This window comes from Haliotis rubra, unplaced genomic scaffold (assembly GCF_003918875.1).
Source record: "Haliotis rubra isolate DU_JTF1 unplaced genomic scaffold, ASM391887v1 Scf69, whole genome shotgun sequence".
In the NCBI taxonomy this organism is placed as follows: Eukaryota; Metazoa; Mollusca; class Gastropoda; order Lepetellida; family Haliotidae; genus Haliotis; species Haliotis rubra.
In genome coordinates, this window is record NW_025767401.1 from 2,537,748 (window position 1) to 2,598,852 (window position 61,105).

Here is a 61,105-nt window from a genome sequence, read left to right on the forward strand (position 1 = left end):
AAGTATCCGTACATTAAATGTCACAAATGTAGAAACAAGTTCTCAGAGCATAATTATCATTCATATCACAACATTTGGGGATTTTTTTTAATATAAGAACTAACTAATATATACACAAAGAACTTAGTTCTTAGCACCCACTGACATATCTCAGGATTGAATGAGCCCCAATCATAACCCTTTGGAGTATATCTGGGACATGATTGGTCGTCGTGTGAAACAAAAGAATCCTCCTGTACAGAACCTGGCCCAATTGGAAGCTACTTTACACGAGGAATGGCGTGTACTGCCCCTTCAGAGGATCAGGGGGCTGACAGGGGGTATGAGGAGGAGAGTGCTAGCTGTCATACATTCACATGGAGGTTACACCAATAAATTCAACATTAAACATTCCAGGGTCATACTTGTAAAGACATGGTTTTGTATGAAATCAGTGGGGTTTTTTTAAATGAGCAATTATCATCTTAAAAACAGTATGGATTCCAATCATTTTGTCGTTTTATGAGTCAAAGGATCATATGGGTAATTCTATCGTGGTCACCACGAGAAGTTGTATGTGCGTGTTGAAAACCTATTATTGAAACATACAGGGGTGCTTAATTAAGTACTTTGTGTATATTTAATATCAGACTTAATGACTTTGTTGGCATATGCCATTCTAACTGCATAGATCGATGCTCAAAGTGGTAATGAATGAGCGAGTTTAGTTTTACTCCGCACTCAGCAATATTCCAGTTATATGGCGGCAGTCTGTAAATAATCGAGTCTGGACCAGACAATCCAGGGATCAACAGCATGAGCATCGATCTACGCAAATGGGATACGATGACATGTGTCAACCAAGTCAGCGAGCCTGACCACCCGATCCCGTTAGTTGCCTCTCACGACAAGCATGGGTTACTGAAGATCAACTCTAACCCTGATCTTCACGTGTTAACTTGTTTACTGTGTATTATGTAACTAACCTGCAAGTACTGCCAGGTTTCCTTATAATTGTAGTAATGTAATTTGTCCAAACGAAAGCAAATTTCATCATTGTCTCTGTTTAAAATGCGCCCCTATTCCAGTTAAATATATAACTTAAGTGAGTGAGTACGATTTTATGACGCTTTTAGCAATATTCCAGCAATATCACGGCAGGGGACACCAGAAATTGGCTCACAAATTGTACCAATGTGAGGAATCGAACCCAGGTCTTTGTCGTGACGAGCGAACGCTTTTACCGCTAGGCATCCCCACATGGGTACAATGAGTGAAGCCCATTTCTGGTGTCCCCGCCGTGATATTGCTGGAATATGGCTAAAAGCGGCGTAAAACCAAACTCAGTCAGTCAGTCAGTCCTTGTACTGATGCCGATGTATACTACTATTAAGTAAATACAACATCAAACGAACATACTTACACTTGACGATCTCAGCAAGAGGGAGGTATGAAGTGGCAATTTAAAAATGTCCTTATATTTATACATATCGAAAAAAAAGTCCTATTCTGATGATTGATGACCGCTTCCTTTATTATTCCATTCCCCGATGGGGGGAGATGTCCCTTAATGAATAGATCAATCACGTATTACTCTCTACTGCCACACCCCAAGCATCCCTTCGTCATCGAGTGGGCTGTGTAGACATTGTGGGTCCTAAGGCATCTCGACGGCCATTTTCGAGTACTTTCCAAATGAATAGGTTTAACGACTTTATGCAATGTACTTTCTAAAATGTGTTTTCCAACAGGATGCTATAATAAAAAGTCAAAATGATATGGTACAGAGGCCTTTTGGGTCGTTTGTTTTATATTTATAATGAAACTACAACGAAGTCATTTCAACATACTAAGTTGAAATTGTAAGATACAATGCGTGAAATTTGAAATTTCAAGCTAATGTAATTAAATATAATGTAACAAGTCATGTAAACTATAATATGATAATTATTTTATTCCGAGATAGCTTATTATCTTTAGATTTCAAGTTAGTATCTTCAAAGCTGAAATTTCAAGTTGGCATCATGCAATTTTATGATTGCGATTACGGCTCATTACGCGATGCTAACTTGAAGTTTCAATAATATTATTTTGAAATTTATAGAAAAAAATCTCTTCATGTCTTCATTCTGTTACGTAAAGGCAACAAAACTCTGTTAACTTAATAACTTAAATGCAAATTTCGTCAAGCTTATACTCACCCTCTCATAGTGATAACATCAGATGGTACAACACGCACGAATCACTGTTCTCACTAATTAAATATATCCTATATCCCATTTCTTTTTCAAATTTACCTCCGGAAATAATCTAAATATGATATATATTTGGAATAGTCATTAACAAAGAACTAGTTGTTGTTAGCATATGCGATTATAATATATTAATTATGTATTGTGTTTGTATAATTTATGTACGGCTTTGTTGAGGATGGATTCCTCAAAGCAGGATTAGGAAGAATTTTACATAAAAGACTGTCTGTGTATTGCTGTAAATGCAAACAGCACAAACATGAGTTTTTGTCTTCGGCAGCCAAGGATTGTTTTCCTGGTACATTTTGTTTTCAATTCCAGTGGAAAATAGAGTCTTTAGTTTAATGGAAGCCCAAAACTGTTTCTATAATTATAAGAAATCTCTTCTAATAGTATGTACTATTTTTAAAAGCACCTGTAAGACATAAGAATTATACAATTCTGTATAAAAAACAAAGCCCTTTCCACATCAAGAAAATTAACGTGATAATAATAGGTGTATGCGAAGAGGTGAGCTTATCCCGTCCCGCCGGTGGCACTTGCCATAAACACATGAAAGGCTGGTCAACTGTTCACCTTAAACACTCAAAATATAACGCGCGAGAGTATGGTAAGTGAAAATAGGAAATTATCTTAAAGTGTTTTTCAAATGTTTCTGATACATCAATGGGTTTTGATTAAACAAGATTAAGACGTTTTTAAACGGAACAGCTTTCCACTTAAATCTTGGAGTGGCAGTTTCAGTGGACATGAGAAAAGCCAAACGCTAATTTGAAAGCTTCCTTGAGTGGCATTTATAAGTTGGTGTGATGAGCAGCGAGGAGAGTTCTATGGATGTTAAACTTCATTATTATTGATATGAGCGACGTTTCGGTGAAGCAATCGAGTTAGTCACCTCTTGCGACAAGCATGGGTTGCTTAAGACCAATTCTAACCCGGATCTTCACGGGTCTTTAAATAATTGAGTCTGGAACTGACAATCATGTTCTCTTTCTTATTTACAACGGTCCACGCCGTAGGGGTACTTTGACACGCCATCAACCAAGTCAAACAGTTGACTCCCCGATCTTTGACACACCACCAACCAACGCAAACAGTTGACTCCCCGATCTTTGACACGCCATCAACCAAGGCAAAGTTGACTCCCCGATCTTTGACATGCCATCAACCAAGGCAAACAGTGGACTCCCCGATCTTTGACACGCCATCAACCAAGGCAAACAGTTGACTCTCCGATATTTGACATGTCATCAGTCAAGGCAAACAGTTGATTCCCCGATATTTGACACGCCACCAACCAAGGCAAACAGTTGACTCCCCGATCTTTGACATGCCATCAGCCAAGGCAAACAGTGTACTCCCCGATCTTTGACACGCCCTCAGCCAAGGCAAACAGTGGACTCCCCGATCTTTGACATGCAATCAGCCAAGGCAAACAGTGGACTCCCCGATCTTTGACATGCCATCAGCCAAGGCAAACAGTGGACTCCCCGATCTTTGACATGCCATCAGCCAAGGCAAACAGTTGACTCCCCGATCTTTGACATGCCATCAACCAAGGCAAACAGTGGACTCTCCGATCTTTGACATGCCATCAGTCAAGGCAAACAGTTGACTCCCCGATCTTTGACATGCCACCAACCAAGGCAAACAGTTGACTCCCCGATCTTTGACATGCCATCAGCCAAGGCAAACAGTGTACTCCCCGATCTTTGACATGCCATCAGCCAAGGCAAACAGTTGACTCAATCACATGCCAAGGCAAACAGTTGACTCCCCGATCTTTGACATGCCATCAACCAAGGCAAACAGTGGACTCCCCGATCTTTGACATGCCATCAGTCAAGGCAAACAGTTGACTCCCCGATCTTTGACACGCCATCAGCCAAGGTAAACAGTGGACCCCCGATCTTTGACACGTCATCACCCAAGGCAAACAGTTGACTCTCAAATCTTTGACATGCCATCAGCCAAGGCAAAAAGTTGACTCCACGATCTTTGACATGCCACCAGCCAAGGCAAACAGTGTACTCCCCGATCTTTGACACGCCATCAACCAAGGCCAACAGTTGACTCCCCGATCTTTGACACGCCCTCAGCCAAGGCAAACAGTGGACCCCCGATCTTTGACATGCCATCAGCCAAGGCAAACAGTGGACTCCCCGATCTTTGACATGCCACAGCCAAGGCAAACAGTTGACTCCCCGATCTTTGACACGCCACCAGCCAAGGCAAACAGTTGACTCTCCGATATTTGACATGCCATCAGTCAAGGCAAACAGTGGACTCCCCGATCTTTGACATGCCATCAAACAAGGCAAACAGTTGACTCTCCGATCTTTGACATGCCAACCCAGCCAAGGCAAACAGTTGACTCCCCGATCTTTGACATGCCATCAGCCAAGGCAAACAGTTGACTCCCCGATCTTTGACATGCTCCCCGATCAACCAAGGCAAACAGTGTACTCCCCGATCTTTGACATGCAATCAGCCAAGGCAAACAGTGGACTCTCCCGATCTTTGACACGCCATGCCACCAGCCATCTTTGACAGCCATCAAACAGTTGACTCCCCTTTGATCTTTGACATGCCATCAACCAAGGCAAACAGTGACTCCCCGATCTTTGACAGTGTGACTCCCCGATCTTTGACATGCAATCAGCCAAGGCAAACAGTTGACTCCCCGATCTTTGACATGCCATCAGCCAAGGCAAACAGTGGACTCCCCGATCTTTGACACGCCACCAGCCAAGGCAAACAGTTGACTCTCCGATATTTGACATGCCATCAGCCAAGGCAAACAGTGGACTCCCCGATCTTTGACACGCCATCAACCAAGGCAAACAGTTGACTCCCCGATCTTTGACACGCCATCAACCAAGGCAAACAGTGTGACTCCCCGATCTTTGACATGCCATCAGCCAAGGCAAACAGTTGACTCCCCGATCTTTGACATGCCATCAGCCAAGGCAAACAGTTGACTCCCCGATCTTTGACATGCCATCAACCAAGGCAAACAGTTGACTCCCCGATCTTTGACATGCAATCAGCCAAGGCAAACAGTGGACTCCCCGATCTTTGACAAAATCAGTGCAAACAGTTGACTCCCCGATCTTTGACATGCAATCAGCCAAGGCAAACAGCCGATCTTTGAACCATCAGCCAAGGCAAACAGTGGACTCCCCGATCTTTGACACGCCATCAACCAAGGCAAACAGTTGACTCCCCGATCTTTGACATGCCATCAACCAAGGCAAACAGTTGACTCCCCGATCTTTGACACGCCATCAACCACGGCAAACAGTTGACTCCCCGATCTTTGACATGCCATCAACCAAGGCAAACAGTGGACTCCTTTGACATGCCATCAACCAAGGCAAACAGTGTACTCCCCCGATCTTGATCTTTGACACGCCACCAACCAAGGCAAACAGTTGACTCCCCGTTGACTCCCCGATCTTTGACATGCCATCAACCAAGGCAAACAGTGGACTCCCGATCTTTGACACGCCATCAGCCAAGGCAAACAGTTGACTCCCCGATCTTTGACATGCCATCAGCCAAGGCAAACAGTGGACTCCCCGATCTTTGACAATCCAAGGGCAAACAGTTGACTCCCCGATCTTTGACACGCCATCAACCAAGGCAAACAGTGTACTCCCCGATCTTTGACATGCCATCAGCCAAGGGCAAACAGTTGACTCCCCGATCTTTGATCTTGGACTCCCCGATCTTTGACACGCCATCAACCAAGGCAAACAGTTGACTCCCCGATCTTTGACATGCCATCAGCCAAGGCAAACAGTTGACTCCCCGATCTTTGACATGCCATCAGCCAAGGCAAACAGTTGACTCCCCGATCTTTGACATGCCATCAGTCAAGGCAAACAGTTGACTCCCAGCCAAGGCAAAGCAGATCTTTGACATGCCATCAACCAAGGCAAACAGTTGACTCCCCGATCTTTGACATGCCATCAGTCAAGGCAAACAGTTGACTCCCCGATCTTTGACACGCCACCAACCAAGGCAAACAGTGGACTCCCCGATCTTTGACATGCCACCAGCCAAGGCAAACAGTTGACTCCCCGATCTTTGACACGCCACCAACCAACGCAAACAGTTGACTCCCCGATCCTTGAAATTGTTTGTTCCAAAGAATATAAGTGATGAGGGGTGAATTCTGATCAAGGATTATCCATTCCTCTAAGTTATGTATATTATCAACTGGCGTTTCTCCTTTGGGTGCATGTCTTTGAGTTATGCATAGATATTTTTCGTTTGGTGAGTGAGTGAGTGGAGTGAGTGAGTGAGTGAGTATAAGAGCACACACGCTATTTTGTATTAAATCAGATATTCAACCTGCATTTCGCTTTCAAGATGATAACGATCAACACATACGAACTAAAGTGGGTGCTCACTTTGAGTTCGTTATAAGGGTGGTTTATTGTCTTTGTATATTTGAATGAATTAAAGTTGGGTCTAAATCATATTATAATAAATTAGTCGATGCTCCTGCTTCAATCAATCTTTATTCAGTCTTAAAAAGGCCATAGGCATGTAGTACATTTAAAGTTTACATGAGCAGTTAGTTCATTTACACATTCTTACACATTCTTTTCTATAACAAACTTTTTTCTTAAACTCATAGCGGTATAGATACACGTTGCCAGATTCTGTAATAATAATTTGTTAGTATCTTTTAACAATGAGATTAATTTTCTTACACTTGGATGCTTATAATAGTATGGCTTAGACTAGAAGTAAATGTAATTCATCTTCTACAGTGTTGATGTTACATAATTGACATATTCTGTTTTCTCTTGGCATGCCTGCATACCTGTCAGTTTCAATAAATAATTCATGGGAAGAGCAACGAAAGCGAGAGAGAGATATATACGAAACCTGTTTACGTCGATTTCTGCTAAATAGTCTTCAAAACGGATATTAGATTTGCATCGATTATATTATTAACATTTTGTTGATAGAAGTAATGTTTTTGACCAAGATTGGAAATGTATATCTTTCATTCTTTGTGTAAATGTTATGATACAATTTGCATGGGACTGAACATTGTAATCACACCATACATAACCATAACCTATTTTGTACAACAACTCTCTATTATCAGTCACCTAATTTCTTTTCCCATTTTCGTCATACAATTTCATCATATCATAACATTTTTTTCGGAAACCTATGGCATGGCATATGCAGTAATCTTACCCAATACGTTATGGCTTTAATGGAGGAATATTTAAACAATGGGAATTTACCTAATTCTCCGTAAACCATAATATTACATGTGTTCGGTTTTGCACAAAGACACTTTGCTTGCATGAAATAACTCTTTCAATGCTATCATACCTTATTTCAGTGCCATATAGAAGTATTGGGCTTATCTTCATATCGAATATTTTAAAGAATGTGTTAAAGGACATTTCATGTTTTTAAACAAATAAATTAGGCTTGTACTGACGCTTGTGTTGTGTGTTTGTACCAGGAAAGGATATTAGAGAAATATACACCAAGGTACTTATACACACTGGTAGTTTCCCTTTACAATACCTTTTTTCTAATTTAGAAAGTTTTCCACCTTTCTTAAAGACGATACTTTTGGTTTTGTCTCTGTTTACACAATTTATATTGGTCAGAAAATGTGTCTAATTCATCTATTTGTTTCTATAAACAGCTAACAGTACTAGATAATAATGCAATATCATATGCAAAGAGTAGCAGAAATAGTTGCACTGTATCTGGGCGTAGTTGGATCCCATTCGTACATGTGTTACATATTTACATTGCCAATTCATTAATGAAAAACGTAAAAAGGAAAGGGCGTAAAATACAGCCTTGAACACCTAGTTCACTAATAAAAGCTTCAGATAATTCATGCTTATTCCTTACACACATTTTAACATTTTCGTATATACTATTCAACATTTTATTCATTTTACTCCTGCGATTGTGCGATTGCAGAAGTCCCCATAGTTTATTCTGCTGCACAGAATCAAAAGCCTTTGCAAAATCCACAAATAATGCGTAGAACTTTCCACCCTTTGAGTTGAGATAATGGTTGTCACCCCCTTCCAATTTTTTATTTGGAGAGGGGGTGTGGGTGGGTGTGTGGGGTGGTTGTGGGGTTGGGTGGGAGGGGGTGACAACCATTATTGGCATGAGTATATATTATCCCTTCCTAAAGCCCGTTTGATCCTCGTATAACGTATCTATGACATCAGCCCATTTATCTAATCTGTGGTTGATAATATAAGTAAACAACTTGCCAAATATACTCAGTACAGTTATTCCACAATAGTTATTGGTAAGTATTCATTTTCCATAAATCAGTTCATTCAATTATGTATAAATCAATATATGAACTGGTCACAAAAAGAAAGAAATAATGTGATCAGTTCATACATTGACTTCTAAGAGCATGAAACACTTGTTTCTTATTTCATGTACATGTACAGCTCACGTCTAAAGCGATGATGCTGCGAATGATGAAGACACTTAATCACCTTTAGGCCTGTTTCTATCCTGTGAATTGGAAGACAACGAAGAGGTGATTATCATTCAAAATTAATTTTTCACATATAAATGTAGGTTAATCTTCGATGCCCTAAGTGAACTTATACATTTAGAACGCTTTAAGCACATTGTATCTCGATATGTAGCTGACATGTTATTGACATGTGACGAACGAGTGATTGATGTCAGCCTATAGCGTATCAATGCATGACCTAATGCATTTTTATCGGAAGATTGATTATAATCAGTTTCTATCCAAATGATCTTTACATGTCAAAAATATATATTCAGTTTTAACATATTATGAATAGACTGGTCAAAACCAGTAGGTATTCTTGACTAAGAAATGGTATTTTGTTCATAATATCAATCACTCAATGCAGACTGTGGTGTGGCTTTAAACAGAAAAGAAAACACGAGTCCACCATGATCTATCCATGCTTTCTCTAACTAAAGGATGTCTTACACAGCCGAGCTAATTAGTGGATATCATACATTGCACGCGCAGTTGTGACTTAAGTTTCTCCAGCGAATGGCTGTGAACTCGACCAAACATAAAGTCTATCGACAGTCAACAAATGTGCCACTTTTAACTAGACATCAAGCTATGCGTTACATAATGCATTAGTAATAATGAACTATGTACATTTAGATATTACTTGTACGTCAGTGTATATATCCAAATCTTGTTTAGTAGTCATTGCAGGAATTTTCATGAACTTTGTTATTCTGTGCATTGCAATACAAGCCATGTTAACATGCACTAATTTTCATGGTGGTACATTTTTGTTGCACATATAGAAAATACTAAACGATGTTCCGTGCAACACCATTCAGGAGTTTCATAAATATGGTATTACATGGGACATCGTTTAGTATTTTATTACTTACCCCAAAATTAGCAATATAATATCTCAGAATTCAACTTACAAAACGAGTACATTACGCCGTTATAAACAGAGGTAACGCGTATGAATACATGTATGATTGTCATCATTAGCGTATTTGATTTGATTTTTTTAAATAAACAAGGGTAGTGAAAAAGGGACCAAATGACTTCAACCAACCAATTATTTTTTTTATGCTATTACTCGCAACCGAGCTTAGAACACTTGAAACTTCCGTCCAAAGTATCCAACGAGTGCATTACGCCCGCACAACTTGTTCACGCGCATACTCGGTCATGTGACAGAGTGCAAATAGTTCCGGCAGCACGCGATATTATTACACAATGTGTAATAACCTTGTAGATTTAAACAGTGATATCTTCAACAGGTGAGTAATAAATGTGCATGTTCAATTAACCTGTCTTTTGTGATTACATCAATGTTATTATATTCAAATATTTGCAATCCAAACTAGTGTATGCCTGACTCAAGTGTACAAGATTCGTGTATGTAAGCTTTTAAGAAATTGTCATTTCTGTAATGCTTACGGGATAGCCTGGAGGTTAATGTGTTAATGTGTTAATGTGTTGTTTGTCACGATTTTTTCATGTGGGAAACACAGTCGTGTGAGGCGTCGTATAATGCTGTACTAAGTTGCTGAAATAACCCAGAGCCGAACCAACTTCGTATTTGTAATATCTATAGGGGACTTTAACTAACACATACCTATCCTATTTTAACAACTGTACATATTGACATTTGTGGCTATCTGCACAAGCGACTGCTTGGTGTGGAGTAGGTATACACATGGAACAAAGTATCGCTACACCTGTGATTTCTAATCCCCATATAGCCATATATATTCATATCATAATTCTGTAGGTTTGTATGATTATTTTTACCCTTTGGGTGCTCCGTACTTTTAGATATACACGTGCTGCGATCAAAGGCGAACATCACGTGCAACCTGTTGATACGATGAAAAATATGCGATGTTACGATACATTTTTGTGTGTATATTTGTTGTCATTGTTAACGGCAGCAAATAGATTTTAGTTACCGTTCCTGGTCAACAAACAGGAGAGATTTGATCGTTCGGGAAGTTTCGGTATCGAAGTGGCTTACCGACATTACATATGTGCACCTTACTTGATTTCAAATTTCAAAATTTGAAGTTTGTTCGTACATGAATATTAAGATGTCCGGGCAATATTAGGAGGCATATTACTGAATATGATGTCGATAAACTTAATGGATTGTTAATTTGATTATGTGTCGTTTAGTATCTGTTTCTTTGTTGTTTAACGTCGCACTCAGCAGTATTCCAGCTATATGGCAGCTGTCTGTAAATAATCGAGTCTGGACAAGACAGTTCAGCTACCAACCACGCTTGCAAGCCTGATCACACGATCCTGTTTTTACGACAAACATGGGTTGCCGAAGACCAATTCCATCCTGGATCTTCACGGGTAGTTAACAGTTTAGTCTGTAACAGTCAAACATGCAAAGAACATGCATTTAAAAGCCATTGGAAGTACTGTAGTTAACTACGACGACACTGTACTTGACGCTATATCATGGAAGGTTAGGTTTATACGTGCTTAAAATCAGGAATGCAGGTAAGACACAAACTCCAAGATTGCTCATATAAAGGATATAAATTCGATCAGAATGCAAATGTAGACTGCGTTCCAGAGCTGAACGCTCGCAATAAAAGTCAAAGTAGCAAATACTTACAGGACAAGGCAAGAAATTCAGGGTATTGACATCCTTACACGAAGAAATGTATCAGGCAATATATAGATCCTGCCATCCTCGGTCTTCCCGCAATAGCGTATATTTTTTAATTGTGATTGGGCGTGTGTGCATACTTATTTGTCTGATCAGGATGAAAATAGGGTATTCCACACTATTCTCAAAAGAGGCAAAGATGTTGGACATTATCACTCAGGTTTACTGTTGAGTTTGCTGATGGTTCAGTTTTGCTGAAAAAATAAACAAGTGTCAACAAATCCAATCAACACAAGCTCAGTTGATGTTGTTTATGGAGCTGCTCTGCATCACGTCTATATGCCCTGTTTTGAGAAGAGCACCCCTGTGGAATCATCTTCTCGAAAAAAGTCAGCAGGCCTTAAAGGTGAAACAGAAGGGTTTCTTTTTGATGCTCAGTATCAGTCATTTCCCACTCATAACTGTCAACATGTGACTATACATAGGAAGTGTAGATAATGTCAGTGGATGCCCAGGGTCGGTACAAACACAGCATCTCGAACTTTCTATTTCTTACTTCGCAATGCTTGTGATTTTGACTCAGAAATCAGTCCATGATAGGACAGAGAATATGCAAAATAGATAACTGTAATATGCTCTTGAATAGGGCCGTATAGAGCATCAGACCGATCCAGCTGAACAAACCTCACCATGTGTTTTTTTTGGGGTGAATAAACTAAAATATTTTTATCATTGAAAACTTTCCCCTTTGACACTAATAGACAAGATAAGGGAACAACACGGTAAACATGAGGACCTTGCATCCAAAGTACGAAGTTGTCCAACTCTCCATCGTTCTTGGTGCCGTAGGTTTGATGCCACCTACTCTCTTGACTGACATTGAAGGAGCGTACCCGGGTTTGTTTGATGCCAAGAACACAGTCAATCTAAAATTCCTGTTAATGTAGAAGATGTAGTGCTGGGGAAAATTCACATTCTCTGAACCGTTCTTAGGGAGCTCTTCCTGGTTCCATTCATTGTCTGGTCTGCGTGTAGCTACAGAGGGAGCAAGGGTCTTGGGTTGGGGATGAGCCTTACCAGCCTGACATGCCAGGATCACCCGAACCCTCTTTCTTGCATTTATGTATTTCAATCAGTAAATTATAATAAATCAATACGAGATACGAGGAGAAAAGTGAAATCCCGTGAAACGGCAATTCGTTTTATGTGCAGTTGACACATCCCTATACCTTATGTCATTTAGGTAATTAAGAATTTATATTACGACTAACTATATATTTGATTGTGAAATTATTTTCTATCTGTAAAAGAACATAAAAACATAAGGTAGATGGCTATTTGGTTTTATGAACCAAAACTATAAGTGGCAAGGTTCTTACGATGTCTCATGATCTTATGTTGTAAATTTGCTTGTCATAGCAAACATGAGTTGGTTCTATTTAAGTACAATGTACTGACCTGACCTGTTAACTGCCAAGTGCACATTATTGAATAACGCGATCAGTTCACAACGATATGACTGTAAGCCTTGTTCCGTCCTGCCTGGGTCTTCCGTCCCGTATCTATTGCGTGAATGTTAAATGTCCGGGTAATATTAGGGGTAAAACATTGAATATGATGTCGATTGTGGAATGGATTGTTTATTTGATAATGTGTCGTTTGATATTTGTTTGTTTGTTGTTTAACGCTGCACCCAGGAATACTCCAGCGATATGACGGCGATCTGAAAATAATCGAATCTGGACCAGACAATCCAGTAATCAACGTCATGAGCATCGATCTACGCAACTTTGATACGATGACAAGTGTGAACCAAGTCAGCGAGCCTGACCACCCGATTCCGTTAGCCGCCTCTTACGACAAGCATGGATTAATGAAGACCAATTCTATCCGGATCCATACATATAGTGTCTTTTAATAAAAGAACTAAGCATCAAGTAATGAATGACGATTTGTTAAGTGAAGAAGAAAAGCCAGAGGACCCTGAAAAAAGACGTGTCTTATGACTATGGAGTGTTGGTCCCTAAGTGTTTTAGTGAATGGTGTTGTAGGCCGCATTCATCAATACAACAGCTTTCTCACGACGGCCTGAACATATAGAGATCTCGACAAACAACCCATAGCTCAAGATGGCATGAGTCAGTATCCAGAACCTCAGGAATAATTTATTGTACATACAATGGGCCAGGTCACACATAACCACACGACTTATAGCTATAAAAACAGGTTCATTCTTGATAGAAAGATGTTTTCTTACCGCTACTAACATATATACGGGCATGACGCTTAAAGGGAATGTGATACGAAGGTGTGCTAAAGCATAAATCAAAACTGTGTTTGGACACATTCATTTGCTAATATTATATTAGGATTAAACATGATATTTGCTGATCGAGTAGTTTCACATATGCTGATATAATGATTATAAGGCAGAGCTACGTGTAAGAGAAAGATGTTGCAGATTTTTTTACACTGATACAGTGAACTGATCCGTAAAAGCTTATGCAAATACTGGGTAGCTACAATAGTTTAACCCGTTTACCATCATTCAGTACTTGTGGCTTGTGTAAAATACCGGGTTTTAGACGGCTGTGGTCGGTCTGCCTCAGTTTTAACCCTTTAGATTATCAATTTCTTCAATGGTGAGAAATAAATCTGTGGAATTCTTATAATCATATCCATATTTCTCTTTGTGCCTCTTAATTGCTTTTTGAACAACACCAAGCGTATATCCAAAATCCAACAAAGCTTGAACAGAGGGTGAATGTTCACATCCTCTTCTTCCTTCCGTAGTCGTCAATGTTGGTTCCACTGAGTCCATACCACCAGCATCCCTGGTGGAACTGCATTAGGGGAAGCTTGGGACGAATGTTCAGAAGATCGTAATGTCCTTATCCTTGTCGTGACTGCATTCCTGGCAAGATGGTTAATGTAGTCACAATGAGCAGAGTGTTGTTTATGGGCAGAAAAAGGATCATCATCCACGTCCCAATCTCTGAGTGAAAAGGAACAGTAGAAACATCTCACTCTGTCCGCAGATCCAATGTAGAAAAACCCAGCCATCGACATGTTTTGTGAAGAATGGAGCTCCCCTTTAAGTGGCCATCCAACGAAAGAAGACACTCTCTTGGCAATGGAAACATACTCCTTGTGTCCAGCCTTTGTTGGATCGTATCCTGATGGTCCTCTTGTAAGTGTTGACGATCCCGTAACTTCCCTGGGTAACGGAAACCACTTTTTCAAGAACGTACAACCAGGAGAATATTTTCTGTGGACCTCAAGAGGTTTTTCCTTCCGTGTCCAGTTGTACAGTTTTAATCCACAGAAGGTACACACAACCTGGTCGATTTCCCCTGTGAATACGAACCCAGCTACTGCCAGCTGTATTGGGAAGGCTAGTCCAGTCCAGTGGTGATATGTGGCCAGTCGTTTCTGGATGTTCTCTCTCTCATTTGTAGCCTCGCCTGGTTGTTTAGATTCCTTGATTTCATCGAAGGTCACGCCAGCTTGAAGCGAACTTGGGCTTCCTGTAAAGCTTGTAGAAACACCTACAGCATCGGTGACGTCCATAGCAGACCTCGTCTGTTGACAGATAACCTCTGTGTATTGCAGTGATTTAGTATTTATAGAGCTGACGTGTTGATATGACCTGTGTCGCATTCAAGTGACACTGAACTATTCAGAGACAGGCTTAGTCTGAGTCACATAGACTTGTGTTTTGCTGTGCTGAAATGTGAATGACATGTAGGTATATACGTATATTTTCATATACGTAATTATTCTCAATAAAACACAAATAATTATAAATACTATTGATTTAGTAATATTACTGAATGAAACGATAGGATTAAATAACATTATTCATCACAAGCCAGTCAATAATATTTTACATGTTTATTATGAATTCTTTAAGGAATGTATATTAGGAATGCTACTGTTTCGTTGATAATGCCACTAAATGTGGCTTAATGCTATTACAAGATGTATGTATTTTATCCATGTAATATTGCTATAATATTAAGTAATATTACTACGTGATAATAGCATATCTAATAGTACAGCCCGTAAATCTTACACCATAATTATACATTGTATTGCAACCAGCAACACAGCTACTTTAAGAGAAGCGTAATATTTTTTCAGACAGTCATGACACATATCGGTTGAGTGCAGATTGAATTATTCACAGGGCGCTGTCATGTATAGTCCCGACAATGACGTGGATCTTGTTTAGCAACAACTGTTGTCCATTGTGGGAAAACCCATGTTGTGTTTGAAGGCTATGTTACCGTGATGCGTTTTCAACTACATTAAGAGCTTGTTTTAGTTTCCTATATTTAATAACACTATTTTTGGTTTTATAGATGTAATACATGTCATAGATACATATACAAAACACAAATGTACACAGAAAGATACAAATGCAGAGAATAACTGACAGACACACACACGAACACATACAAAGGGCACACTGTATGGACGTGAAACAAATTATCGTAAACAGGTTTCAAGATCAAGTTATTTGGGTTGTTAGTGTCTTCACGATTTGTTCTGAGCAATGCTGAATCACAACAGTCATTCACAACACTATAGTTCCTGTCCTAGCATTAGTTTAATTGATGCCACTCACGTTGTTTTTTAATCTTACAACTGAGACCAGAAATAACTTGCACTTGTCGGTACAACAGTACAACTAGAACAAATCATGAAGTACATGTAGATTACAATAGTGATTATTAGACACTGTTTGTATTGTTTGCATTGCCCAATTGTTTGTCAGTCATCTTACAGATTTAAACTTAACGCCGAATACTTAGTCCGATTTAGTGCAGAGAATTATATTCATAATCAAGGATGTATATTACGCAGATTAAACTTTACTTGCACACCCGTGGGTGAGATGCCCATGTGAGATATATGGTATACCATATGTGTACGATCGAAATCCAGGTCAATGAATGGTGATGATCTAAGGTCAGATGATGATGGACTACTTTCCTGATGACAATTCATTGATAAGTTACTCGTGCTTCAGTCGAACGCAGACCTGTTTTCCGTGTCAAGCAACTTTATCCCTACCTGTCTTTTTGTTTTTGTTTGCGACAGGTACATTTTAAACGGGTATTAATGCAATAAAACATACTTAGAATATATCACGACTGTACCTATTTGTCTCTACTAATTCCCTTTATCGTTTACGATGTACGTGTGAGCGGTTGAGTATGGTCTTACGTGAGTGAATGAGTATAGTTTTACGCCGCTTTTAGCAATGTTCCAGCAATATCACGGCGGGGGACACCAGAAATTGGCTTCACGCATTGTACCCATGTGGGGAATCGAACCTGGGTAGTCGGCGTGACGAGTGAATGCTTTAACCACTGGGCTACACCGCCCCTCGTTTACTATTGACAGACAGTCGTCCAGTAATCACTATGTACATGTCCACTGTTACGTTTTTCTGTTCAAACACACAGATGGAGTAGATATTGTCTTAAATTCACACACAATAGAATTAAACTGTAAACGCATTTCTTGAACAAAAGCAATGAAATTGTACAGTATTAACAAAAAAAAAGAAGGAAAGAGTTTGCAAGTAAAATAACTAAATACGTTTTTTTTAAAAATAATTTCCTATAATTCTTCTAATTCAGTCTGCCTCCGGATATTAAATTTAATCCAAGAGTGCTAGTAATACTTATTTTAAGAAGAAAGGACATCCACATCAGTTGTTAAGAGAAGCGCTTCCGTGTTTCCTTTTGTCAACTTCTTAATGTGACCCGTGAAGATCCGGGTTAGAATTGATCTTCAGTAACCTTTGTGTTTGGACACATTCATTTGCTAATATTATATTAGGATTAAACATGATATTTGCTGATCGAGTAGTTTCACATATGCTGATATAATGATTATAAGGCAGAGCTACGTGTAAGAGAAAGATGTTGCAGATTTTTTACACTGATACAGTGAACTGATCCGTAAAAGCTTATGCAAATACTGGGTAGCTACAATAGTTTAACCCGTTTACCATCATTCAGTACTTGTGGCTTGTGTAAAATACCGGGTTTTAGACGGCTGTGGTCGGTCTGCCTCAGTTTTAACCCTTTAGATTATCAATTTCTTCAATGGTGAGAAATAAATTTGTGGAATTCTTATAATCATATCCATATTTCTCTTTGTGCCTCTTAATTGCTTTTTGAACAACACCAAGCGTATATCCAAAATCCAACAAAGCTTGAACAGAGGGTGAATGTTCACATCCTCTTCTTCCTTCCGTAGTCGTCAATGTTGGTTCCACTGAGTCCATACCACCAGCATCCCCTGGTGGAACTGCATTAGGGGAAGCTTGGGACGAATGTTCAGAAGATCGTAATGTCCTTATCCTTGTCTTGACTGCATTCCTGGCAAGATGGTTAATGTAGTCACAATGAGCAGAGTGTTGTTTATGGGCAGAAAAAGGATCATCATCCACGTCCCAATCTCTGAGTGAAAAGGAACAGTAGAAACATCTCACTCTGTCCGCAGATCCAATGTAGAAAAACCCAGCCATCGACATGTTTTGTGAAGAATGGAGCTCCCTTTAAGTGGCCATCCAACGAAAGAAGACACTCTCTTGGCAATGGAAACATACTCCTTGTGTCCAGCCTTTGTTGGATCGTATCCTGATGGTCCTCTTGTAAGTGTTGACGATCCCGTAACTTCCCTGGGTAACGGAAACCACTTTTTCAAGAACGTACAACCAGGAGAATATTTTCTGTGGACCTCAAGAGGTTTTTCCTTCCGTGTCCAGTTGTACAGTTTTAATCCACAGAAGGTACACACAACCTGGTCGATTTCCCCTGTGAATACGAACCCAGCTACTGCCAGCTGTATTGGGAAGGCTAGTCCAGTCCAGTGGTGATATGTGGCCAGTCGTTTCTGGATGTTCTCTCTCATTTGTAGCCTCGCCTGGTTGTTTAGATTCCTTGATTTCATCGAAGGTCACGCCAGCTTGAAGCGAACTTGGGCTTCCTGTAAAGCTTGTAGAAACACCTACAGCATCGGTGACGTCCATAGCAGACCTCGTCTGTTGACAGATAACCTCTGTGTATTGCAGTGATTTAGTATTTATAGAGCTGACGTGTTGATATGACCTGTGTCGCATTCAAGTGACACTGAACTATTCAGAGACAGGCTTAGTCTGAGTCACATAGACTTGTGTTTTGCTGTGCTGAAATGTGAATGACATGTAGGTATATACGTATATTTTCATATACGTAATTATTCTCATTAAAACACAAATAATTATAAATACTATTGATTTAGTAATATTACTGAATGAAACGATAGGATTAAATAACATTATTCATCACAAGCCAGTCAATAATATTTTACATGTTTATTATGAATTCTTTAAGGAATGTATATTAGGAATGCTACTGTTTCGTTGATAATGCCACTAAATGTGGCTTAATGCTATTACAAGATGTATGTATTTTATCCATGTAATATTGCTATAATATTAAGTAATATTACTACGTGATAATAGCATATCTAATAGTACAGCCCGTAAATCTTACACCATAATTATACATTGTATTGCAACCAGCAACACAGCTACTTTAAGAGAAGCGTAATATTTTTTCAGACAGTCATGACACATATCGGTTGAGTGCAGATTGAATTATTCACAGGGCGCTGTCATGTATAGTCCCGACAATGACGTGGATCTTGTTTAGCAACAACTGTTGTCCATTGTGGGAAAACCCATGTTGTGTTTGAAGGCTATGTTACCGTGATGCGTTTTCAACTACATTAAGAGCTTGTTTTAGTTTCCTATATTTAATAACACTATTTTTGGTTTTATAGATGTAATACATGTCATAGATACATATACAAAACACAAATGTACACAGAAAGATACAAATGCAGAGAATAACTGACAGACACACACACGAACACATACAAAGGGCACACTGTATGGACGTGAAACAAATTATCGTAAACAGGTTTCAAGATCAAGTTATTTGGGTTGTTAGTGTCTTCACGATTTGTTCTGAGCAATGCTGAATCACAACAGTCATTCACAACACTATAGTTCCTGTCCTAGCATTAGTTTAATTGATGCCACTCACGTTGTTTTTTAATCTTACAACTGAGACCAGAAATAACTTGCACTTGTCGGTACAACAGTACAACTAGAACAAATCATGAAGTACATGTAGATTACAATAGTGATTATTAGACACTGTTTGTATTGTTTGCATTGCCCAATTGTTTGTCAGTCATCTTACAGATTTAAACTTAACGCCGAATACTTAGTCCGATTTAGTGCAGAGAATTATATTCATAATCAAGGATGTATATTACGCAGATTAAACTTTACTTGCACACCCGTGGGTGAGATGCCCATGTGAGATATATGGTATACCATATGTGTACGATCGAAATCCAGGTCAATGAATGGTGATGATCTAAGGTCAGATGATGATGGACTACTTTCCTGATGACAATTCATTGATAAGTTACTCGTGCTTCAGTCGAACGCAGACCTGTTTTCCGTGTCAAGCAACTTTATCCCTACCTGTCTTTTTGTTTTTGTTTGCGACAGGTACATTTTAAACGGGTATTAATGCAATAAAACATACTTAGAATATATCACGACTGTACCTATTTGTCTCTACTAATTCCCTTTATCGTTTACGATGTACGTGTGAGCGGTTGAGTATGGTCTTACGTGAGTGAATGAGTATAGTTTTACGCCGCTTTTAGCAATGTTCCAGCAATATCACGGCGGGGGGACACCAGAAATTGGCTTCACGCATTGTACCCATGTGGGGAATCGAACCTGGGTAGTCGGCGTGACGAGTGAATGCTTTAACCACTGGGCTACACCGCCCCTCGTTTACTATTGACAGACAGTCGTCCAGTAATCACTATGTACATGTCCACTGTTACGTTTTTCTGTTCAAACACACAGATGGAGTAGATATTGTCTTAAATTCACACACAATAGAATTAAACTGTAAACGCATTTCTTGAACAAAAGCAATGAAATTGTACAGTATTAACAAAAAAAAAGAAGGAAAGAGTTTGCAAGTAAAATAACTAAATACGTTTTTTTTAAAAATAATTTCCTATAATTCTTCTAATTCAGTCTGCCTCCGGATATTAAATTTAATCCAAGAGTGCTAGTAATACTTATTTTAAGAAGAAAGGACATCCACATCAGTTGTTAAGAGAAGCGCTTCCGTGTTTCCTTTTGTCAACTTCTTAATGTGACCCGTGAAGATCCGGGTTAGAATTGATCTTCAGTAACCTTTGTGTTTGGACACATTCATTTGCTAATATTATATTAGGATTAAACATGATATTTGCTGATCGAGTAGTTTCACATATGCTGATATAATGATTATAAGGCAGAGCTACGTGTAAGAGAAAGATGTTGCAGATTTTTTACACTGATACAGTGAACTGATCCGTAAAAGCTTATGCAAATACTGGGTAGCTACAACAGTTTAACCCGTTTACCATCATTCAGTACTTGTGGCTTGTGTAAAATACCGGGTTTTAGACGGCTGCGGTCGGTCTGCCTCAGTTTTAACCCTTTAGATTATCAATTTCTTCAATGGTGAGAAATAAATCTGTGGAATTCTTATAATCATATCCATATTTCTCTTTGTGCCTCTTAATTGCTTTTTGAACAACACCAAGCGTATATCCAAAATCCAACAAAGCTTGAACAGAGGGTGAATGTTCACATCCTCTTCTTCCTTCCGTAGTCGTCAATGTTGGTTCCACTGAGTCCATACCACCAGCATCCCCTGGTGGAACTGCATTAGGGGAAGCTTGGGACGAATGTTCAGAAGATCGTAATGTCCTTATCCTTGTCGTGACTGCATTCCTGGCAAGATGGTTAATGTAGTCACAATGAGCAGAGTGTTGTTTATGGGCAGAAAAAGGATCATCATCCACGTCCCAATCTCTGAGTGAAAAGGAACAGTAGAAACATCTCACTCTGTCCGCAGATCCAATGTAGAAAAACCCAGCCATCGACATGTTTTGTGAAGAATGGAGCTCCCCTTTAAGTGGCCATCCAACGAAAGAAGACACTCTCTTGGCAATGGAAACATACTCCTTGTGTCCAGCCTTTGTTGGATCGTATCCTGATGGTCCTCTTGTAAGTGTTGACGATCCCGTAACTTCCCTGGGTAACGGAAACCACTTTTTCAAGAACGTACAACCAGGAGAATATTTTCTGTGGACCTCAAGAGGTTTTTCCTTCCGTGTCCAGTTGTACAGTTTTAATCCACAGAAGGTACACACAACCTGGTCGATTTCCCCTGTGAATACGAACCCAGCTACTGCCAGCTGTATTGGGAAGGCTAGTCCAGTCCAGTGGTGATATGTGGCCAGTCGTTTCTGGATGTTCTCTCTCTCATTTGTAGCCTCGCCTGGTTGTTTAGATTCCTTGATTTCATCGAAGGTCACGCCAGCTTGAAGCGAACTTGGGCTTCCTGTAAAGCTTGTAGAAACACCTACAGCATCGGTGACGTCCATAGCAGACCTCGTCTGTTGACAGATAACCTCTGTGTATTGCAGTGATTTTGTATTTATAGAGCTGACGTGTTGATATGACCTGTGTCGCATTCAAGTGACACTGAACTATTCAGAGACAGGCTTAGTCTGAGTCACATAGACTTGTGTTTTGCTGTGCTGAAATGTGAATGACATGTAGGTATATACGTATATTTTCATATACGTAATTATTCTCAATAAAACACAAATAATTATAAATACTATTGATTTAGTAATATTACTGAATGAAACGATAGGATTAATTAACATTATTCATCACAAGCCAGTCAATAATATTTTACATGTTTATTATGAATTCTTTAAGGAATGTATATTAGGAATGCTACTGTTTCGTTGATAATGCCACTAAATGTGGCTTAATGCTATTACAAGATGTATGTATTTCATCCATGTAATATTGCTATAATATTAAGTAATATTACTACGTGATAATAGCATATCTAATAGTACAGCCCGTAAATCTTACACCATAATTATACATTGTATTGCAACCAGCAACACAGCTACTTTAAGAGAAGCGTAATATTTGTTCAGACAGTCATGACACATATCGGTTGAGTGCAGATTGAATTATTCACAGGGCGCCGTCATGTACAGTCCCGACAATGACGTGGATCTTGTTTAGCAACAACTGTTGTCCATTGTGGGAAAACCCATGTTGCATTTGAAGGCTATGTTACCGTGATGCGTTTTCAACTACATTAAGAGCTTGGTTTAGTTTCCTATCTTTACTAACACTATTTTTGGTTTTATAGATGTAATACATGTCATAGATACATATACAAAACACAAATGTACACAGAAAGATACAAATGCAGAGAATAACTGACAGACACACACACGAACACATACAAAGGGCACACTGTATGGACGTGAAACAAATTATCGTAAACAGGTTTCAAGATCAAGTTATTTGGGTTGTTAGTGTCTTCACGATTTGTTCTGAGCAATGCTGAATCACAACAGTCATTCAAAACACTATAGTTCCTGTCCTAGCATTAGTTTAATTGATGCCACTCACGTTGTTTTTTAAACTTACAACTGAGACCAGAAATAACTTGCACTTGTCGGTACAACAGTACAACTAGAACAAATCATGAAGTACATGTAGATTACAATAGTGATTATTAGACACTGTTTGTATTGTTTGCATTGCCCAATTGTTTGTCAGTCATCTTACAGATTTAGACTTAACGCCGAATACTTAGTCCGATTTAGTGCAGAGAATTATATTCATAATCAAGGATGTATATTACGCAGATTAAACTTTACTTGCACACCCGTGGGTGAGATGCCCATGTGAGATATATGGTATACCATATGTGTACGATCGAAATCCAGGTCAATGAATGGTGATGATCTAAGGTCAGATGATGACGGACTACTTTCCTGATGACAATTCATTGATAAGTTACTCGTGCTTCAGTCGAACGCAGACCTGTTTTCCGTGTCAAGCAACTTTATCCCTACCTGTCTTTTTGTTTTTGTTTGCGACAGGTACATTTTAAACGGGTATTTATGCAATAAAACATACTTAGAATATATCACGACTGTACCTATTTGTCTCTACTAATTCCCTTTATCGTTTACGATGTACGTGTGAGCGGTTGAGTATGGTCTTACGTGAGTGAATGAGTATAGTTTTACGCCGCTTTTAGCAATGTTCCAGCAATATCACGGCGGGGACACCAGAAATTGGCTTCACGCATTGTACCCATGTGGGAATCGAACCTGGGTAGTCGGCGTGACGAGTGAATGTTTTAACCACTGGGCTACACCGCCCCTCGTTTACTATTGACAGACAGTCGTCCAGTAATCACTATGTACATGTCCACTGTTACGTTTTTCTGTTCAAACACACAGATGGAGTAGATATTGTCTTAAATTCACACACAATAGAATTAAACTGTAAACGCATTTTTTGAACAAAAGCAATGAAATTGTACAGTATTAACAAAAAAAAAGAAGGAAAGAGTTTGCAAGTAAAATAACTAAATACGTTTTTTTAAAAATTAATTTCCTATAATTCTTCTAATTCAGTCTGCCTCCGGATATTAAATTTAATCCAAGAGTGCTAGTAATACTTATTTTAAGAAGAAAGGACATCCACATCAGTTGTTAAGAGAAGCGCTTCCGTGTTTCCTTTTGTCAACTTCTTAATGTGACCCGTGAAGATCCGGGTTAGAATTGATCTTCAGTAACCTTTGTTTGTCGAAAGAGGCGACTGACGGGATCGGGTCAAAATAAAACATGAGTCTCATTAACCTATTCAGACAATGACCTACTTTTAAGCCGATCCGATATTTCTCGTGTGAAAGTGAAAATAGACGGCACAAACAACTATGGTTACATTGAATTGCAATTCCTTGTTTCATAAGAAAATGGTATTTACAAATGAATTTTAATTTTAAACTTTAGTAACATCGTATTTCTATATTTTATGGCGAGGTTTAGGCAACATTACCTTAACTAAGACCTCACAGGCTGCCCCAGTTTGATGAGGTCGTAAAATAATTCACAATGCATCTGGCTCACTGGTTACACCTGTTATGTGTTTTTTTGCGCTTGTTCGGTGTAGTTCCGTAACGCACAATGTGATTGATATATTATCAGGTTCGTACCAGACCGCCAAACCTTTCTAGCGGCAGAGTCTCCTTTTGAGATTCCACGATTTCCAGGCTTCTGTTTGTCAGTGCTCGCTGTACGACAGAGCACGCTGCACGACATGTCTGCACGGATTATAAGGAGCGTAGTGTTGCAATATACACGTGCTTGGATGTATCAAATAATACTGATTAATATTTATATATCCAGTTAAATGAATTGGTCTCAAAATTCTGGACTGGTTATTGTACTAAGTTGCGCAATAGGACGGAACCCAGTCAAAAGCAAACGAGACTGTTGTGTAATCAATGTTTTGACTTGGTCATGTTCGCTAACTTGGTTGACACATGTCATCATATCCCAATTGCGTAGATCGATGTTCATGCTGTTGATCACTGGATTGTCTGGTCCAGACTCGATTATTTACAAACCGTCGCCATGTAGCTGGCATATTGGTGAGTGCGGCGTTAAACAAACAAACAAATATTGAACGGCACATGATGAAATTAACAATCCATTCGACTATCGACATCATATTCAGTGTTATTCCCCTTAATACTGCCAGGACATTTAACATTCACGTAAACGATACGGGACAGAAGACAGAGGACGGAACATATACATGCAGCATGCCCTGAAGTACTGCACAAGGCTTACAGTCCTATCGTGGCTGAATTAATCGTGTTATTCAATACTATGCACTACTCAGTTAACAGGCCAGGTCAGGTCAGCACATATATAGAACCAACACATGTTTGCTATGACGAGCTATTTTCGATTGTGAAATAATTCTATATCTAAAAAGAATACAAAAATATAACATAGACTGAAATATTTCATCCTATTTGGTTTTATGAATGAAGATTAAAATCAGAAAAAGTGTTTTAAACGACGATGGACTGCGAGGAAATAAACAAGATCCGTTCTTGCTGTAAATGAAGACAGCCATTCACCTGTCATAAGATTTCTATGTCGCTATGCCTCGATCTCAGTAATTAAAGAGAATGTGTCATGTTTACGAACATATAAGCAGCACGATATTTGTCCTTGCCCATGGCATGTATTATATGGGTCAGTCCGGTCTATCAACAGCTGCAGAACTGACAGATTAAGGCTGACCAATACGACAACGTCATCAGAGGCTGTAGGCTTAACTGCAGATTAGGCGGACTAATGCTTTTAGAAACAACTTGCTCTTAGGCAAATGGCGCAATGTTTTCAAGCGTAAACTGACCTTGAAGACATACGTCACTCTCCATAGGAGTAAGTGGATAAGGCTTACACCGCAAATCTCTCCCAATACCACGGCTAGGGACACCAGAAATGGGCTTCACACATTATCCCCGTGCGGGAAATCGAACCCGGGTCTTTGGGGTGACGCTTAACCATAGCCAGAGTTCAGGGAACAGTATCTTCCGTGCCCTCCCCTGACAACTCCCCAAACTGCAATGAGGTTGGCGTTTGTTCCTTCCCGGGTCATCTGTGAAGATCCGGGTTAGACTTGAACTTCAGCAACTCATGCTTGCCGTTAGAAGTGACTGACGGGATCTGGTTGTCAGGCACGCTGATGCATGTCATAGTATTTCATGTGTGTAGATCGATGCTCATGATGGTAGCTACTGGCTTGTCTGGTCTAGACTAGATTATTTACAGACCGCCCTATTGTGGCTGAAAAGATGATGAGCGCGGCGTTAAAAGACAAACTAATTGTCTCCAGCGTTTTTGACACTGAATGAACCCCGTCGTCTACACATGATGTCTTAAAGTCACAAACAAGACCTTTGAAAGTGTTGTTAACCTGTATTTCATGAAACGCTGTTGTAACAATAGTGTGTGTGTTACTTCTTTTCAAAATATCCATCTGACGTTTACATAATGCATTAATTTCAGAAAGATTATGAAATTATGGTGTGAAATCCCGTTGAACATTGCGTGCGTGCGTGCGTGCGTGCGTGCGTGTGTGTGTGTGTGTGTGTGTGTGTGTGTGTGTGTACCGTAAACAGATGTGAACCTAAAACTAAAGAGCACGTAAAGGAGTCTCATGCGCAGATTTATTTCATGTCAAAAGCTTCCGTTAGCATTCTTGAGCAATATCCCAACTATATGGCGGCGTGATCTAGTGAATGACAACATGAGCATCGATCTACGCAATGGGATGCAATGACATGTGTTACCCAGGTCAGCGAGTCTAACTATTAGTTGCCTCTTACGACAAGCATGGGTTGCTGACGACCAGTTCTAACCCGGATCTTCACGAGTTTGATATTAATCATAATATTATTAAAGTATTCTCCTGGTTTCGCAAGTCCGGCCGTCCTGGCCTGGATAACTGCAAAAATCACAGTATTTACACACAGAAAAAAACAGTTTCATTGTTAGATATACACCGCACAACAAAGAGTTCCATGTGAGTTATCAAAGAGAAGACTTGGAATAATTCTTACAGAAGATTCTATGTGAACCATAACACGGTAGGTCATAAGAGATTTGAAGTGCCTGATGCTATATTTCAGGAATAAATGTCTGCCGCTTCTCTTTATTAACTTACAGCACATGAGCTAGTTACTGTCTGATTTGTGTGTGTTCTTGATGACATTGTAGCCATCATTTGATGGCAACACTTTCAAGTTATCATAGTCAGCATATCCGAACGACCCTGTACCGAGTCCAGCAAAGCCAATCTCCACAGTGCTTGGTACAGAGGAGACGTTGAATACTTGTTGACCATTGATTGTCCCAATCGCCGTGGAACCCTGGAAATATTAGTCTCATGATTAGTTGATCCCAGCATGATTAGTTGATATCGTTGCTACATTCAAAGGTAAAAATGTAATCCCATACATTAAAATCTCTTTATCCTTTTGGTATTTGCATTTTTAATTTGAGTATGGTTATAAAGGACAAGAGCATATTTTCTTGAAATTTGTTTTTGGGATATATACACATAGAATATGCTACATGCAGTATATGTTCCGATCGGGATACCTCACTTTGACATGTCTACATGCTATAACATACCTACCGTGTGTGTATGTGCGTGCGTGCGTGCGTGTGTATGTGTTTGCCAGTTGTTATGAATCACTAGTTAACACTACAAGATCTAGAAACTGAGAGAAAACTTGTTTCTATGTCTCACCTTGACAAGTAAGCCAACATTGTTCCATTTTTCTTTGCCATCAAAGGAACTTGTTGTACCATTTGAGAGTATCTGATGCCTTGCTGAAAATGAAACTAAACATGACACACACTGAGTGTATTTTGTTCTATCCGCAGTCATTGTCCTTTTCTTTTTTAAAGCAATATTGCTTACAAGTAGACAATTGGTTATGCCAAAAGATTCTCCACAGGAGTACAACGTGTGAGGTCCATATCTGGTGTCCCCGCCAAGGTACTGCTTAGATATTGCTGATGTTGCGACAAATCCACCTCAATCACTCACTCAGTCACTCATTTACCAAGGTCAGTGGTGACTTGATATGTTCCAGCAACAGGGTTGACAAAGAAGAAGACACCAAGACTGCCCGGCAAAGCACATCCCCCTGCCCCAACCCTCACTCCAAGAAAAGCCTCATTGGATCTCACAGTCGGCGTCATGTCCTGATCTATACCAATGTCAGACTCAATATAGATGTCTTTCCTTAAAGTTAAACAAAGGCAGAAAAGAAAATTTATGAAAGGGATTATTCAAAACACTTTGAAAATAACGATCATAGCTCTCTCGCTGCACTAGTTATATAGAAGACCAATAGTCATTGTTATTGCAGTGGTTTGAAATTGAACACAATTGACACAAGTGTTTTCCTCGATTCTAGTTCAACCGCCTATTCATATAACACAACATACGTTTCTAAGGAAACATTCAACTCAGCACAAAAGTTTACTATTTTTCGCTTGAGAAGTTCTATATTTTCTGTATATATTCCTACCCCCACAAGTGATGATTTATAGTGAGGAACGTGTCAAACATATACATTAAAGAAGAACTGGTTGCAATCTAATGCTTTCTAACAAAAACATCTATGTTGAAATTTCATGAAGGTCCGGGTTAGAATGAACCTTTCAGTAACCCATGCTTGTCGTAAGAGGCGACTAACGGGATCGGGTGGTCAGGCTCGCTGGCTTGGTTGACACATGTCATCGGTTCCCAATTGCGCAAATCGATGCTCATGCTGTTGATCACTGGATTGTCTGGTCCACACTCGATTATTTACAGACATCCCCAATATAGCTGGAATATTGCTGATTGCGGTGTAAAACTAAACTCACTCACTCACTCACTTAATCATGAAGCCCATGTTAGATAATCGGAAAGAAATTTTCAGTATGGGATATTTTCAGGTGAAATTGTCGTGATGTTGCTGTCGTCGAAGCACCAGTGCATCAATAGTAAACAAAAGGCACGCCTCTGCCAAAGGAACCAAACGTCTTAAAACCTATAAGGGTCCTGAGTAGAGGTCCGATTATCAATGTACATATTACAGTTTACATATTTGACAAAGTATTAGGGCTGTGAAATATTACCGGTAAACCGGTATATACCGGTACAGTATCTCGCGATACGATAATCGCAATATGGTTCAGATTCTGCAATATATTGGGTCATCCAGAGTTAGCTCCCTTTGCATTATCTGTCCTTGATTTCCAAAGCAAAAAAATGTGTTCTAAAAGTGCCAAATATACTTTTATTTCTGTTGGTTTCATGTAACATTTTACAAGTGGGAAAATCTTTATAAGTGGCTCCAAAAGTGCCAAATATTCTACCAAATGCGTTACGTTTTGTGGGTTTGATACATTTGATACATATGATACATTTTGGAGGAATGAAGGGACCGCTCATAATTTATGGCTTGGGGGGTGATGATGATTTTTATGGAAAAACATGTACAATGTGAATGCCTCCCCAAAATTATGTACAAAATAAGTCACACCCCACCCCATCCTGCATGTCATGTACAAATCAATGACCCCCCTCTCCCCTTCACATAATTTCTTAGAATAATTTAAAACATATTGTTATATACAAACTTGCTGCCCCCCCTTAAAATGTGTGTACAAAATTGCTCCCTTGCTCCCCCATCATAATAGAAACATATGCAATTTATCATAAAGGCCTAAGTCTTTCTAGCTTACTGACTCCCCAGAACTAAATGAGTGTTTCATTTTGAATAGTTCATGTTAACACGTTTATACTGCATTAATCACTGACATCATAAAGGCCTAAGTCTTTCTAAAGCTTTAAGTCTTACTGACTGTATAATGACATCCTAGTCAAGGATCTCAGTTATTGGAGGTCACATGAGATGTTTAAGCTCAAGTAGTCAACTATGAAGATAATGTCGCACACAGAGAGCTATTATGAATTTATGATGTACGCACTTGGACAGAAACACTCCATTCAATTTATCACAATATATATTGCAATATCTCTTAAATTATTGCAATATATCGCAATATGAGAATCAGGGCAATATCCAGCTTTACAAAGTATATACAATGTTAATTAGTTTTACTGAAAGCCTACCAGTGATAGTTTCCCAAAACAGCTGCCGATAGCCCTATAGTCTCTGCATGGCACAGTGACCAGGAGACAGGACGTTGTATGGTCATCTGCCTGATGACATTACCGTGGACACCTTGACCACTGACCACTTCATAGGTTCCGGTCTGTTGAGCGATATTAAAGGGTTCCTCGTTGTCTTTGTAACCTAGTCAATGAAATTTCACGCCATAAGAACCTCTTCAACCTCAAGGTTCATATGTATGTTTCAGAAGTATGTTTCTACTGTGATGAAGTTGACTACACTAATATCCACAACCCAACCCAACCTTTTAGTAAGTACGAAAGCTGATGACAGGCTGAGAAGGCTGAAAAACATAAAAATGCTGAATAAACGTCACAATCTTGCCTTCAAAATCCTCAGTGTAGGGCAAAGGAAAAGGTTTAGGTGGAGGAGGCGCATCCGGAAATGACCCTTTATGACCTGTGTTCAAGGTTGTGAACGTGTACACTTGATCTGGTAGAAGGTCGAGATCTATCATTCCGTTGACAACCTGGAGATAAAAAAACAATTGAAACATATATGACATTTTTCTCATCATCATCAGTATTAAATGTTTCCATGTTTGTGCCTCCAATCAAATTTGATGAATATATTTTAATATAATGAAAATATAATTAAAGAGATCTTTTTTTTATTCTATAATTCCACAATCAACCTAATGAGTAGGCACTATTTGTTGACTAGCCACTATGTTTTGTTAGGCATCGTTAGACATTGAAAAACATCGTACCTCCATTTGGGGCCTTTGCTCAAACAGAACAGATGCTCCTGTTGGCTCTGTCAGCTGTGTAAACCAAACGTTGAATCTGGTTACGTTGCTCTGCGAAAAGCAACGATCAGTTTGATTATTATCATTCCTAGACTGTAAATTCAAATGCACCACATCTTCGAATGTATTGTGCGAAAATAATAATGATAACTAACTAACTACGTGTAAATCAAAATATCAGTAACGATCAACATTGTTCCATTTTTTCATAATCAGTTCACTTTCATAATATTGAACGCCAAATAAACGTTAGTAATACTTAAATCAGTTATAGAAATTAAGGCGCTATTTCCTTGTTTCGTGTTTGTCATCCCCTACCTTATACCGATAAAAAAAAGTCAGTTTGAAAATGTTATGTACTTTTAAAACGTTATTGGTCTCATAAATACATCTTCCATTATGCCTAAACTATTATGGGACGGTGGAGTTGCCAAATGGCTTAAGCGTTCGTTCGTCACCTGATCTTGATTTCCTTAATGGGTACATTGTGTGAAGCCAAGGGACCTTTGGCATTGTGTATTTCAGACCTTTCATAATTCACAATGATGACTTTCATAATTCACAATTGGGAGGAGGGGGGCACACCTATTTTGTTCTGAGAGGTAGGTGATCATCACTTTTTACAGAGGTACTAGGGGTGGGTGGGGTGTCACTGATTTTGTACATGACACGCAGGAGGGAAGGGGGAGGGATTTACTTTGTATATAAATTTAAGGGGGGTCATTCACATTTAACATGTTTCCCGTACAAATCATCACCCCTACCCAGCCATAGATTATGAACAGTCTAATATCTAATATCTAATATCCCCCACCGTGTTCTTACAGCCTAAGACCTAACTCACTCACTCACTCACTCACTCACTCGAAGACACTGTAGCTATGAACCTGCCAGAAAGTTCGTTGTTGACAGAATCACAAAAGCTAACATGGCAGTCTATGTCGATCCTCCTGGCATACTGTTCATCATGTGGTATGTTTAGCTTACATGACACCCTCTTTCAAAACTCTGGATTTGACATAAAATGCATAGTAAATATAAACTCACCAATGATCCTTTCAACTGCAGAGTGACATTTTGGGGGTTTACAACTGTTTCAGGCCCTGTGTAATTTTGTTTCTGCGGCAGAAAATATATGTGTGATAATGTTTTGGTTATAAAAAGCCTTTATACATGTAAGCAGACGTTCAGTATGTTGTTCTAGAAGTAAATATTCGAATTTGGAAACGTACGTGTTTGTAAAAACTTGCCTACAAAACTAGCTGTTTGCATTTGTTGACACCATGACACACTTCAGTCCTGCCCTATAACGAAGCACATGTGATACATATGTACGGAAGCGTCCTAGTGCCACAGTCAGAATATTTTTATCTCCTAACTAGGACTTAGCTATCTCCTAATTAGGTGATACTATCTCCTAATTGGGAGTTACTATCTCCTAATTAGGTCTTAGCTATTATAATTAGGTCTTAGCTATCTCCTAATTATCACTTATAGCTATCTCTTAATTAGGACTTATACCTTACCTTAGGCAAGTGAGTTTGTTCAAAATTGCCTCTGTTCACCCAGCAGAAAATGGGTACCCGGTTGGATAAAGTCATGTGACTATAACCTTCTAGCGCCTAACAGGCAGCTTGGGTTATCAGGGGTAATATTATAAGAATCAAAAGCGCCGCGAGCAAACACTTGGTGCTTGGAGACTGTGCGCTAAAGAAGATGACTTATTATATTATTATTATGAAAAAAACACCGTTCTGCGCTGGAATACCTACCACAGTCTCCAGGATGATGGTGAAGTCCTTCCCATCAGGACTGACAAGGGTCACGAATGTCCCGCCTCCCGCCAACCTGTCTACCCCTACACCGTGTCTCAAGTACTGCCAGCCTGGTTCAGTGAACTGAGCTGTGTGGGCTGTGAAGGAACATAAACAGAACATCACATTTCTGTCACCTCTGTCACCTCATGGTTCAGCTGAACATAAAATAACACCTGAGATTCTTTAGAGAACGGTTTTACCTGCGAGCCAGACATATTGGGGAATTTCATAGTACCCCGACCACGGCTGTTCAGCATTCAGAAGACCGGAACCAATCAGTGGAAGTCCCGGATACCACGCACTCAGGATCGCCCATATCACGGTTCTGAAAGTTGTCGGGAAAGGCTTTTACTTGAAGGCAAACCACATTTTGTGTAACCTGAACACACCTACCTTGTTTTATGTACAAATGGTATTGCTGCTGATACAGGAATCGAATCTAGGAATTTATCAAAACTATCAAATGGTTCCTTGTCCACGAGCACAAACATAATATTATATAAACTGAATAGACTTACCCTGTCATGAATCCATTCACATAATTTCTGTTCCACTTCTGTAATAAATAGGATAATAATGACAAATTGGATGCTCTGCTTGCATATGTTTCATTTCAAATTGTACAATGGACTGTTTGGGGAAAGGGTTCAGCCGCTTTATTAATATTTGCCAAATTTGGTATTTTTTTTTGACAGGGATTTTTTTTAAATAATTATATGAAACATTATATATTAATGATTGTATCAAGTAAGATCAAGAGTAGGTTTCTGGTCACACGTTGTATATGTAATTCAGACACTGCATTCCTTGTCACACGGTGAATGAAAGTAGTCACGCAATTTTTCAGAAATATCACGGCTGGGGACATCAGAAATAGCTTTCACACATTGTACCAATGTAGGGGATCGAACCCGATCTCACAGCCTGATTGCTTGGCTGTTTACTTTGCTGGTTCTCTTCCGTATACCATTTATGTCTCTGCGCTCTGTAAATATTTGACTCTGGACTCGACAAACCATAGGTTCATTTTACGACGGCCGCAACCGTCGGAGAACTCTGTGATCGGCTATTGCGAAAGGCATGACTCTTTTTCTGACCCGATGCCCATGTGGGTCGTTTTGTGTTTTATGGGGCTGTTGTGCCCCGTGATCAGAATGGAGGCTCGGCTGTCAGCTGCATCTCTTGTATATTTTTAACATTTGAAATATTGTCAACTGCTGTAGAGTTTCAGTAGCGTATGTTATGAAACAATTACTTATAATTATTATATTTTACAGATTAAGATGAAAATGCAGCAGAGACGGTTAGGGTGACCCTGCCACATTCAGGCTGGTAAGGCTCATCATCAGATCAGGGCCCTCGCCCCCTTTACACGCAGCCCAGACAGCGAATGGGACTTCTCCCAGGAAACACTGCCTAGTCGAACCCACCAAGAACTTACCGGAGAATATGTAGACTCCCCAACCCAGCCTTCTGCATTACCCAGAGTGTCAGAAGGGCTGTGCTCCCGGTGGAGAACCTGGGCACTCTCCTGATCTGCGCCAAGAGATCAGGAGGTACCAAACCAAGGGCACAGAGAACAATGGAGAATCTGACGACAATGTACTTGGGATGCAAGCGAGACATTTCAAAGGCGAGGTCAGCATATTTAGCATGCCTTTCCTGAATCTTGCCAATTACGTTGCTGTCAAAAGCGACAGAAAATTCAATGATATAAATGAATTCATTGGCTTTATCAAAAAGGACAGGATCAGGTTTGTTGGCAGGAATTCTTCAAGGCTGTATATGGGCCTATTCTACAGAAGTTTGAAAGCATCATTTTCCATGACTCCCTTGACAATTTCAGGGTCGCACCATGGATGGACCTCAGAGTCAAAGCCACAGGCATGGCGGAGACGGTAGTAAAAGCAACGAGCCTTGCCATCATGTCGTTTAAGATATGCTGTTTGTGCCAAAGAAGGGCATCCACTGACAAGGTGTTGGACAGTCTCTGTAAATTCATTGCAAAGTCGACATTTCATATTGATATTGTGTTTAAGAATAACATTTTGGCGATTGCGAGTGGGAAGTGACTGGTCCTGGGCAGCAAAAAGAAAGCCCTAAGTTTCACATTTAAGACCAGCCGACTTCATCCAGGCGAAGGAGTCGGTGGGACTGCTATTCTGTTCCACACACTGCAAGTACACACGATGCAGTGTTTTCTCAGAAAGCTTCTACACAAATGACCAACTCTGGGCAGACTTGGTGAAGGACCTGGTTTACTCCCATCGCTGTACCGTCAAACAATACATCGCCATCAGCAAAATCAACCTCAAATTTCAGATTCTGTCCAACAACCTTGGCACGCTTAAGATAGCTGTGGAATTCCTTGCTTTCATCATGAGTCTTGACATGCATCACCAGAGGATCATTCGATAAATAAATATGTGCAGAAGTACACAATAAAATTCTATCATGAAGAGCCTCCACATTAATCCAACCCCGACCTCCAGAATTGAATGGCGTATATAAACGATTAAGGGAGGAAAGAGGGTGATGGGCTCTGTTTTCAGACATGATCCTTCTGGTCAGGCGGTCAAGACTCTGGATGTCTTGTTGGGTCCAATTAACTACTCCAAAGGACTGGCACAGCAAAAGTATTGGTGGCTTTGACCTTGTTCATTTAGCACTGAGCTCCAGATTTTCTTTAAGCGAGATTGTACTCGGCCCGAAGTTTGTCTTGAATTTGGGCACTCTGGAGCTTGTCTCGAACTTGCATTCCAAGATAGGTGTAGGACTGATCTTCCACAAGATGCTCAATAACTCCCCCCCACCCCTAGTAACTTGACCGATCCACCATTAACTACCTTACCACGTTTCAAATGAAGAGTATTACATTTGTCGAGTCCAAATGTCATGCCAATATCATTAGAAAAGGACTCGACAAGGAGAACCTGTTCTTTCAAATTGATATCTCCTTTGGCAAGGAGCTCGATGTCATCCATGTAAAGGAGATGAGTAAGCGGTGTTGGTGATCTGTGCTGAGGAGGTCCGGGATGGTAACCCTCCTCCCTGTTGAGCAGAAAGCTCAAAGGATTTAAAGACGGACAAAAAAAAGCAAAGGACTAAAGGAATCCCCCTGAAATATTCCCCTTCTGATTGGAATAGAATCTGAAGTCTGCACCTGCCCTTGTGAGTACATCTCAAGTTGAGTCGACCAGCAACTCATTAAAGACAAGTAGTCGCTCAGGGAGGTCAATACAATGAAGAGACTTCAGAATCCATTCGTCAGGGACAGAGTCGTATTCCTTCTTGTAGTCAATCCAGCACATGGAGAGGTTGCGGTGGTATGTTATAGCCTCTTCCAAAATCATTTTCTGTACAAAAAGTTGATCCTTGCACCCCCAACATCCCTTTCTTGCCCCCTTCTGCTCTCTGTAAATTATGTCTTTAGAGGAGGGCAGTAAGATGACACGATGTTTGTCAAACACCCTGTGAATATTTTGTAATGTGTATTCAAACATGTGATAGGGCGGAAGTTTTTTGGATCAGTCAAGTCTTCATTTCTTGGGAAGAAGTATTGTGCGACCTTTGCAGAACCACGGAGGAACGTCACCTGTTTCCACGAGTATTATTATTATGTTTTACAGATGAAAGATGAAAATGCAGCAGAGAGGGTTCGGGTGATCCTGGCACAGTCAGGCTGGTAAGGCTCATCATCAGATCAGGGCCCTAGCCCCCTCTACACGCAGCCCAGACAGCGAATGGGACTTCTCCCAGGAAACACTGCCTAGTCGAACCGACCAAGAACTTTCCGGAGAATATGAAGGCTCCCCAACACTGCAGCCTTCTGCATTACCCAGAGTGTCAGAAGGTATGTGCTCCCGTTGGAGAACCCGGGCACTCTCCTGATCTGCGCCAAGAGGTCAGGAGGTACCAAACCAAGGGCACAGAGAACAATGGGGAGCCTGACTGAAGTTTACTTGGAATGCAAGCGAGACATTTCAAAGGCGAGGTCCGCATATTTATCATGTCTTTTCCTGACTCTTGCCAATCACATTGGGGTCAAAAGCGACAGAAAATTCAATGATATAAATGAATTCATTGGCTTTATCAAAAAGCACAAGATCAGGTTTGTTGGCAGGAATTCTTCTGAGGCTGTATATGGGCCTATTCCACCATCCCGCATGCATGCTCAAAGCGCTTATTTGTTTTTCCCTCGATCACTGGATGTCAATCTTAGCGGCACATAATATTACCAAGTTAATGTGGCTTTCCCATCCTAACGAGATACCCATTCACAGCTGGTTGGACTAGGACACGTAGTCACAGTACTTTGTCCAAGTTTTACTGCACGTTGCTGTACCCGCAACTGGGTGTGTGCTCGTATTCATGTGGCCACTATCTGGTCATTTACCAACGGATTCTTGGGTCTATTTTAGTGCACAGGGTTGTGTACTGTACACTAGGGGTTGTGAGAACACTGAAAGAGTCTGCACAAAAAGTTGACTCCAAGATGTTTACACCCGGTTACAGATGAGCTCGATCCCGGCAGCTCAAACTCGCTAAATACAAAGCAAATGCTCAGTTGTGACACTAACGCGTGAAGAATAATGCGCTTTCATTGCGTCCATCTTTGAAAGTATTACTTATCATGATACGTGTATGAGACACACATACCATATTGGCTTTCACAGCTCGATCTTCTGAGGCCCACAGTGGTTTCCCAGTAGCAACTGCAGACAAAGAACTATTTTCTTTGGGGTAGTGAACCCTGAAACACATGTTATAATATATTTGCAGTTAGTAATCCCTGGCACAACTTCCATGTAACCGTTCATGCAAGACAGACAAGAAGTCACTGCTGATGAACTTGTGAATGTGCTTGGAAAGTTTTGATTCCTTCCAAATCAAGGATACCGAAATGTATGATATATGTCTTGTTTAGTGTATTGGTCATACTTTGCAAAATTATTTTAAGACGGAATCAAGCCATTTTTGTATGCTACAAAATGACATTTTTGAATGTATATCAATTTATACGGGTTTCCTGTCATAGTAACAACAAAGTTACCATTCAGTTTGACTTAACTTCCATAAAGTATAGCCATAAGTCAGGTTAAAAAACAAAAGTAGCACACATTTCTAAATAATAATAATTATTCGACACAGCTTACAACAATTACTCAGCCGGGTTCTGCTGATCTAGTACATCTAAGAAACAGTATATGACAATTATTAGTTAATGTATAGTTACTCAATAGCATATAAAGCATCCACTAGTCGCACTATAGTATAAAATAGCTATTACTGATATGAAGCTACCCAAAAGCGTATATAGAATCAGCTAGTCATCTAGTTTATCTCCGACATAGTATATAACAGTTATTATGCAGTTACCCAATAGCATATAAAGCACCCGCTAGTCATAATAGTACATGTATATCTCACTATAGTATATAACAGTTATTATGAGATGAGATGAGGTGAAATTGGGTTTAACGTCGTGCTTGAGAATATTTCGCTCATATGACGATGTGCATGCGTGTGTATGTGTATGTGCGGCTGCTTGTACTAGCCCAGACTGGAGCGGGTTTTATAGCGCTAGCCCACTGAGATACCATGCCGCAGTGAAGCATAAATACCCCACTCAGACACATTATACTGACTCCAAGCCGACCAGTCCTTTTTGTACCCATTAATGCCGAGCGCAAGGCAGGGACCAACAAGTACCATATTTTAACGTCTTTTGGTATGACGCGGTCTGGGATCGAACCCGCGACCTTCCGCTCTCCGGGCGATTATTGATATGAAGTTACCCAATAGCGTATAAAGAACCAGCTAGTCATCTAGTATATATCACTAGAGTATATAACAGTTATATTAACCATATAAAATTACCCAATAGCGTATATAGAATCAGCCAGGACCGGGTCGGCCAGGACATCACCAGCAATGTTGTCCCAGTGGAAGTAGTCCGCTGCCACGATCTTGGTGAAGCTGCATCCGTGTGTGTCCAGCATCTTCCTCAGGACCTAACAAATGTTTGGGGCATATCTGTGTTGATATTTACATACATGCAAATTATTTACTATGACATACCCTGAATAAAATTAAGAGTACATCTAAAAGTAATATCGTTTTCTTTATCTCGATATTGTATATTATCCACTCTTGGTTCCTGTCTACTGAAAATACAACCTACAATTGGCGAGTCAGTGAGGTTATTCCAGATAACAGAAACATCTAACAACTGTCAGAACGGGATTAATTCAGGTTAGAGTAACCAGCATTTATAAAGGAATTATAAAACATGGATAAGTGAAGTCGGAGCTTTGAGAATGATTTTTTAATTGCAAGTAAACAACATACTTAAATTACCTCACACTGTTGTTTATCAAGATGACTTACAGTTAAAAACAGTGACACTCAACGTTCAGGAAAAATCATATAACTTGTTATTTATTTGGGGTATAACGCACCCGCCGGCGATAGCCCTGCTGACGACAGCATATTGATCATTAGATCTGCACCAGATAATCCAATGACAGATCAAAATCCCCCGTGGTGGATCTTACACCAAGGGTATGTTGGTGGATATGTGTTCTAAATGGGAATACCTACATATATTTGTATCTTTAGCGTACTGGGGGTGGGGTTGGGGGTGAGGGGGTAGCCTAATGGTTATAGCGTTCGCTCGTCACTCTGAAGACCCGGGTTCGAGTCCCCACATGTTTACAATGTGTGAAGCCCATTTCTGGTGTCCCCGCCGTGATATTGCTGGAATATTGCTAAAAGCTGCGTAAAACCATACTCACTCACTCACTCACTCTAACGTACTGTGTAATACACTAACCATATAGTGTACAGATGGAAGGTAACTGTACCTTAATGTTAGTTGTGTTATATGGAGTCTCATTCCATAACTGAAAGAAAATCAATACATCTGTAGACAGGAAAACCAATATATCTTTAAACAGAACAAAGCAATACAGCTGTTCACGGCAATAGCGATATCTTTTGGAAGTGATACACATAAAAAGTGAAAGTTTATGGATGCCCGCTACTGTAATATGAGGGATACAACATTTCGTCGGTGTATGTTCTTACTACTTCATCAAATAACAGTAAGAGCAGTACATCTGCGGACAGGAGAAGCGATGTGTGTGTGCGTGCGTGTGTGAGTGTGTGTGCGCGCGCGTGTGTGTGTGGACGGACAACACAATTTGTGAAAATGGGACAATACATATATCTGTAGCGAGACAAATTGCTACATTTGTAAAAGGGTAAATCAACATATTTCGAAACAGGAAAATCAACATATCATGCAAACAGAAAAAATAGCCGTAAACCGACTATTTGAAATATATTTTAGGTTAAGGGAACTATGTTACACTTCTTTAAGTGGTATTTAGAAGTTTGTGTGGTGAAGTGTGATAAATGTATGGATGCGAAGTTTCGTTGTATATGCTAACATCCTTATCAAACACGTATAATAAAGAACCGCCTCCGTGGTGTAGTGGTTAGAGCGTCCACCCGGAGAGCGGAAGGTCGCGGGTTCGATCCCCGACCGCGTCATACCAAAAGACGTTAAAATATGGTACTTGTTGGTCCCTGCCTGGCGCTCGGCATTAATGGGTACAAAAAGGACTGGTCGGCTTGGAGTCAGTATAATGTGTCTGAGTGGGGTATTCATGCTTCACTGCGGATAGGTATCTCAGTGGGCTAGCGCTATAAAACCAGCTTCAGTCTGGGCTAGTACAAGCAGCCGCACATACACATACACACGCATGCACGTCGTCATATGAGCGAAATCTTCTCAAGCACGACGATAAACCCAATTTTATCTCATCTCACCACGTGTAATAAAGAGTTCTATATCCATTGAACAACCTCCCATGGACGATGGCTCAGGTATTTATGTTTTAATATTGGCTTCACTATACTTATTTTTATCGTTTCCTGAGTTTCATATTACATACGGGTAATTGCAGTATACGTACCCCAACATAGTCGACTGTAAGATTGTGGACTGTCTTTGCTCCAATGATCCACTTGACAACATACATGGCTGTCTGTTCAGGGTTGTCGTACACGTTCCCCGTGTCCCCTCCCACCCAGCCAGGCCACCCCCAGGGCAAGCCGTACAGCTTGATGTTCGGGTTCCGCTGTAAGTAGGAAAGGTAAAAGAAACATATATAGATGTAATATTACACATTTCGACTTGGCACCCAGGATACACTTGACAACATACATGGCTGTCTGTTCAGGGTTGTCGAACACGTTCCCCGTGTCCCCTCCCGCCCAGCCAGGCCACCCCCAGGGCAAGCCGTACAGCTTGATGTTCGGGTTCCGCTGTAAGTAGAGGTAAAAGAACAACATAGATGTAATATTACACATTTCTACTTGGCACCCAGGATACACTTGACAACAAACATGACTGTCTGTTCAGGGTTGTGTGAGTACAATACCTGCTGTGTACAAATCAGGAAAATATTTAATAAAAACATTTTGGGGTATTTTGTTGAAAGTTTACAAACCTTCTTAGCTTCTAGCATCAGCCACCATTCATAACCCCTCTGATAATTTTCCTCATCAGGTGTTCGCATGTGAGTTGATTCAGAGCCATCTGTCGAATGTTGACAAAAGTGATACAATTAAAGTTAATTTTATTGATAATATGTTGAAATACCAGAAGTGTCATGTTAGAATTTATGAAATAATACAAAAGTGCCGAGGAGCCTAGTAAGAACCAATAAGAATACACCGACCAATCCTTATTTCGAGTCGATATTGGGTCATAGTAAAGATAATTTGTGGTCTGGATTCTGTGTTGGATGCCCAGGTGTGTTTTGCTTGTCATACGTGACGGTCAGACTCAGAGGTCTGGCTCTCTGTCATAGTTCCTCTGCCATAGGTCGATATGGCATGTGTGCATGTATGTTAGCCGTGCCACATGCATATGTTGGTAGTTAGACGGCTCACTGTTCATTCCTTCCACAGAAGTGCTTCAAAACTGGAGGTGGGCACAGTTAGCTCAGTCATCTAAGTTGAGTTACGTCCCTTTGGCAAAGCGGAAAGGTTTGAATGTGGGTTCGAATCCCAGGTTTGTGATGATTATATTTACAGTGCCAATCTGGTCTTGTGGGTTTCATGAAATGGTGATCATGTAAGATCAAATAGGGTTTTTCGAGGAAGCAAAGAATTTTCACTCACTATTAAAATTAGTGGCAACTATATCTGCTATGTCTTATTTTTCACTCACCAGTACTCTGGGCGTCTCCGCCAATCTCAACCTTCAGTATGTGCACAGACGCTCCAAAATGTGGCTGAAGAAGACAAAGTGTATATGACGTCAGACATATGCAACTGCTTTTCTCATGGACCACATGTTCTAAATAATGGGCGGTGGGGTAGTCAAGTAGTGAAACATTTGCTCTTCACGCCGAAGACCCGGGTTCGATTCACCACATGGGTACAATGTGTGACGCCCATTTCTGGTTACCCCGCCGTAATATCTCTGGATTATCGCTAAAAGCGGTGAAAAAACTAAACTCACTCACTCACTGTTCTAAATAATAAGATACTTATCTTCCATTATTATTTAATACCTGTTTTAAAGGGGGGGCGGTGGGGTAGCCTTGATGTTAAGGCGTTCGCCCGTCACGCTAAAGACCTGGGTTCGATTCCCACATGGGCACAATGCGTGAAGCCTACTTCTGGTGTCCCCCGCCGTGATATTGCTGGAATATTGCTAAAAGCGGCGTAAAACTAAACTCACTCATTCACTCACTGATTTAAATGAGTGAGTGAGTTTAGTTTTACGCCGCACTCAACAATATCCAGCTATATGGCGGCGGTCTGTAAATTATCGAGTCTGGACCAGACAATCCAGTGATCAACAGCATGAACATCGATCTACGCAACTGGGATATGATGACATGTGTCAACCAAGTCAGCGAGCCTAACCACCCGATCCCGTTAGTCTCCTCTTACGACAAGCATGGGTTACTAAAGATCAATTCTAACCCGGACCTTCACGGCCGCACTGATTTAGAGGTGTGGAGGATAAAGACATTCATCAGCTCAACACCGACTTACTTTGAAAACATAGTCGAGGATTTCATTCCTTTGTTTCTCTGGGTAATTAACAAGTAGTTTGGATGTTGCCTGTAACAAACCACGTATGAATTTATGCACACATAGACAAATATCAGTGCGTTTATATTTTGAAACTAAACCTTCTAAACTGAGTAATAGTAAGTATACAGCCCTGTTTGATGATGGCTAAAAATGAGACAAGCAGAAAATGGCCGTTCGGTGTTGATATGCGTATAAACAGATGACGTCCACATGAGCTTCAAGTAACGCGGGGACGCAATTTCACAGTTCACAGTAAGGCCAATCATATGGTTTCAGGGTGCGGTGGGGTAGCCTAGTGGTTAAAACGTTCGCTCCTCACGCCGAAGAACCGGGTTCGATTCCCCACATGGGTACAATGTGTGAAGCCCATTTCTGGTGTCCCCTGCCGTGATATTGCTGGAATATTGCTAAAGGCGGCGTTAAACCAAACTCGCTCACTCAGATGGTTTCATGATCAGTTGGTTCACAGATACCAGATATTCTCAATAACGAATTTGACCACCAAGAGCACGAGTTCACGCACACGTCACTATCTCGTTGATGACGTCAACCCCTTTTCTCAGTGCTGCTTCTAGCTGTTGGCGGTTCTATTGTGGATGACGCTTACCTATCCCGGGACAATCCAGGTGATCCAACAAGCGTTCAGTGCGCGTTGTCACTGGTATAATGCATATAACACAGAGATACATGAGCAGGTCGCCATCATTGACAAACAATTGTTCCAAGAATGAATACTTGCATACTTACAGGAACTGCCATTTTTAGTCCTGCCTTATTCATTTATAGAATTTGAGGTATGGTATACTTTTCCCTAAATGATATTTCTTTTGTTCCATAAATGGCATGAATACTTACTCCCCCGCCGCTGATTCCTCCAATACCATCGAACACCCTCCCAAGTCCATTAGAGTTGTCCAGATAGTAGAGATCCCTCTCAGACAATACAGGGGAAATGCTCACAAGGATGACAAATATATTCAGGGCCATCGATTTCTCAGATCATAAAGTGATGGCTATGAGATCACGCCTTTCACACGCATACCTGTCAATATCTATACAGCACACGAATAAATAGTCGTTATCAAATACATGTAGGTTAGTAAGACAGATGTTTATAGTAGATATAGTATAGGCGACAGGGCTGCTTTGTGATTATGTTGGGGGCGGTGGGGTAGCCTAATGGTTAAAGCGTTGCCTCGTCACGCAGAAGACCCGGGTTCGAATCCCCACACGGGTACAATGTGTGAAGCCCATTTCTGGTGTCCCCCGCCGTGATATTGCTGGAATATTGCTAAAAGCGGCGTAAAACCAAACTCAGTCAGTCACTGTGATTATGTTGACTTGTCACACCAAGATCTGGGTTCGATTCCCTGTATGGGTGTAATATGTGAAGCCCGTTCTAGCAGTCTTTCTAGGTGACATGGCATGAATATTGCTAAAGGCGGCGTAAAAAGTCATTCACTTACAATGTGCGGGTGTACGTTTCTTCTCTACATCATATGAAACAGTGTTCTCTTTCTTACACTTTAAATGACCTTGCTATATGTACTTGATAACCTTAACGTTCTCGACTTCATTAATTATTTGATTTAAAATAACAACAAATTTACATGCGACACGTCAAGGTCACCTCGGAATGCTGTAATAATATCTACTAGTTATCAAATGTAACGCCTTATCGCCGGACCTGTATGTAAAGGTCGTTGTCAAGCACGTTCAGAAACAATGCGTGAAGGACAGGTCAATGGTATTATGAACTCTGACTGGCGAATATATGCATCTCCATCGCGTACTATTCACAAGATTTGATTTTACAAAAGAAATATGGGATAAACACAAAAAACATAATTCCTACATGTCCTTTCCTGTGAAATACGTTACAAAGGACTTTGCATATCACTTATATCAGTACTGGTGTTTTGCTGCCATCGTTCCTATCACAAACATAAAACAATAATTGTGGTTGTGCTGATGTATTTATTTATGTTTTGTGTCATCAAGGTGAGTGAGTGAGTGAGTATGATGTTACTCCGCTTTCAGCAATATTCCACCCCAAACGGGCTTCACACATTGTACCTAAGTTGGTATTCGAACCCGGGATGACGATCAAACGCTTTAACCGCTAGGCTTTTACGAAACACCTGTGCCTTCATCCAAGACACTTAATAATGTACAACTGTTCTAAGTTCCAATTCACTCAAGCATGTGGAGTTGTGTCACCTTTGGCAACACACACAGATTGATTCATCACTATTGTTTAGGTAGATTAACATCTAGTCTTCGAACAGTCTTTACAGAAAAAAAACTGTGGTATAAAATACTCATAAAATAAATGAAAAGGCCCAGAGATTTTCATCATTTCTGAAACTGTAGAAATCTAGACTTGCCACATATTCTAGCACTTGAGTGGGCATTCTTGGATATTATTATCGTGGGATATTTATATAGCGCACATATCCACGCACTAGTGCGTGCTCCAGGCGCTGGTATGGATATATTTGTTTCAGGCTCTGTATGACAGACTAGTTTTTAGGTTGCGGACTCTTTTCTGAGTATTGACTAATTTATATTAATGGCAGTCCTAAGATAAAAAGAGTACTGATCTCAAGTAGGTGAATGTATGTACTTGTTTGGATGGCTACAGTCGTGTGTGTCATGAAATGAAATGCACGTCGGTAACGACGCCTACATGAGCTGTGACAATGTGTGATAACGACCACAGCTTCATTCATGTTCCGATTACTAGGTGACATAGTTCTCAGACCAGTCACACGACAGATCAGCTGACTGACCCAGCTTCGATAGTATCTCGTTCGTTCACGTATTTCACGTTCATGTCACCATTCAACACGACTGAGATTGACTTGTGTGGTATCTTTTCACGCAATTTCACGTGTCTTTTTAAACACAAAGTGTTTTACGTTTTTTATTAGCTCGGTTAAAAACATCACATTCATAACTTCCTAACATAATATTTTAGCCGTTTGACAGCATGTCTAATTGCGAAAGGGAAATCAGCCATGAATAGACATCTTTGCAAAGAGATGTCTAAAAACGAGCAAGTACACACGTTTTCAAAGTAATGACACAAATGGTATACATCACTTTTTTATTTATAACAGTTTGGGTAACAGGTACAGGTGATCCTGCTTTCAAGAGTAACATAAAGTAACGACAGTATTAATTAATACCAGATTTCTTATATCTTAGCCGTTCGATTATCCCTAATCCATCATTTGGAGGTAAAACTTTCAAGTTGTCGTAGTCAGCATATCCGTACGACCCAGTCCCGAGGCCAGCAAAGCCAATCTCCACAGTTTCAGGTACGGAGGATACGTTGAAAAGTTGATACCCATTTAATGTCCCGATCACCATGGAACCCTGAAAAATATTTACTTGACAGTATAGTTTTGGTAAAATGGCAGTTATTTATGCACTTCTGACGAATAGCATTTTGAGCACTATGAGTAATGCTGAATCATATTTTCTAAAGAAACTATATTCATTACGATCCTTTTTAGCATTCGGTCACGTGAAATGATTTGATTAAAATTATGATTCAACCGAAACCTCAAAATGTCAGACTATATTTTTTCATTGTGTTTCATTCTTTGTAACTTGTGTCTCTGTCTCACCTTTACAAGTAAGCCAACATTGTTCCACTTTGTGCCACTGAAAGTATTCGTTCTACCATTGATGAGTGTCTGATTCCTCTCTGAAACAGAAGTTTGAAAATATATTCTCGTCAACCATAAATGTATAAGATCGTATGATTAGTCTTGGACAAATCAATACATCTCCATCTGTTTGTTTACTTGTTTGTTGTTTAACGCTGTACTCAACAATGTTCGAGCTATATGACGGTAAGTAACGAGACAATCCAGGGAGTGACATCATGAGCATCTAATCGAAAACCTCCACATGCATTTATATTAACCTAACTATACCTACAATACATTCTATACTGTACTGTCACTCTTATGTTTACCCGCTCACTATCCTCAAAGGTAATTATCTCAACTTCTCCTTCTAGGGCCGTAAGATTTTTTTACTTGTTTCATAAGTCAAATCGCGCTGAGAGATCAGCCCTACTACTTCCAGGGTGAGTGAGTTTAGTTTTACACCACACTGTATTCCAGTAAATGGCGGCGGTCTGTAAATAATCGAGTCTGGACCAGACAATCCAGTGATCAACAGCATGAGCATCGATCTAAGCAATCGAGATACGTTGACACGTGCCAGCCAAGTCAGCGAGCCTGACCACCCGATCCCGTTAGTCGCTTCTAACGACAAGCATGGGTTACTGAAGATAATTTTAACCCGGATCTTCACGGGTTACTGACTTTACGTTACAAAGCAATAATGAAACATTACCAAGGTTTGTAGTCACTTGATATGTTTCTTCTGCAGGGTTGATAAAGAAGAAGACACCAAGACTGTCTGGCAAATTACATCCCCCGACACTGATCCTGGCTGCAAGGAACGCTCCGTTTGCTGTCGAACTCGACGCGCCCTGATCTATGCCTATGTCAGCTTCGATGTAAATGTCGCTCCTACAAACAAAATATTGAATTAAATGAATATATTATTGAATATATATAATTATTAACACGGCAACGTCAGAAAATATCACTCTCGGTTATTCATTGAAACAGATTCCATATGGCGTAAACGGTGATCATTATATGAATGCATTACTAAATTCAATGATAATACAAGGTGTTTGAAAAAAGGGTGAGCATGTCCTACCATACAGGCATCACCTGCCACTCACGAAATTTGCAGATTAAAGTTAGTTTGTTACCTGAAGCCGCAGAGAAGTACCCTTGCCTTCCAAGCCAGACAATTAAATGACAATACTTTTGTCTGATTAAGCACTTTTTCGTAAATTATATTTCGGTTGCTACTCATGTTTTACTATTTACAATGACAATATGAATTCTGATTGAAGGGTAGCCAAGTGGTTAAAGCGCTTGCTCGTCCCGCCGATGGTCCTGGTTCGATTTCTTGCATGGTACACTGTGTGAAGTCTATTTTGGTGTCCCAAGTCTAGATATTGAATAAATTCGCAAAACCTTTTTAAGTGGCATTTAGAAGGTGCTGTGATGAAAAGGAACAAGTTTTATGGATGGACTCTTGCTTGATAACGGTGTTAGCATCCACAGCAAAATGACGCATCTATTGCAATAAAGAAGTTGTTAATCAATAAAACTTGTTTCTCTTAAGTTTTCTAAAGGTGACGTAAAACCTTTACCCGCCGAGTGAATTCCGATCCAGCAATTACAAAAGGTTTCATTTCAGTTCCTACATGTGGTTTCTTATGGCTATTGAAAAACCTGATGACTGTTGTTGTTCGATCACTATTTCAAAGCTACCAACTAAGCAATGTCTTTAAATTCTTTGATTGTTTTACCATAAATTATTGTATTTCTCAGTTAATGAGCACACACACACACACACACACACACACACACACACACACACACACACACACACACACCACTTTACTGTTACCTTTATGAGCATCATATAGCATAATGAATACTGTCAAGAACTCGGGATCGGGTGGTCAGGCTCGCTGACTTGGTTGACACATGTCATCGGTTCCCATTTGCGCAGATCAATGCTCATGCTGCTGATCACTGGATTGTCTGGTCCACACTCGATTATTTACAGACCGCCGCCATATAGCTGGAATATTTTTTTGATTGCGGCGAAAAACTAACCTCACTCACTCACTGTCAAGAGCTCACACACTTACTTATTTACCACCCTTGTATTTTGTTCTGCAGAGAAGCAAATATATAGCTTCTCCGATAGAACACAGCAAATGACAACACATGTCAGTTGCACAGCATATGAATGAATGAGTGCATGATTGAGTGCATGGATGGCAAACGTATGTCGCATTTGATATTGAATCACTCACTCACTGATTTCAAAATTCCAGTTTTGTTCTTCGAGGTGCAGATGTAAAGCTTCTATAACACACAGCAAATGACAAGTCAGGTCAGTTGTACATGTACGTATGACTCACCAGTGATAGTTTCCAAATACAGCGGCTGACAACCCTAAATCCTCTGCATGACACCACACCCACTTGACCGGATGTTGTATGGTCATCTGCCGGATGACCTTGCCATGGTCACTTTGACCACTGACCACCTCGTAGCTTCCGGTCTGCTGGGCTATCATGAAGGGTTCCTCGAATTCTTCATAACCTAATTAAAGAAATGTTCTCGATAAATCTTGGCATATACGTTTCAACAGTAAAACTCGATCATGTGTGGTGTTAATATTACATCAAACTGAATCACCATTTGAGCAAACAAGATGGTGCCCTTTTGGCATTGACACTTACTTTCAAAATCATCAGTGTAGGGCAACGGAAAATCTTTCGGTGGAGGAGGAGCATCCTGAAATGACCCTTTGTGACCTGTGGTCAAGGTGGTGAACGTGTACACTTGATCTGGTAGGAGGTCGAGATTTATTACTCCGTCAACAACCTGGAATATGTTCATAACATAATGAATTAAAGAAAAGTGTGTCCTTAAATGAATATGGTTCATTAACATGTTCTAGACATGTGTCTGTGTCTTGCGAAACAGGGTTTGGAAGTATTATTTAGGGTTATTATTAAGGATAAGTTTATGATAAAGATAAGTATACATTGTAGATAAGGATACCCCTTCCCAAACATTATCCCTTGTGAGTATACTGTGTACACAGCTTCAAGAGGTCATCATAGCACCTGTATTGGGGGTCTCGACTCAAACAGAGCGGTTGCTCCAGTCGGGTCAGTCAGTTGAGAAAACCACACGTTGAAGCTGGTCACTCTGCTCTACAAGACAAATAGTCGATGTTAAATATTTACATGGTAACAAAGAGGAAAAAAGCGGACTCAATCAATCAACGTCCATTTTAGAAACATACCCCCAATATATTTCATGATTAGTCTTGTAATGAATTCACCTTGTACATAACTGAGCGCTGTTTCAATATTTCCTATATTGTTACCAAATATGGTATGACCATTGACGCAAATAACACTTACCAATGTTCCTTTCAATTGCAGGGTGACATTTTGAGGCTGAACAACGGATTCTGGTCCTGTGTAGTTTTGTTGCTGTTGGGGAAAAATCACACATCTTAGATATATATGTGAAAACATGTTACAAAACTTATTTCTTTGCAGTCTGCAGAATTTCTGCCATTTTTCTGGCGACCGTGGCGACAATGTTCAACCATGTTTCACGATCATTAAAACGATTTATACTCATGGAAACGAAAAGGGGAGCACCTGAAAGTACAAGTGTTCCTATATTCTTTTCCACGTTTCTTCACAAGCTTTGTATTGCACTGTGGGTGTAGTTCTGGAAAAGAGTAAAGGAACACTTGTACTTTCATGTGTTCCCTTATTCGTTTCCATGAGTATATTTGCAATGTTAAACTTGCACATTTGCCTAAACGTGTAGTTGGCACGTGATTGCTATGTCAGAGTACATACCACAGTCTCCAGGATGATAGTGAAGTCCTTCCCATCGGGGCTGACAAGGGACACGAACGTCCCCCCTCCGGCCAACCTGTCCACCCCAACACCGTGTCTTAAGTACTGCCAGCCTGGTTCAGTGAACTGAGCAGTGTGGGCTGTAAAGGTATATTGGGACATTTGTATAAGAATGTTTATACAAATGTTACAATGCAAGAGCTAGTGGGCAAAGGTTTGTATAGATAACACACTACTCTGTAACACGATGGATATTACTCTAATGGTTCAGCTGAGCCCAGTATTAAACGCTGCATATTTTAGAAAGGTTGGTGTTACCTGCAAGCCAGATATACTGGGGGATTTCATAGTACCCCGACCACGGCTGTTCAGCATTTAGAAGACCTGAGCCTATCCAAGGAAGTCCCGGATACCACGCACTGAGAATCGCCCATATCACGGTTCTGAAAATTATAACCATTCGATAAGTAGAGTTCTCACTCTGTACTAAATTTGAAAGTCTGACAGTTGCTTAGCTCACGTTTATGTGTCTATGCGTTTAGTTTGTTCTGTCTCAGCTTTCGAGTAGTGTTTTTTTAAAATGATTTTTGTTCAAGAAAAAGTGATAATTCAAACAGTAATAAAAATGACGTTGAATTTTCATAATTCAGTGTTTGTTACAAGAACGTGTTTGTAAACAGTACTTATGGTTGGTTGGGTTGTTGTTTAACGCCGCAATCAGCAAACTTTCCAGCTCTATTGCGGCGGTTAGTAAATAATCGAGTCTGGACCAGACAATCCAGTGATCAGCAACATGAACATCGATCTACGCAAATGGGACACGGTGACATGTGAGCCTGACCACCCGATCCCGTTAGTCTCCTCCTACGACAAGCATGATTTACTGAAGGCCAATTCTATCTTCAAAAACATACTGGAAAAAGCGATGCTGTGAACATACTATTTAAAGAGTCACACCCAACATACGTGCTTGAAATATGAGAAGCTGTAATGCTATAATAATAGTTTGAGTGCTGGCTCAGTTGAGATTACTTGCTGCCCTATCCCGTATGATTCTTGACTTACCCGGTCATATATCCATTCACGTAATTTCTGTTCCATCGCTATAACAAATAACAGTAAATATATTCAGATTGTTAGCAAAAATGGAAAACTTTATCCATTGGCAAACATCACCACAATAATTCACCTTCCAGTTCATTGATAACACTAATCATTGGCGATACTGATAAATGACTGACTAAAATAGAGACTTGTTGTTGATGATATATAATGATAACGTTCCTCAGTGGCACATTAATCAGTGGCGTAAAACGAACACTGATCAGTGGTAACACTAAAATGGTTGAATCAGTCCGTTCATTACTGATAGGTGGTAATTCTAAATGGCTAAATCGGCCAATATGTTACTAATCAGTGGTAACACTAAATGGTTGAATCAGTCAATATATTACTGATCAGTGGTAACACTAAAATGGTTAAATCAGTCAGTTCATTAATGATAGGTGGTAATACTAAATGGCTAAATCAGTCAATATATTACCGATCAGTGGTAACACTAAAATGGCTAAATCAGTCAATATATTAATGATAGGTGGCAATACTAAATGGCTAAATAGGTCAATTTATTACTGATCAGTGGTAACACTAAAATGGTTGAATCAGTCAATTCACTACTAGTCAGTGGTAACACTAAAAGGTTGAATCAGTCAATTTATTACTGACTGACTGACTGACTGACTGAGTTTGGTTTTACGCCGCTTTTAGCAATATTCCAGCAATATCACGGCGGGGGACACCAGAAAAGGGCTTCACTCATTGTACCCATGTGGGGATTCGAACCCGGGTCTTCGGCGTGACGAGCCAACGCTTTAACCACTAGACTACCCCACCGCCCCCAATTTATTACTGAGCAGCTGTGACACCAACAGATGATTGAACGGAAAGTGGTAACAATGTATAAACTGGACAATGATGACATTGACCAAAGGCAACACAAACCAATGTGGTCAAACTGATGATGGCCCAAACTAATCAATGGTAATCGTGAACCACGATTTGCAGATGGGACTGTCACACATTGCAATACAGATCACATAATAATATACATAAATTAGTCTGTTGCAACAATATAATCTTTTGCAGTTTATGTGTTTTACGATTCGGTCCAACTAAATGACGACTTTCTGTAAATAGTCGAATCTGAACTAAACAATCCATTGATTGACTTGATACTGGATACGATGACAACCAAGTCAAAGAGCCTGGTCACCAATCCAGTCAGTATCCTTGTACGACAAGCATATGATGCTGGCAATGAAGGAATACTACGTAAACACGTAGATGATACACTACCATGTTTGACTTGACAGCATGATCTTCAGAAGCCCACAACTGTTTCCCAGTATCAACGGCATACAATGAGCTGTTTTCTTCAGGATAGTGAACCCTGAAATACACATTCCAAACAGATCCACGTGAGGTATTCTTTAGCATTTCTGAGACATTTTTGCTACCAAAATTTATTTTGTCACATGATCTTTGGAGAAGGCCGAAAATAATGACTTGCATTATATGTATGAGGTACAAAAGGTTGAGAAGTTCATCAGTGCTGGGTGTGCAGCGTTCTACACATCAGGCTCCTTCTGCTGTAACATGTCACCATGGTTACTAATCATTCTCCACTAAAACATACATATACCTTGATAAATGGTAACCATGATAGCGTTATATAGGTAGGTAGTCATGCTCAGTGATATCCCTTGATATTTCATTATCGGTCATATTTATAAATAATCGTAATATTGAGATAACATACAACAGTTCACACCAGCTATACCACCAATAGGGGCACAAACCAGGTTCGAGTCATCAAGTACATGTATGTCTCCACACAGTGTATAACAGTTAGTATTTATATATATAGTTACCCAATAGCGTATATAGAATCAGCCAGGACCGGGTCGGCCAGGACATCACCAGCAATGTTGTCCCAGTGGAAGAAGTCCGCTGCCACGATCTTGGTGAAGCTGCATCCGTGTGTGTCCAGCATCTTTCTTAGCGTCTAAACACAAACGGTGTTACGAAATGTGAAATAAAGACACATGAAACTATCATAACGATTTAGAGCTCAATGAGTTGTTACGTGTAGATCATAACTGATCGATGCTTGCAAATGCTGACATCATATATATATATCACGAGGAATGCATAAAATTCATTATTGCTAATTTAGTTTTAAAGGAACTTGGCCCTGAACAAACCGGACCTTGAACCTGGAGTCATGTTTAATGTGGACTGAACTACTGAGAAATAAATCTGAAATAATATATTCAGTGAAGGATTTGACCAAGGATTCACGGACTGACCTTTGTCGTTAAAATGTCACATTGACTTGACGTACTTCCTGTCTTCCAATACTTAGATACCAGCATTAATTTCCTATTTCACCTCAAGTTGTTGCATCATATTTACTGATGAAAACTGGTAGTGTTCAGGCGAACACACAACCAACTGGCCCTCTGGCTTGTCAGATTAGAGTGATCCGTGCGTGTGTTTGGGTCACGATGTTTCGTAAGATAGTTCCACAGAACACAACACACCACTTCTGTTTGTGTACCTAATGAATTAAAGTAACTGACATCTTTAGTTCTTTCAAAGACGCTACTCTACACTCTACCTTAATGTAGGTTGTGTTGTATGGACTCTCATTCCAAATCTGAAATTAAAATATATACAAAGAAGTATTTACAAGAAGACCATCAAATATTCAGATTTCATTCAAAACTTGCTTAAATATTGGAGACTCAAAAAACTTCGCAGCATGAAGTTAGAAACGGATTGGGGATCGGGGATTTGAATCCTGAATCTGAATTTTTTCGTTCACATTCGGGATTCGAATCCCGAAACTGAATATTTTTTCATACTCGGGATTCGAATCCCGAATGTGAACAAAAAATTCAGATTCGGGATTCGAATCCCCAATCCCCAATCCCGAATCCGTTTCTAGCTTCATGTTCCCCCTGCAATAGTTTTCCATTTCGTCATCTAAGCATGTTTCCTTCCTTTGAGTAGGTGTTATAAAGCTCATGTAGCAGTTTGCATAATTTTCTCAATGTTTAGATTCACGAGTAAGCAGTGAATAAATGTAAACAAGTAATAAAGACTTGCATATCCCGAAAACAACCTCCCGTGTAAGATGGTTCAGTTATTTATGTTTTAATATTGACCTCACTATACTGATTAAAGCGTTTTGTTAGTTTCATAATACATACGAATTTTTGGCATTGGCAATATACATACCCCAACATAGTCAATGGTGAGGTTATAGTGTGTTCTTGCTCCAATGATCCACTTGACAATGTACATGGCTGTCTGTTCAGGGTTGTCGTACACGTTCCCCGTGTCCCCTCCCACCCAGCCAGGCCAACCCCAGGGCAGGCCGTATAGCTTGATGTTCGGGTTCCTCTGTAATGTGGATGCATTATACAGATATAATTATTGCGAAAGATCTAAGTGTAATTCAGAGGAATGTTTCAGAGCACAATTAAGTTTAAAATTAACATAATTAATGTTACGTCTTATTTCTATGACACAACATATTGAACTCTATTATGTTTTCTGTTTACCATTTCATGAGGGAATTGTGAGATTTTTTAAAATTCAAACCAAAACACTCAAACCTTCTTCGCTTCTTGCATCAGCCACCATTCATAACCTCTCTGATAATTTTCCTCATCAGGTGTTCGCATGTGAGTTGATTCAGACCCATCTGTGGAAAAGAGAAACAATCAAATCATCTTGAAACATTATTAATAATATTGAAACTATGTGCATCTGTCTATCTCTAATGAATGTATCGAGTCAATAATTCATGATCAGTCATCTGAAATATCCTAAATGTCTTGCTAAAGTTAAGAGCACCATTCGTAGGGCATGGTGGGCGAGCTGGCCAAGGTGACAAGCTAGTGATCTAGCGGACATGAGGTGTCGGGATCGAGCCCAACTGTGATCGGGTGTAAAAACCTTGGAGTCAGCTTTGTGTGCAGATTCTTTCAGTGTTCTCACAACCCCTAGTGTACAGTACACAACCCTGTGCACTTAAAAGAACCCACGAATCCGTTGGTATATGACCAGATGGTGGCCACATGAATACGTGCAAACACCTAGTCCACCCAGCTGTGAATGGGAACCTCGTAAGAATGGAAAGCCGTAATAACTCGGTGCGCCTTGTGGCAGCAAGAGTTGTATGCTCTCCAGGGAGTTGAGATTGATAATACGATGTGCCGTTGAGATTGACATCCAATGATCGAGGGGGAGAAAAAAATACCAGCGCCTTGAGCATGCACTTGTGCGTTGATATTTGCACTATTTAAATATCCAATAATTTAATTTATAAAAGAGGATTAAGTGTTTATCGTTGTTCGAATTGTAGATTTTATACCACAGCTTCATATCCGAAGTTTGATCGGTCCTGTGTCAGAGATCTACACATGTCAGAGAAAACAGTCTTGACTACATCTTCTTCATCCTTACTGTGTTGATGCCTCCTTGGTTACAGCTGTTTCATACATTATCACTTGCCTGTACTTTGTGTGTCTCCACCAATCTCAACCTTCAGAATGTGCAGTGACGCTCCAAAATTGGGCTGAAGAACAACATATTAGTATTGTTTTCATTTTTCTTCATTTAATTTTCTGAAAGTAAGGGCAAGTGAGATATTCAATTTAATATAACTCTTTTTAAAACCTATTTTGACTTAAAATGTCATGTCTGTGCTAATCATCCATAAACGTCCCATAAATGCTTTAAACAGTTAAAATACTCTTTCTTAAAATTCAATTCCATAAATACTTACTTTGAATATATAGTATATATAAATGTGACATTAGTAAAGTTTTCTGTGTCTTTGCTGATATATGAGTGAGCTAATTTAGTTTGGTTGAACCCCGCATTGCGTCCTTAAACAAGATATGTGAAAATGATATATTTTGTCTGTACTAACCATCCATGAGAGTCCAAACGCTGCCGTTAAAAAGTTTTACAATTTTACATTGATCTCAATTCCATAAAACACTTACTTTGAATACATAGTCGAGGATTTCATTTCTTTGTTTCTCTGGGTAATTAACTAATAGTTTAGATGTTGCCTGTAAAGAAAACGAAGACGTTTGTACATGTTATAAACTGATATCATTCCCTATATACATATAACCACTCACCGGTTCTTCAAATGTAATGTGCGATAGAACATTACACCCAAGAGCCGTTAAGCGGGAAAAGATCTTGTGTAGATAAAGGAGTTAGGACAAGAACGGATATCTGGACGCACGCAAGCAAAGACAGACATGCATGCATGGATACATACAGACAGACATACATACATACATAAAGACATGCATGCATAGATATATACATACACACACACACACACACACACACAGACGTACATACACACACACGCACATATACGGATATCTGGACGCACGCAAGCACACCACAGACATACATACGTAAAGACATCCATGCATAGATACATACACACACACACACGCACAGACATACAAACATACATACATGCATACATACACACACATATACGGATATCTGAACGCACGCAAGCACACCACAGACAGACATGCATACATACATACATACATACATACATACATACATACATACATACATACATACATACATACATACATACATACATACATACATACATACATACATACATACATACATACACATAATCTATGGTGCGGTATAGATGAACAATATAGATTCATAGTCACTCTTAACGATTTATTGAATATATTTGATAAAAAGTGCGTTATAAATAAAACAGATTGAGAGCTAAAACAAGCATAGAATCTGCCATTTTAGCCCTGCTTGGTCGATTATTGAATAGGAGATATTATGTAATCTTTGATATAATACTTTTTCCGTTAATACCATAACATTTCTTCCATATATAACACGTATACTTACTCCCCCGCCGCTGATTCCTCCAATACCATCAAATATCCTCCCAAGACCATTTGAGTTGTCCAGATGGTACAGGTCCCTCTCAGACAGGACAGGTGAAATACTCACAAGGATGATAAATATGTTCAGCAGCATTGTTGAACATGAACTGATGGCCTCAGAGGTCACACCTTGTGTGGAGATACCTGTAAATATCTGTCCCTGTATTTATCCACCTTCATTATCAGTGTATCTAAGAAGATCACAAGACGTGGTCAGCTTCTATTGATAAACGTAGGTTGCTATTGAGACGCCCCTATTTACTATCCAATTCGATTGGACGCGGATAAAAGTGTGTGAGTGAGTGGGCTTTACGACGCTTTTAGCAATATTCTAGCAATATCATGGCAGGGACACCAGAAATGGGGCTTCAAACATGGGACCCATGTGGGAATTCGAACCCAGGCATTTTGTGGGTTTCATGTTCATTCTTCTTTAACTTAGAGACTTTTAAATTATGGCAACACGACACATTCACGTATGGAAATATAATATGACGGTAGTGAATATATGTTACAGTATATGTGTCAAATCAGGAAATGTGTAAATTTCCTGGAATATTTAGGAAATGTGTACATTTCCTGATTCACTCAGTAAATGTACACATTTCCTAAATATTCTAGGAAATTTACACATTTCCTGATTTGAGGGCCTGATTTTTTTACACATTTCCTGATATGAAGTTTTTGCTTAATTTGCAATGAAAACAGGAGAATGGGCCAATATATGCTATTTTATTAAAGCCAGTCACAGAACATACAAGTCAAAACGAAGCAATGACAATGTTAAGGGGGTAATAATTAGGTTATAATAACAAAGTGTTTAATCATGTTGGTGGGAGATGTGCTAATTATTTGAAGCCAGTCACAGAACAAACAGATGAGCTTAATCGTTTGACATCAAAACGGAAATTCAGGTGATAATGTGACAATACCAATCCCCATTGTAGATCGTGGCAAAGGGGACCCCCAAAATATCATGGGTGTGATATTGGATAGAAATGAGAATACCTTGTATCGAGTTGCTGTGAGATCTGGTATCCTGAAGGAACGCTACTGCAAAAGTCAATTTGACTTGTGCGCTCAGAACATTTTGTCCATGGTTGACGTACAAACTGACAATGAAATTGGACTGCGTCAAGCTGTGCACAAGAATCAATATGTGGTGTTCAAGGATACACTAAGTGCAATTGTGTGCAAAGTGCTAAGCAGTGCTAAACCAACAAATGTAAATGTTACAAAGCAGGACTTACGTGTAATAGTCGTTGTCATTCAAGCTTGCATTGCCACAATAAATGAGTTCGTGTAAATTGATGATTTTGTTTGTCCTTTAAATCGAAGCTGTATTATTTGAGATAGCAAAAAAATCATATCAGGAAATGTGTCAAAATATCAGGCCCTCAAATCAGGAAATGTGTAAATATCCTGGAATATTTAGGAAATGTGTACATTTACTGAGTGAATCAGGAAATGTACACATTTCCTAAATATTCCAGGAAATTTACACATTTCCTGATTTGACACATTTACTGTAACATATACACATGAAGCGGTCATTAAATTTCCGAGTAACGTGAGGGGATTCGAACCACGGACTTTCTGATCCAAAGTCAGTGAGCATATGACCAAAGAGGTTAACCCTGTCAGCAAGCTGACAATTAAGAATGTCATCTGTGGGGACATGCCCTGCTAGACACATATTTAACTAAACCATGTCCGAGTTGTTTAGTCTTAGAATTGACATTGTGTGAAAACTATATCACACGAGGGTTATATTTACCGTTAGTATGCATGATATCTGCATCATCCACAAACCCTCAGGTCGCTGTCACCTCATGACCTCGCCTACACGCTCTGCATGAGTGATGGGTCGACGCTACACTGACACACAGTCTTCAAGGCCAAACGTCACAACAGAAATACCATTGGGAGATAACGTTACCGAGTGCCTGGTTTTAATGTAGAACTAGGTTACCTTTAGGTTAAATTGAATTCACACGCAATGGCTGTTTACATGGTGCTCATACGGCAGCATAACAAGGTCGTCATTCAGCATGACCTGGACTTCAGCCCAGGAAAAGTATTTTACCCCATGTACCTAATTTGACATCACCGCTCTCATTACTATGCAAATCATGACGTCCAAGGTCACTATAGAAGAGTGAGTGAGTGAGTGTAGTTTTACGCCGCTTTTAGCAATATTCCAGCAATGTCACGGCGGGGGACGCAAGAAATAAGCTTCACACATTGTACCCATATTAGGAATCGAACCCGGGTCTTCGGCGTGACGAGCCAACGCTTTAACCACTAGGCTACCCCACCGCCCCTCACTGTAGAAGAGAAACAAATATCACTCACTCTGTAAGACCAATGATTGAGCTATGATTGATTTGAAGCATATGATTGACCAACTGTGAGTGCACAATTATGACGCCTTAGTGGCAGGACTTCTGCCTTTTGCTCATTATCCTTTCGCTCACCAACGCCACTCCAATAGTCGCTAGGGTCTACACGAATTCAACAAGCAGTGTATAATATGATGTCCTCCCAAATGATGCTGGATTGCATCCCGATCCCACACCCTCTGAATGAAGTATATTCGTGCACAAAGCCGAGGTAACATATAATAGATAATAGTACACACAATTTGTATAGCGCCCTGTATCATTTAGGAACTAAAACACTCGTAGGCGCTTATATTATACTGAAGCAAAACAGAAATTTCATTCTCGGGGAAATGAATTATCTTGAATATGGATAGTACAAGGTAGATAATATGGACGAATACCATAATTGCCAGGTTTAACCCTGGGAAAACGCGACCTTGGACGTGTGCGGGGTCACGTCACCACAATGTCATGTGCCTAACCACAACCACGTGTCCAGAAATTGTTGATGATTACAAACAACATGTCATCAAGCCTTGAGAGATAAATAATTCTCATGCCAAGCCTTACAAATGTTGAACGTGAACGTTCAAGTAACATGCTCCAGATTGGCCAGTCTACTGTTGATGTTGCACGTGCCATGAGATGCAATAGACGGACAATACACAACCTGAGGACACGTGTGCATCAAACGGGCACCACATCTGATCACCCCAGGTTACGACGGCCACGTTTGACGTCACATGTCAAGGACAATCACATTCGGCTTCGTTAGCGTAATCATTTTACGACCGCTATGCACGGGGGCATACTTCGTACTGAACAAGCTATAATACAGATGGCAAGTCCCTGTAAAATAAAAGTGACCCCCATCGTGCTACTGTTGACTGTGGAGGATGCACCAAACGCACCTTAATGCCTAGTCCCGTTGTAGTGTACGTTATTACGTTCATAAACTGAATATATACACTAGCAAAACACTTTGTTCCTTTTGGGTATGTTTTGGACACAAAGTACACGTGATGTTTCTTTCTTTTTATATAGTTTGTATGTAATATCATTTAGGAACATTCCCGAAATAAGAATTGAAAGGGTTCACGTTGTTCTACATGCAATGTGTGCCCGCAGAGTGAAGTCTAAAGTGAGAAATCATGATCAAGTCAGACTCTTTGCTCTTATGTTACCAGTGTTCATGCTAAGAAGTACATACTCGTACATATACAGGTTATCTGTTTCCTTAAATACATGGTGGACGTTAATTGTGGTGAGATGTGCAGGTTATAGGCTCTTTGGAACAGCAGTCTTGCCTTCATGTTGGGTGGGCGGTGGTTAACCCAGTGATTTTAAAGCGTCCGCTT

The 61,105-nt window shown here is 40.0% G+C and overlaps 4 protein-coding genes across 5 annotated transcripts; all 4 read right to left on the reverse strand.

The window, feature by feature from the left end:
- Nucleotides 1-14,173: 14,173 nt before the first annotated feature.
- Nucleotides 14,174-14,979, reverse strand: LOC124258282 (baculoviral IAP repeat-containing protein 3-like). Its single transcript, XM_046692348.1, has one exon. The coding sequence runs from the start codon at nucleotides 14,945-14,947 to the stop codon at nucleotides 14,174-14,176; it is 774 nt and encodes a 257-aa protein (XP_046548304.1). The 5' UTR covers nucleotides 14,948-14,979.
- Nucleotides 14,980-20,916: 5,937 nt separating this feature from the next.
- On the reverse strand, nucleotides 20,917-22,011 carry LOC124258318 (baculoviral IAP repeat-containing protein 3-like). Its single transcript, XM_046692402.1, has one exon. It carries the CDS (start codon nucleotides 22,001-22,003, stop codon nucleotides 20,954-20,956), a length of 1,050 nt encoding a protein of 349 aa, XP_046548358.1. The 5' UTR covers nucleotides 22,004-22,011; the 3' UTR covers nucleotides 20,917-20,953.
- A 9,735-nt stretch (nucleotides 22,012-31,746) lies between these two features.
- On the reverse strand, nucleotides 31,747-43,812 carry LOC124258283 (galactocerebrosidase-like). The gene is made up of 12 exons (XM_046692349.1): nucleotides 43,681-43,812; nucleotides 42,784-42,852; nucleotides 41,948-42,011; nucleotides 41,223-41,311; nucleotides 40,686-40,850; nucleotides 39,570-39,608; nucleotides 38,584-38,717; nucleotides 37,363-37,456; nucleotides 33,222-33,259; nucleotides 32,904-33,028; nucleotides 32,659-32,798; nucleotides 31,747-31,773 (listed from the first exon to the last, which is right to left on the reverse strand). Exons 1-12 carry the CDS (start codon nucleotides 43,810-43,812, stop codon nucleotides 31,747-31,749), a joined length of 1,116 nt encoding a protein of 371 aa, XP_046548305.1.
- Nucleotides 43,813-45,920: 2,108 nt separating this feature from the next.
- LOC124258348 (galactocerebrosidase-like) lies at nucleotides 45,921-59,268 on the reverse strand. Of its 2 annotated transcripts, XM_046692438.1 has the most exons (20): nucleotides 59,141-59,245; nucleotides 58,372-58,475; nucleotides 57,326-57,507; nucleotides 56,413-56,481; nucleotides 55,916-55,979; nucleotides 55,015-55,103; nucleotides 54,635-54,799; nucleotides 54,012-54,050; nucleotides 53,263-53,396; nucleotides 52,688-52,781; nucleotides 51,398-51,435; nucleotides 50,651-50,775; nucleotides 50,333-50,472; nucleotides 49,880-49,951; nucleotides 49,577-49,666; nucleotides 49,187-49,331; nucleotides 48,863-49,046; nucleotides 47,200-47,378; nucleotides 46,461-46,540; nucleotides 45,921-46,206 (listed from the first exon to the last, which is right to left on the reverse strand). In XM_046692438.1, the coding sequence occupies exons 3-20, from the start codon at nucleotides 57,455-57,457 to the stop codon at nucleotides 46,006-46,008; spliced, it is 2,040 nt and encodes a 679-aa protein (XP_046548394.1). In that variant the 5' UTR covers nucleotides 57,458-57,507; nucleotides 58,372-58,475; nucleotides 59,141-59,245; the 3' UTR covers nucleotides 45,921-46,005. The 2 variants fall into 2 exon arrangements, with proteins under 2 accessions (XP_046548394.1, XP_046548393.1); XM_046692437.1 differs by lacking the exon at nucleotides 58,372-58,475 and having other exon boundaries at nucleotides 59,141-59,268.
- Nucleotides 59,269-61,105: the final 1,837 nt, after the last annotated feature.

Bases quoted from the DNA above. Each gene is read 5' to 3' on its own strand.
- LOC124258282 (XM_046692348.1), bottom strand. From the start codon at position 14,947: ATGGACGTCACCGATGCTGTAGGTGTTTCTACAAGCTTTACAGGAAGC.
- LOC124258318 (XM_046692402.1), bottom strand. From the start codon at position 22,003: ATGCGACACAGGTCATATCAACACGTCAGCTCTATAAATACAAAATCA.
- LOC124258348 (XM_046692437.1), bottom strand. The intron at 49,047-49,186 runs GTAAGTGTCAAT...TTCTTTAATTAG, and splicing joins CTACACTGATGATTTTGAAA to GTTATGAAGAATTCGAGGAA. The intron at 46,207-46,460 runs GTGAGACAGAGA...AATATTTTTCAG, and splicing joins ATGTTGGCTTACTTGTAAAG to GGTTCCATGGTGATCGGGAC.
- LOC124258283 (XM_046692349.1), bottom strand. From the start codon at position 43,812: ATGGCCCTGAATATATTTGTCATCCTTGTGAGCATTTCCCCTGTATTG. The intron at 40,851-41,222 runs GTTTGTAAACTT...TCCTACTTACAG, and splicing joins TGATGCTAGAAGCTAAGAAG to CGGAACCCGAACATCAAGCT. The intron at 33,029-33,221 runs GTAAGTCTATTC...GACAACTTTCAG, and splicing joins GTGAATGGATTCATGACAGG to AACCGTGATATGGGCGATCC.